Source organism: Stenella coeruleoalba, assembly GCF_951394435.1.
Source record: "Stenella coeruleoalba genome assembly, chromosome: 8".
Lineage (NCBI taxonomy): Eukaryota > Metazoa > Chordata > Mammalia > Artiodactyla > Delphinidae > Stenella > Stenella coeruleoalba.
Window position 1 is genome coordinate 7,274,094 of NC_137154.1, and position 62,383 is coordinate 7,336,476.

A 62,383-nucleotide genomic window follows, 5' to 3' on the forward strand; every position below is an offset into this window, starting at 1 on the left:
AGGTCAACAGGTGGTGGTAAAGGTAAGTGAGGTTAACGGTACACGAATATAGGGTCAGAGAGATCTGGTGCCAATCCCAGGACTTGTTAAATTTCTGAACCTCAATTGGTCCCGCGTAAAATGAGGATAGCACCACCCAGCTTATTAACTTTAGTGACTGATGATTAAATTAGATGATGGAGGAAAACGCAAGGCACAAAGTGGGTGCATTAGCTCCATTCTGTCAACGAGCCGACTGGGTTGGCTGCGAAGCAGACATAGACAGACATAGACAGCCAAAGACCAGGGGGAGCTGCGCCTACGGCCCAGGAATGAATGATATAAGGACAGCAAAGCTGTAGGCTTGGGGAGGGGTGCGGGCATGCGACGTTGAAATCCATCCCTTTGCACAGAACACTCCCATCCCAAGATTAGCCGGAATGAAAGGTCTGCCTTCTCCTCAGTCCCAGGCACAGCTCCCCCTCAGAGTGCAACAAACGTCCCCTGGGGCAGACTCGGAACACCCGCCCACGGATTGCGCCTTTTCTACTCTCGGCCCACCCGGGTTGGACCCAGCCCTAGGCAACGCTACCTTCCGCCCCTAGCAACCGCTCACCTGCTTTTCTCTTTCGATAGGCCAGCGATTTTCCTTTCTTTTTCTTACTGGTCCGCGTAACTCTATTTCGAGCAATCAGTAGCAGCCACGGGGACCCAACTCACTCCCACACAACTTGGGGGTGATCTAGGAGGAGACATATGTTTCTTTCCTGAATCCAGTTCTCTTAGAAAGCATCTGATTTGTCAAACTGTTGTGAATCCCCCTGGAATGAGTCTCTAAGACACTTTATTTCTCTTAGGCCTGTAATGTCTGTTCCTTGCATACTCACCCCTCCAAATGGTACGGACCGCACAAGGCCCCCCCCCCCCCAATCCAGCCGCTTTCAGAGTCCTCCGCTAGGTTGAGTCCACTCAGAGGTGGAGACGATACCATCTGTGACTAATAAATAGGGAGTCTGTAATCCTCTCCGGATTGCCTATTCCGCTTAGACCACCTCTCCCATCTGTCGCTAGAACCGTGAGCACGAACCCCAGTTGGGTGGTGGGACTACTGTTCCCGGCACCGCGCGGAGCGCGCTGCGCGGGCAAGGGAAAGCGGCACTTGGTACGATCCATTCCCCGCCCCGCCCCGCCGGAAGTGAGGTGTCTCACTCCTGAAGTTCCGGCTCGCAGTGGGTGGGGAGTGTTGTTAATCGGAGTCGCCTCCGCAGTCGCGGGGTTTGAGCGGGCTCGCGGTGCTGGGCACCTGGTGAGTGGGCCGGGGCCGGGGTCGGTCCCGGGTTGGGGTTGGAGTCGGGACCTGGATCTTTCCCCTTCAGATCTCCGGGGTCGGCGCGCCCCCTCAGCCCCGTCGCCCGCTTTCGGCCTGTCATCTGGCCGTAGACAGGCTCCCGCGCGGCCGCTCTCAGAGTCTCGGCCCCGTCTGCGACGCTCGCAGCTCCTGGCGTTTACAGGTGCGCGACCGTGGAGGCGACCCGGGTCCCTCTCCGTCCTGCCCCTGCATCCTGACGGTCGGCCGTTTCTCCGGTGCCCCGAGTTGACACTGCCCCGCGGGTTGGGGAGCGCCAGGGTTCCAACCTGACGTACCCCGCCCGCTCCCGCGGGGCGCGCGTCGGAGCTGCCCACCCTGGCGGAGCTGTCACCGGCGCTGTCGCCTGCCCGGCTGCGCCCCCCAGCGCCTTGGCTTCTCCCGGTCCAGGCCGCACGTTCCCGCTGCGGGAGATTTCTGCTTTTGCATCCCACTCCATCACCGTCACTTTAGGGACACTGGGAGCAGTTCCCTCCTCCTCCGACTTTGCTGCCTTTCCTCATTCTTCCCTGGAGGCGGCGGTCTGGCAGGCGGCGTGGAAAGAGCCCTAGATCTGAAACCAGACTAACCCAGGCTGCTGGCCTTGCGTCAGTGTGATCACTTAACCCCTTTGAGTCTCAGTCTTCTAATTTGTAAAATGGGGGAGTATATGCTATTCTTGATGCGATGATGGTGAGGACGAAGTGAGGTTTCCTTTTCTTTCTCCTGTTTACTGGCACTGCGTCTCAGGCACTGTGCTAGGCGTGCACAGTATTGGGCATCACACCGTTCTTTCCCCCCGCAGGTCCCTAGGCCAGGGCAATGTTCCGCACCGCCGTGATGATGGCGGCCAGCCTGGCGCTGACCGGGGCCGTGGTGGCTCATGCCTACTACCTCAAGCACCAGTTCTACCCCACCGTGGTGTACTTGACCAAGTCTAGCCCCAGCATGGCAGTGAGTTCAGGGCTCAGGGAGGGAGGAACTCCCTGGGAGGGAAGGAGGAGTCTGTTTGAGACAGGGGTGGGGCTAAAGGTCAGGTAAGTGGGAGACAAGTGAAGTAGCTGCCAGGCCTAACTTTGAACAAATTGTGATGGGGATGTGGAGAGGCTCCTGAGTGATGAGCCCCGGACAGAGCAAAGCAGAAAGTGACCTCAAACCATAGCCTCCCCTCACTCCTAGGTCCTGTACATCCAGGCCTTCGTCCTTGTCTTCCTCTTGGGCAAGGTGATGGGCAAGGTGTTCTTTGGACAGCTGAGGGCAGCAGAGATGGAGGTGAGATGTTCATGGCTCCAAAGGTGAGGGGCAGGGAGCTGGGCAAGCAGAGTGTCTGAGTTCCACATCATTCCTTGCCCAACCTGCAGCATCTCCTGGAACGTTCCTGGTATGCTGTCACTGAGACTTGTCTGGCCTTCACTGTTTTTCGGGATGACTTTAGCCCCCGCTTTGTGGCACTCTTCACTCTCCTTCTCTTCCTCAAGTGTTTTCACTGGCTGGCTGAGGACCGTGTGGACTTTGTGAGTTGGGTCGGGGGGTTCTCTGGAGCAGACAGAGGGCTGGCTTGTGGAGTGATGGCTGGGTTGGGGACATGGAGTGAGCCCCAGCCTTCCTGACGGGCCCCCTCTCTCCTCTGCCTCAGATGGAACGCAGCCCCAATATCTCCTGGCTCTTTCACTGCCGCATTGTGTGTGAGTGAGACCCATGGGAGCGGAGAGGAGGGAGCTGGAGGGAGAAGAGGCACCATGAAGGACTGGAACATGAAAAGTCACTAACCATGGACCTGTACCGTAGAGCACAGGCTGCCCTCGGCCCTCAGCTGTACAGGAAAGATAATTTAGGAAGTTAATTTGCATCATCTCTGCCTGTTCCACTCCAGGGCTTCTCAACTGCCTAGCCCCTTAGCTCTTTGCCTCCTCACCTGGAGCTTGGGCCACCCCTAGGCAGAACTGGAGTTCCCAGGGGGCCGGGTTCAGTGGAGTGTACCCACCTGACTAGATGGCTAGGGCCGTGGTGGGCTTGAGGGTGGGAGCTGTCTTAGAGCAGGAAGTGGCTGTCAGGCCCTGGGCTGACCCCACCAACCTCCCATTTGGGGGGTCCCCACAGCCCTTATGTTCCTCCTGGGTATCCTGGACTTCCTCTTCGTCAGCCATGCCTATCACAGCATCCTGACCCGTGGGGCCTCTGTGCAGCTGGTGTTTGGCTTTGAGGTAAAACTGGCTTGGGAGGTTGGGAGGACAAGCCCAAGGTGGCACTGTTGTGCCCTGACAAACCTTTATCGAGCACCTGCTCTGTGGCCAGCCCGTGTGGGCCACGAAGGAGCAGCCATCAGTCAGTCCCAGCCCCTGCCCTCTACGCACTCCTAGGAGAGCGGGGACGGCGCAGAAAGGCGCGTGTGGAGGAGGAGCCCTGACCTGGCGCTCAGGGAAGGCTTCCTGGAAGTTGATGCCAGAGGAGCTGGCTGTCGATGGACAGAAGGAATTAGCTTGATGGACAGCTGGGGAGGTGTGTCCCCAGCAGAGGAAGAACGTGTCCAGTGACAACAGTTCACGTCTGTTGAGCGCTTACTGTATGCCGGGCCCTGTGCTGAGCACTTGACCTGCATCTCTTTCAATCAGCAAAACAACGTTGTTATAAAGGAACAGTTAATTCTGTCATTTACAGACAAGCAAACTGAGGTTCAGAGAGGTCTACGAGTTGCTGAAAGTCACACTAGCTAGTGAGTGGAGAAGCTAGGAGGACCCCGGCTGTGTCCAAGCCTGTGCTTGTACCGTGGCCCTCCGCTGTGCACAGGCCTGGGGACAGCGGTTTGGCTGGAGCCCGGGGCCTGTGTTCATATGTCCACCCCCCCACCCCCAGTATGCCATCCTGATGACTATGGTGCTCACCATCTTCATCAAGTACGTGCTGCACTCTGTGGACCTCCAGAGCGAGAATCCCTGGGACAATAAGGCCGTGTACATGCTCTACACGGAGCTGTTTACAGGTGAGACAGGCCTGGACCTCTCCTGACCTGCACCAGTGTCCCCAGCCCTGCCTACCAGGCCCTGTGACCTGCCACTCTCTGCACCCCTTGCCCCCAGGCTTTATCAAGGTTCTGCTGTACATGGCTTTCATGACCATCATGATCAAGGTGCACACTTTCCCTCTCTTTGCCATCCGGCCTATGTACCTGGCCATGAGGTGAGCCTAGCCCTGCCCTGCCACAGCTCTGACCCCTCCCCTCCGTCTCCCTCCTTCTACTGAAACTGTCTTTTCAGGCAGTTCAAGAAAGCTGTGACAGATGCCATCATGTCTCGCCGAGCTATCCGCAACATGAACACACTGTAAGTGGGCGTGTCCTAGCTGCTCGCCCGGGCTGTGCCCCAGGTGCCCCTGCCTCCAGCTCTGGTCTTGACGTGTCCTTGGTCTGTCCTAACCAGGTATCCAGACGCCACCCCAGAGGAACTCCAGGCGATGGACAACGTCTGCATCATCTGCCGAGAAGAGATGGTGACTGGTGCCAAGAGACTGCCCTGCAACCACATTTTCCACACCAGGTGGAGATGCCCTGAGCAGCCTGCACATGAGGGAGCGGCTTTGGAAGGCAGACCCCGAGGCACCTGCTAACTGTTGCCTGGTCTTGACCCCCAGCTGCTTGCGCTCCTGGTTCCAGCGGCAGCAGACCTGCCCCACCTGCCGTATGGATGTCCTTCGGGCGTCGCTGCCGACCCAGTCACCACCGCCCCCTGAGCCTGCGGATCAGGGGCCACCACCTGCCCCCCACCCCCCACCACTCCTGCCCCAGCCCCCCAACTGTGAGTGGCACTCATCTGGCCATCCAGCACACTGCTGGGTTCTCGCCCCAGACTGGGAGTGGGAAATGCGGAGGTGAATCAGAGTCCCTGCCCTCGAAGCTCAGTCTGGGGCCGGGGGGCTGGTCACGGGAAGAGACGCAGATGATTGCCGTCATGTCTGATCCGTGCTGGGCTCAGAGAGGGCCTGTGGGAGCAGAGGACAGAGCCCCAATACCTGGTCCCTTGCCTGCGATTTGGCTCTATCTCAGTTTGGACCTTTTCTCACCACCCCGTCCTCTCTCTGCAGTCGCCCAGGGCCTCCTGCCTCCCTTCCCTCCAGGCATGTTCCCGCTGTGGCCCCCCATGGGCCCCTTTCCTCCTGTCCCACCTCCCCCCAGCTCTGGAGACGCTGTGGCCCCTCCGTCCACCAGTGCAGGTGAGTCTTTTGGGTAGCACGCCAGCCAGGGCGGTGGAAGGAAGGGAAGCAGAGGCCCCTCAGCACGGACTAACTTCCTGTTCTTGCTCTTTCGCAGCCCTTTCTCGGCCCAGTGGAGCAGCCACAACCACAGCTGGTTCTGCTGCCTCTGCCCCAGCACCTGGCTCGGCCTCCACCCCTGACGCTGGCCCTGCCCCAGGCTTCCCCTTCCCTCCCCCGTGGATGGGCATGCCGCTGCCTCCACCTTTTGGTAAGCTGGGCCGCTCGTGGGGTTGTTTTGGGAGGTGTGGGGGTGTCAGGCCCAGGCAGCCCAGGCTGAGCCTCTCTCTCTCTCCAGCCTTCCCCCCGATGCCTGTGCCTCCTGCCGGCTTTGCTGGGCTGACCCCAGAGGAGCTGCGGGCTCTGGAAGGCCACGAGCGGCAGCACCTGGAGGCCCGGCTACAGAGCCTGCGCAACATCCACACGCTGCTGGATGCCGCCATGCTGCAGATCAACCAGTACCTCACCGTGCTCGCCTCCCTCGGGTATGCCTACACGGGGGCCAGGGTGGGCAGCAGGGGTGTGGGGCTGCCGAGAGAAGGCCCCCAGCAGTGGTTCTGGGCCTTTTTGTCCCCTGCCACCCTGTGATACGTGTCGATTCGGGCATTCTATCTGTAGGCACACCCAAGGTGTCGGGGTTCTTGATTCCTTTTTATCTTCCCACTGCAGAAGGCCTGTCTGGATCTGAGGAGGAGTGGTGTTTATCAGAGAGCTATCCTTGAATCTTGTCCTCGTATATAATTCCCAGTACTTTAATCACGTATACTCTCTTGACACAGGGCGACACTTTGACTGGGAATCACTGCCCCTGATCTGAGACAGCAAATACAAAGTCGCTTGGAGCCAGCTTGGCCCGAATTCAAGTCCTGATCTTATTACTCACTTGCTCTGTGACCTCCATTACCTTATTTGAATAGAGTTCTAATTCCTATTCGCAGGGGATATAGACAAAGTGCTGGCACCCAGCAATGTCGGTACAGACTTGGAGGGGAGCTTGAGTCTGAGACTTGCGTGCTTTGTGTTATTCAGTGCACTGTCTTAGCTGGTACTCTAGAAGGTGCCTGGCATCTCAGAGTGGCAACCCTGCAGTGTAACAGTGAACAAGGCCAACGGTCCCTGTCCGCAAGTGGTTTACAATCAATCTGTGGTATAGAATTCCAAGAATCAGTCAACATGTGTTCAGTCGTGTCTGCGTCACTGGGGCTGCGAGGCACATCGGCGCTGGAGTGCACCCCACAAGGCTCACGGAGGGCAGAATCTCTCGAGTCGTGCCAGGATGCCAAGGCCCTCCTCTTGTCCCTTCTCTTCCTAGGCCCCCCCGGCCTGCCACCTCAGCCAACCCCACTGAGGAGACTGCCCCTACAGCTGTCGCTGCTGCCTTCTCCACCAGCACCCCCAGCTCTGAGGCCACCACCCCATCCCTGGGAGCCTCCCCACCAGCCCCTGAACCTGAAAAGCCTTCAGGTAGTTGCGGTCAGCCTACAGTGGGGTGGGGCAGGGGACTTCTCTGGGTTCCGCTTCTGGACCTCTCTGTCCCCAGCTCCTGAGTCAGCGGGCACCGAGGAGCTGCCTGAGGATGGGGAGCCTGACGCAGCAGAGCTCCGCCGCCGTCGCCTGCAGAAGTTGGAGTCCCCTGTTGCCCACTGACACTGCCCCAGTCCTGGCCCCTGCCCCCACTCTTGAGCAGTCCGCGCTGGAACACGTCCTGCCACCAAGTGGCAGCTCCCTCTCTCTCTGCACCAGGGAGTAGTAACCCCCAGCTCTGACACAGAGGAGGTGGCATCTGACCAAGTGGAAAGAGGCCTGAGGCCCCAGTTGACTCCAGCCCTTACAGTCCCAGGCAGCCATGGGGATCTTGGGTCAGTTCCAGCCCTCCTCTCCAACCCTTCAGCCCTGTGTTCTGCTGGGGCCACGAAGACAGAAAGGTGCAGTGTCTGAGAAGCCCTCTGACCCACCCAGTCCCTTTCTGGGAGAAGGGGAGCCCCTCCGAGCCCCCCTTGTGTGTGGAGTCACGCTGCAGTGCCGAACAGTATTAGCTCCTGTTCCCAAGTGTGGACTCAAGGGGCTGGAGGTAGGCCAGGAACTTGCTCCCGGGCCCACCCACGAAGACTGGTACTGATGTCGTTTTCTTACCCGAACTCCCCAGGAGCCCTTTGTGGTGGTGGCTGTGCCCCTTGTGCCCTGTGGCATTTCCATGTCTTACTGGCAACCACACAGCTCAGGGAAAGGAGTGTCTGGGGTGGAGAAGCAGGCCGGCAGCACTGAAGGGCCCTGCTCTGCCCCTCCCCCCCAGGCCCTTTTCTCCCTGCAGTTTGTCTGAGGTGAGACTGTCCCTGGTCTCACCCAGCAGCCACTGTGCAACCTCAGTCTAGGCTGAGGGCTCTTGTGTCTGCTTCTGAACCACTGCAAGCCCCAGAACCTACAGAAGGCAACTTCTTAACTTACAGAATTTTGCTTGAGTTTAGAAGAATTGGAATTACTTCCTTGCTATTGTCTTTTGGCTTAAATTTTGTCTTTGAATTTGAATGCTTGACCCCAGGAAAGGGGAGCAGGAGTGCCAAGCTCCCTGTCTTTCCAGTTTAGAAAAGGCTCTGGGCCAGGTGGGGACGACAGGAGCCAAGGCATTGCCTGCCCCTGTCTTTTGCCCCTCAGTGTTGTGTTACAGGAGTTGCTGGAGACAGTTTCAGATGATTATTTAATTTGTAAATATTGTACAAATTTTAATAGCTTAAATTGTATATACAGCCAAATAAAAACTTGCATTAATGACTGGTGGAACTGGTGCGATAGGATCAGTGTGCCATGCTCCTTTTTCTTAACTCAGGCCGTAGACTCGAGTGGCCTGGAATCTCCAGGAGTGAGGGTTTACTTACACAAGCCAGCACTGTTTTTGGGCACAATGTTGAATATTAAGGTATTAGAAAGATATACCCATTTTACATATGAAGAAACTGAACCCCAGAAAGGTTAAGTACCCTGCCTTAGGTCAGAGCAAGTAGGGGAGCCAGGCTCTGAACCCTGTCTTAAGCCAGCTTGCTGCTGAGATGGGGTGGGAACTCTGGCTTTTGGCCCTTGTGACTCCCAAGGATGGGGCAGGTGTGAAGGTTCCTTGGCCGGGGTGGGATGGGATGGCAGGGACAAAAGGTCAGCATCTTCCTGCCTGCAAACCCCCTGTCCAGCCTTGATACTAGGTCAGCAACCTGGGAAGGATGGCCCTGTGCTGGGCTGCTAGGAGCTCTCAAGGAGCCCCTTGTGGGCAGACCAGCTAAAGCTAATCACTTAATTTGCTGGAGCTGGAAACCCAGTCAGACCCAACTCTTAATATGGAATGGAATAGAGGTAACTGGCCTTTTTGCCTCTCCATGGGTAAAAGGAATGAGCCAAGGGGCTGACGTGCACTACAGTTGGAACTGAAGACCTCCAGGACCCACGTCTGAGTCGTGTTGTGTTCTCTGTAGCCTCTACCAAGTCAGGTATGACCCAGAGCAAGGGCTCAGGGATTTTTCTGCCGCAGTGAGGGTCTGCGGGCCAAGGAAGGAATGTGCCCAATGGGTCTGCCCTGTGCTACCCTCCCGTAAACTGGGCTGGGCTACTGCTTCCAACAGAGGGGCAGTCAATCACCTCTACAGCTTGAATAGCTGAGTCCAAGGAGCTCCAATGAAGGGAAAGCAGGAACACGCCAAAGTGGGGGGGCGGAGGAATTAATGCTCCCCCCTAGCTTGGCCGTTCCTGGTGGGTCTCCAATATTAGACAGCCCTCCCCCCGTGCTGGCACCTATACAGTCCCATTTCCTCCTTTATGCAAACAAGGCCTGCTCCAAGGCCCTCAGCCCTGGTCTCTGTGCCCCTTCCCCCTAGCTGCCTCAACAGCCACTCCCCTCGTCCTGAGATCCCCGGCACTCCAGCCGCAGGGGGACGCTGGTCGTGCAGGCTGCTCAGCTGGGCTTCAGAAGCCCTTCTCCAGAAGCCAGGCTTTGAGCTGCTGATCAAAGTAGCCCTTGACCCGAAGGGTACCTGTCACCTCATTGACCTGGGTGATAGGTGTCTTCCCCAGCAGCGGGCTCAGAAAATCTTCCACATCCTTCTGCAGGGCCTGGGGGAAGATGATGAATCAGGCCTGGTAAGACCTTTCCCTCTAGAGGGTTCCCATCCCTTCAGCCCTGAAAGGTCAGAACCGGACCCTGACCCACCCACCCACTTACCCAAATGTCCCCCTCCACCTTCCGGATCACAGTCATCTGACGGTTTCCATGCGTGATGTCCTTGTAGACTGGGATGTTGTGCATACGAGAGCGTCGCACAAAGTAGGGCAGGTTGGGTGGGGGGTCTATGACAGAGAGGGACAGTGATAAGTCAAATGTTCCCAGACTTCATCTCACCTCAGCCAAAGCCTTTCTCCTCAGAGTGTGCAGGGGGTCAGTGAACCTAACAGCAAAGCCACCTCCAGACTTCAGATCAGGAGACCTGCTCTTTCCCTAAGTTTAGAGCCAGGACCAGCTTGTTCACCCTGGTACCTCAAGGCCCAGCACAGGCCTGGCACCAGAAGGTGCTCAAGAAGAAACAAGGTCAGGGCTATGCCTCCCGGGATCTTTGAGTCCCCCTCTGGAGCCAATCCTTGCCCTTCTCCACTGGGTAGGGGAGGCTAAAATCAATCTCTGGCACAAAGGGATGGGGGTTTATAAGAACTGAACACCTACCACAGGCTGGGCTCTGCATGACATGCTTTATGTGTTGAGCAGATGATCTCTATTTTGCTGCAGCTGAGGTTGGGAGAAGCTAAGTGACTAACTCAACCATACTGGCAATAGACAGCAAAGCCAAATTTGGACCCAGAACTGCCCACCTCCCAAGCTGTGTTCTCAATTATGGCCGGGGGTGGAGGTGGGGGTCCAAATTCTTGGGTCTTCTCTCTATGCTTCACTTTTCCCACATGGGAAGCCCTCACCCCAGTAGTGTGGATGGATGGGTACTAGCCAAACAGGTCTCCGATCCCTGGCCCTTTGTTGAACGTAAGACAGATGCTAGCTCTGAGAGATCTCAACACAAGTCCTGAACCCTCTGGGGAGTACAGAGCCTCAGCCAGGGCAGATAGATCTCTAGGTAGGGGGATGTTTCCCTGCAGCCTTCAAGCCATCCCCATCACCCAGCTCACCTCTGGGAGGCTGCCAGCCACTAGAAGTGGGATAATGTTCATGCTTTGGGGGCTTTGGGATGCTGGTGGGGGGTAACAGGCGCTCCACAAAACGGTATTCATCCACAGACTCCACGAAGCTGGGGTAATCAGGAGGCCCCTGGGTCTGGCTCCGAGGGGGGGAAAAAAAAAATCTCTCCATCAGCCTACCCATCCCCCACGCCCCACCCACCACCCCAGAATAGAGAGAACTTCAGTTAAGTAGAAAAAAGAAACATGACAAGCAGAGAGAATAGTATAAATATAAAAGGCTGGACGTAGGAAAGCACCAGACTTCAGTTTGCTAGAGTGCAGGGTACAAGTGGGTCTGAAAAAGAAGTTCAGGAACTCGGAAGGGCTTGCCTCTCTCAGGATTTTTGTGGGACTCAAATGAGAAGTGTGTGTATACATCTGAAAAGCTGGGTAACCGTAAGTGTGACCAATACGGCATTCTTCAGTATTTTAAAGTTTCCTGTGAAGATTCTACTGAAATATTCTAGTTCTGGGTTAGGCTCTTTCAGCAATCGTGAAAATTTCCCACTCACACTCATCCGATGTGACCCTCCCTCACCTGGAATATTTCGGCCTCATATGGACACCACCAGGCACTAAGCGCTTACAACTTAATTCGACAAGTCAGGTATTTTATTACCCCCCGGTGTACATCCAAGAAAGATTAAGACATTAGCAAACAATCTACTTAAGGTCACATTCCGGAGTCTGTCCTCCTATACTTCTCCCAACAGATACCCTGGACTCCTGATAGGCCCCAGGGTTACAATGAGAATGAGAAGATGAAGTGGCCTATATATCGTGAGTCCTAGGTTCTCAGAAGTGTCGCCAACGATCTGGGGCCAATTCCCACACTCTGGTACGGTTTCCCCTTCAAAAAAATAGGCAGCGAGAGTCTATGTGCAGCACCTCCCAGTTCCAACTAACTCAAGTTGTCCTCCAATCATATTTCAAGCCCCACACTCCGAAACGCGCTCCAAGCCCTGCCACCTTCCCTGTCAATCTTTTATCTGAGCTCCAGAAAAGTGCCCCCTAGATAGGGACGCGGTTTTTAGACTACAAGAAATACGGTGAGCCTCCACCCAGCCCTCTGCCCCCAGCTTCTGGGTCAGCGCTCTCACCAGTAGCCGCAGCCCGCAGCCCGGCAGGACACCGATCCTCCAGCCTCGCTGCACAGCCCGAAACATGGTGGCTGCCATCTTGAACTCCCCCGTACACTCGCTTTCTGCGCGCGCAACCAACCTGGTCCCGCCCCTTCCGGCTCGCCCGGCGCCCACCCCCACCCCACCCCCACCCACCCCGGGACCGAGAGAACGCCTGCGCAAAGCACAAAGAGGCGGAGCCAGGCGGCCTAGGGCGGTACAAAAGTCAGAGGCCTTGTCGGTCGCTCAGCAGTGACGTGACACGCAGCAGGCGACGAGGCCGTACCCGCCCTAGCTCCTTCCTCTTTCTCGACTCCATCTTCGCGGTAGCGGCAGCGGTATCCGCGGTTCAGGTAAGGTTTGTGCCACGGATGGATCCGAAGGGCTCGCAGGTTGGCCGCGAGGTTAGAGGACGCGGGAAAAACGGGGGAAGAAGGGCTGCTCTGGGGGCCAGGCCAGTCCCCGTCCGACCTCCCTGGCAGGCCCGGCCTTACCCACGTGAGACCCCGAGACCACCTACTTTTCGGCGCCGTCGTCCCCGGCCTGCCACCCATTTTCTGACTCTCCTCTCGCCCAGAGTATTTTTTCTCTTAACAGCACCCCCCCTTTTTTTTTTCAGTCGCCAACATGCAGCTCTTTGTCCGCGCCCAGGAGCTACACACTCTCGAGGTGACCGTCCAGGAGACGGTCGCCCAGATCAAGGTAAGGCTCCGTGGTGCTCCCTGGGGTCTTCTGTGTTTTTCATCCTCGCCCGCCGCGGGAACGCTGAGTCTCGTTTTTCCCTGTAGGCTCATGTAGCCTCGTTGGAGGGCATCGCTCCAGAAGATCAAGTCCTGCTTATGGCAGGCACACCCCTAGAGGATGAGGCTACCCTGGGCCAGTGTGGGGTGGAGGCTCTGAGCACTCTGGAAGTAGCCGGCCGCATGCTTGGAGGTGAGTTGGGGAGGTCTGTGTTTTGAACTGCTTTGTAAGCTCATGGGTGTAGGGTGTGTGCTCAGTCCAGGGTGGTTCTTCCTGTTTACATCTCTCAGAACGAACTTTTTGAGAGGTCCATGGGAGACTGAGCCAGAGTGTCATTCTATTTCAGTCACTTACTAGATAAAACCCTTGTCTGTGTCCTAATTTACTCACTAAAATCAGGAGGTCGGACCAGATCTCCAAAGTGCTCTTTAGGCCTTAAGGTCAGTAGTTGGAAAATTCTGAAGTGACACCCCAGAATGTACCAGACTAGACATTCTTAGATTTCAAGTCTTTGTGACTTTGTTTTCATTCCCTGTTTGGGCCCATCTTGCCTTTAAACTTGAGTTGAGGGAGAAAGGGTTCTGCTGGGTGGGGCCTTCTTGTTCTAACTGCTTGCTGTCCTCCTTTCCTATCACAGGTAAAGTCCATGGTTCCCTGGCCCGAGCCGGGAAAGTAAGAGGTCAGACACCGAAGGTAAGTGAGAGTATTAGTGGTGTTGTTTGGACTTCGTTGTCTTGTGGCACAGCTAAGCCAAAACCCTTGGCCCTTGCCCTGTTTGCTTTCTCCCTTCCTGGCGATGAACCTGAGGGAAGGCATGGAAGAGGCACCCCAGGTTTGATCATCCCTCCCTTTTCCCAGGTGGCCAAACAAGAGAAAAAGAAGAAGAAGACGGGCCGGGCCAAGAGGCGTATGCAGTACAACCGGCGCTTTGTCAACGTTGTGCCTACCTTTGGCAAGAAGAAGGGCCCCAATGCCAACTCTTAAGTGTGTTGTCATCTTGGCTTTCTCTAATAAAGTCACTTACCCAATTATCTCATTGTTTCATCTTCATGTGCAGAGCCTCAGGGATAGATGTGGCTTCTCAGGCTGGTGGTATGAAGAACAGTGAGGCCTCATTTTGGTTTTCTTGGCGGTGTCAAGAGTCAGCAGCTTGGCAGGGATGTGTGGGTGGAGGTGGATGAGTGGTAAACTACAACAACAAAAAAAGCTTCCTATGAAAATTGGTAACCATAAATGCCAGCCCTTCAGATGGAGAGTTGAGGAAAATTCCAATCCCAATGCTAAATAACTTGATAATTAACTTCCAAATACTTTCTTTTTTTGGTCTTTTTCTTTTAAACAGAAGATAGCAGGAACCATCGTTGTGGGAGAGATTTTATAGGGGCAGCAATGGAGAGGAGATTGATCGAGTAGAAGATGTATCAGGGAACACCAGTGTGGCATTTCCCTGCACTTGGAACCAGCTGTGGCTTTAGTAGAATCCAGACCAGGAATCTGGTCTGCCCCAGCTTCAGAAAGTATTGCCTGATTACATTAGTACTGCAGTGATCTTATTTGTTCTGATTACCTGATGGGCCTTGCTAACCTAATCACAGGTGAGGTGGCGCAGTTGATTGTTTCAGTGTTCCCAGAATTGGAGTTCTCTGGGGCTGATTCAAGTTTCCTCCTAGCAACACATGCATACCCATTCATTCATTCTGCTAAGCTTTTTGAACCTGCTGGTTCTTGGAATACAGCATACTACGGGGTAAAGACCTTGGGCTCTAGACTTGGTCTGCCTTGAGTTTGGATCCCTGTTCCATTTATTCACTGGCTGGCTGACTCTTTTTGGGCTGTGCCATACAGCATGTGAAATCTTAGTTCCCCCACTAGGGATCGACCCGGGGCCCCAGCAGTGAAAGCGCCGAGTCCTAACCACTGGACCACCAGGGAAGTCCATTGCCATCATCTCTTGCGAGTTGCTTTGAGGATTTTATGGGAAGTGCTTAGATCAGCACCTGCCCTCTAGAAAGTGCACAAATATATTGGCTATTTTTGAGTTCTACAGTGAGCTTCCTAGAAAGACATTGACCCCCATCCCTTTTAGGAGTTTAGATTCTTGTGTGGAAAGCAAGGAAACTAGTTACAAGTGTTAATGATCTCAGAAAGTAAGCAGGGTGCTGTGATAAAAGGGAGTGTGACAGGTAGATAACTGTCCTAGGGGAGGTCTCTGACGATGGGATGTGTGTGAGACCTGAAACAGGAGCTGATCAAGTGGTGAGATGGTGAGAGTTCCAGCTAAGAGACCTGTGTGCAAAGGTGAGTGGCAGATCCTGCAGGGTCTTGTCAGATGTGGAGAGGAGTTTGGTTTGAGTCCAAGTGCAGGTCAGGGTTTTAAGCAAGGGCCTGATGTGATCTGACTGGTGATCTAGTATTTTCTCTGGCTGACTTTTCTGGAGGGCTGGCAAGAAAAAAGGAAACCAGTTAAGCTGGTGTCATCCAGTTGAGCAAGTAGCTTAGACCACCAGTGGTGAAGGGGATGCAAAACTGAGCAGACTCTTCAAATCCATCCAGGTCGTGGTAGGGAAACAGATGACCCAAACTGAGATAGAGACAAGGTATTTCGAAGGCAGAGCTGACTAGAGGTGGGGCTGGGTATGAGTGAGGTGAGGGACCAAAGAACCAGAGCTTACTTTTAGGGGTGCCATGGATCAAGTCTTCACAGCGCTTGGCACAGTTTGTGAGTCGTCACCTGCACTCTACCACAAACTGTAAGGCCCATTAGGGCAGGAACCTCATCTCATTTTTCTCTTCAGTGTGTTTTCGCTGCCTAGTGTGAAGTTTGCGCTTTAAAGTTGGATGAGGAAGTCGAGCAAGAGCTCAAATATTTGTTAACGCTTCTTCTCAAGAGGGAAATGCCCCCAACACACCCAGTCTAGGCACCCCGCCTTGGCCTTCTTCCACCCTCCCCTTTGTCTGTGTCCCCTAGTAGAATGGCTGCCCCTTCAGCGCAGGGACGCCTCATCTCCCATGGGTTTAGCACAATTAGTGGCCCAGAGTAGATTAAGGTTAGCAAAGATTGGGTTTTGCCGCAGCGCTTTATAGTGCCCAAAAGGTAACCACTAGGGGGCGAGCTGGTACCGGCGAAGCGTCCGCCGGAAGCACTTTCCCTACGCTCCCACCGCGCAGGGCCGAGCTCCGCCGCAGCCGGGGCTGAGCTCGTACCTCCCCACCGGTTCCGGCGCATAGCCCAAGCGCGGCCCAAGAGATGGGTGGGGCTTGGCTTCCGAGTGTGGGCGGAAACTGACGAGAATCCTCGAAGAGCTTTGACTAAGCACTCCGTCGGCCCCGCAAAGAGGCGGAAGTAACCGAGAAGCGCCGGAAGATTGTGATCTGCTGCCCTTGTGCGTTCCCGTGTGGTGTGCGGCGCCAGTTGCCATGGAGCCGGCCGGGCCTTGTGGTTTCTGCCCCACCCGGGAGGCCCAGCCAGCGCGCTACACCTGCCCTCGCTGTAACGTGCCCTACTGCTCGCTGCGCTGCTACCGGGCGCATGGCACCTGCGCCGAAGACTTCTACCGTGACCAGGTGCTGGGAGAGCTGCGCGGCCGCAGCGCCTCTCCCAGCCGCCTGGCCAGCGCCCTACTGCGGCTGCGTCAGCAACGTGAGACCGAGGACGAGCCCGAGGACGCAGGCCTCAGGCCTGGTCCGGCGCCCGGCGGCCTCTCAGGACTCTGGGAGCGGCTGGCACCGGCCGAGAAGGCGGCCTTCGAGCGGCTGCTGAGCCGAGGCGAGGCCGGGCGGCTGCTGCCCCCGTGGCGGCCATGGTGGTGGGTTCGCGGCGCCGGGCCGCGGCTTCTGGAGGAGCTGGGTGATGCCCCGGGCTGTGACGCCGAGGAGCTGGAGCCCTCCCCTGCGAGGACGCCACCGGAACCCGAGAAGGATGAGCCTGCGGCTGCCGAGCCAATTCTCGGAGACGTCCCCGGGGCCTGCCCTCCCGCTGTGCCCACCCTCATCCCCACGCTGGCCAGCCTGAGCAGGGGCCGGGCGTCGCCGCTCGTGCGCTTCCAGCTGCCCAACGTGCTGTTCGCCTACGCACACACTCTTGCCCTGTATCACGGCGGCGACGAGGCTCTGCTCTCTGAGTTCTGTGCCACGCTGCTCAGCGTTTCTGGAGTCCTGGGCGCCCAGCAAGTCTTCACCTCTACCGAGGAGGCCCTGCAGGCCGCAGCCCACGTGCTGGAAGCAGGCGAGCATCCCCCCGGACCCCTGGGCACACGGGGTGCCATGCGCGAGGCCGCCCTCATCCTGCTGGGTGAGGGCCCGGCCAACCAGAAAGGCTACACGTTGGCAGCACTGGGGGACCTGACACAGACCCTGGGCCGAGCCCGGAAACGAGCTGTGGCCCCTGAGGAACGAGATTGCCTCTACCGGGCCCGAAAGAAGTGCCAGTTCCTGCTGTCTTGGACCAACGAAAATGAGGAGGCCCTCACACCCCTGGCTCTAGACTGCGCCAGGGCCCACCGAGCCCACACTGTGGCAGCCGTGGAGGTGGCAGCCCTCACTGGGGAGCTGGAGCAGCTCTGGGGAGGCCCCCTGCCACCTGCCCGGAGGACTCTCATTGAGGAGCTCCTTGACTGAACTGGACACTCTGTCATTAATAAAGCTGTGACTGGTCTGCCCTGTCGCCAGTGCCCATTTCTGAGTGCCAGCTGCTGTGCCACCCACCCCCAGACGCTTGTGGCCACAGGCCACCTGTCAGCTTCTCCCTGATCGGGGCTGACCCAGCCCGTTTTTAAGCAACCTGGCCCCAGAAAGGGAGAGAAGCAGCACCAGGCATTCCAGATGTTTATCCAAGGAGGAAGAGCAGCCCCTCCACTCCATTTTGTCTTCGTTTTCCCCTTTTGCTCCAACCACCTATCAGGCTGTTCACCCCTGCCTGTCGGAGCTCAGAGCAGGGTAGGGTGCAGGCCCTTGAGTGCCAGGTGAGTCCAGGCTCCTGGTGCTGGGTGTGCTGGCAGCTGGGTGGGCACGTGGCCCGACCTGGGACACGTGGAGCTGCTTCAGTAGATGTAGGGCACGATTCGGTAGGGCACACGCCGGCAGTATGCGTGCCAGGCCAGGCCATACTTCCGCAGACACTGCTGCTCATCCCGGGCCTCACGGTGTACCAACAGCGCAGTGAAGTAAAGGAGGTAGAAGTAGGGCAACAGGTGGGACACCCCTGTGGGGAAAGGGGTCTCTGTGACCACTCAGCCAGCCCTCCGGTTCACAAAGGTTTCCACAGCTGATGGCTCACGGGGCCCTCAGGGCTCCATGGTGAAAGGTCCATGGTCTGCAGGGAGTGCTGGCGTGCTAGGCTGTCACAGAGGTCTGGCCCAGCCACACCCTGAGTCCATCCCCAGCTCCCTGACTACTCCCCCCACTGGGGTGCAGCCCTGTTCTCCATTCCACACCCAGACTGGGCATCCTGTGCTCACCACTCCACCTCTGCCCCTCACACACTTAACGGCCCCTGCCGTGCGCCAACCCAAACCACTCACCGCAGGGCAAGGACCAGGCCAGAGCCATGATGAGGTCTCCAAGGTAGTTGGGATGGCGGACCATACCCCACCACCCAGACACCAGCAGCCGTCGCCCTGTGGCTGTAGAGATGGTCTCAAGGTCTGGGGAAAGACGTAGTGGGATGGGGGACCCCCTGGAAGTCCAGCTGCCCAACCTCACTTCATGGCACCCCAGAAACCCAGCTCACCAGCCACTCTGGGATCAGAAGGATTCTTCCGGAAGGTGTTTTTCTGAGAATTGGCTCCACGGAAGATGTAGTAACCAACAGCTGGGAGAAAGTGTGAGCAGGCAGTCAGGGGCCTTCTCTCTGACCCTGACCAACTACCCACAGCCCGGACTCAGTCTGCCAGGAGAGCCAGGACCCAGCCCTTGGCTTTAAAGAAGGGTGTGAGGCTTAGCACCTACCTAGTGGGTGCTGAATAAATAGTGAACGAATGAAAGGGGAAGGGAGAGCGCTGCCCCTTCCTGACTGACCATTGATGAGGCAGATGACCGAGGCCAGGGGCAACCCCAGGGGCTCTGGGTGGTACAGCAGGAACTGGGCCTGCAGGCTGTAGGTGAAGGGTACCCAGGCGAGGTCCCCAAAGGCCAGCATGAAGCCAAACCCGTCATGTATGATGTCCATGGTGGTGAGGACCGCCTCCTGCAGGGACAGGACCCAGACACACTGGCTCAGTCCCCACGAGGTCCTCTCGTGGGAGGCACCCTCTCCCTCCCTAGCCCAGTCCTGCCTCACCTCGTGCCAAAGGGCATCACCCACATATAGTAGCTGGAAGCCATTGACCAGCCACATGGCCAGTGAGGGACTCCCCCGAAGTTCTGCTTCCTGCATCAGCAAGGCCAGGTTGATGAGGACCTGGGGGTTACACAGAGGGTGAGACAGGGCAGTCTGTTCCCAGTCCATCTCCACAGAGGTGGCAGCGCCTGGAAAGGCAGTGGCCAGCCTGTCCCCTTCTCTCAGCTTTCCGTCACTAACTCTCCAGGCCTTTGTTGAGTGGCTCCGGCCCCTGTACCCAGGGGCAGAGAAACCGCACTGGACCACCTCCGGCCTGTTTTCTCTTGCCGTGTCCTGCAGTGTTCCCTTTGGGAGAGCGTTGTAGGGAGCGACTGCATACTTCAGGCTTGAGAGTTAAAACAGACCTGGTTTTGAATCTCAGCTTTGCCACCTGTGCAAGCTGCTTACCCTCTCTAAAGCGTATTTTCCCCACCTCCATGTAGAAAAGGGAGATAATCATGGACCATAATGTGTGTGAAGCACTAAGCACCTAGTAAGTGCTCGATAATGATTAGCTGGCAGCCAGCCTGTACTGAGCACCCCCATTCTGGTAGCACTGGGCTTGAGGCTGCCAATCAGGTTACCACCTCTAATCCTCACAGTAATCTTGGGAGGAAGCTCTTACTTTATCCCATTTCACACATGAGGAAACAGCCTTGAAGACCAGATCTGTGACGGGCGCCAGCACTCCTCCCGTCTCTGGATGAGGTAGTTTCCAAGGTGACAGGGACCTTGCCCAAGAAACCCTCCAGGAAATCTTGACCAGTCCAGTATGGGTGATTATAACCAAAAAACACAGTTGGCCTGTTTTCAAGGCTACCAGTGACAGACAGGTTGCTAAACCCAGTGACCAGTTTGAAGTTCTGCACCGCTTTGGCCAGCAAGCAGCACAGGATCACTCTCTTCTCGAAACAGATTTTGCGCTTGATGGCTTTAGTTAAAATTGCACCTGCTCCCCCAACTCCCTCGCTGCTCTTTCTCCGTAGCACTTAGCATCCCCTGACATGCGATACGTATTCTACTTATTTTTTGTCTGTCTTTCCCCACTAGAATGCAGGCTTCATGAAGACAGAGATTTTTTTTCTTTCTTTCCTGTAACTTTTCTTGCTTTTGTCTCCCAGCACCTAGAGCAGTGCTTGGGCACATGTGGACTCAACAAATTATTTGTGGAATGAATGATTAATGATTTATGTCAGCACAATATTGGCCCTGCCCTGCCCAGGCACTGCTCACCCATCCCACCCCTCCTCCTGGCTGGAAGCCCACTTAGCCATGCCCAGCATACCCAGCCGATGAGGCCAGGCCGCAGTTCGCAGAAATATTTGAAGTCAAAGGAACAGATGCGCGGGTTGAGCTCCCGTCCCAGGAAAAAGTCGTAAATGGGATTGCCTGGAGAATAATGGGGGGTGAGGTGCACGCAAGCACCCCCATCTGCCTCCACCTACACCCTCCTGGGGCTCCTCTCACCTGAGTTCCCCCCGGGTGCCAGGGCAGAGGCAGGGGCTACCAGAGCCTTCAGATAGAGAAGGAGGCTGAAGATGAAGGCGATGAGGGTGGCCGCAAAGGCCAAGGGCAGGAGCATTTCCGGGAGCGCGCTCAGGGGCAGCCCGGCTAACACTCCCAGGCCCACCAACAGGGCTGTCAGCACCAGGGCCTGGAAGCCTGAACCACAGCACACAGTGAGACCTGGGGATTGCACCCCTCCCCCTCCACCCCACCCCCCAATACACACACACACACACACACACACACACACACACACACACACACACACACACACACACACACAGCCTAAAGCCCAGGGAGGTCGCAGACCTTGTCCCGAGCCATTAGTCAGACACTTTAGCTTTCGGAGGGTCACCCCAGCCACTTCTCTGGTGCATAGAGTGGCAGCAATGCTGGGAGTGGAGGGAGGAGGGGTGTGGAGGGAGCCAGTGGAACCCCCTACGTCCTGGGCGTAAAAGAGGCACAAAATAGAAATTGGGGTCGCGGGCTCATCTCCACAGACCTCCCCACCGGGCCTGGGGCTCCAACCCCATCCCCACAACTCCGCGCAAGGACCCAGCCCCCAAGCACCGTTAATGGGGTAGCTCAGTCGACTCTTGTCCTTCAGTTCCTGCCCCTCGGCCACCTGTGGGCACAAAAGGGCGCTAAGGGTTGAGACTGTCTTTCTTCTCGCCGAGCCCCCTCTCTCCGCCCGCCTCCCCCGCGCGTCCGCGAGCCGAGTCCGCACCTTGCGCGCCGGCAAGAGGTAGAGCGTCGCCTGCAGGCCGAGCCAGGTGAGACACAGCAACAGCGCCCAAGGGCTCCACAGCTCCTCGAGTTCCGGCAGGTAAGGGGGTGGGCCCAGGAGGCGCGCCGGGCCCGAGCGGGCTACCAGTAGCAGGTGGAACATGGTGGCGGGGAGCAGCAGCAGCAGTGCCGCAGCGCCTGGGGAAGGGGGCAGCCGCGTCGGGCGTCCACTCTCCAACTCTCCCGGACCCCCACAGGCGCCCTGTCATAGCCAGGGCCCCATCAGCATTCCCATCGCCGCCTTCCACACCCCGTTCTCAGCGCTCGGCCCCCTTCTATGACTACTGTCTTGGTCCCCTCGAGGGTCCTGCTCGCGTTCCCCCTAGTCCGCCCGGTCCTCCATGCCACAGATCCCCTGCTCTGCAGCCGCCAGAACTGGCTCCTCCTCAGCCCCCTCTCCAGACGCTTCCCCGCACACTCCTAGATCCTGACTCCCGATACCCCTCAAAGCCTTTCATCCTCAGACCCTGCCCCCATCCCCGCTCATAGCTCAACCCTCCAGTTCTCCCTCACATAGCTCTGGCCCCAAATACCCCCTCTTTCTGCCCCATTACCCAGGGGTCCTCCGAATTCCAGCTCAGCCCGGGAGCCCTGAGGGACCATGGTATCCTCCGCTCCGCCGGGGGTTGGGGGCTCTCAAAAATCCGTCAAGAAAACACAGCCCACCCCATCCCCCAGGAGATGGGCTCGGTGACACGGAGGACCCAGCCCAGCTGGGCTTGCACCTGTCTCTGCACGGAGCACAGACAGCGACCGCTTTTGTCCCGAGGTCTTTAAATGGACCCGCCCCCGGCCCATCCTGGGCCCAGCAGGTCAGCCAATCGTCTCTCAGGGGCGAGACCAACAGGACCGCCTCCAAAGCCGCCTCTGTAGTCTCAGGCTCACAGCTCCACCTCCCTCCCCCCACAAGCCCCGCCCATGCAGGCGACAGGGAGCAGGAGACAACACGTCTTTATTAGGCAGGCCCCGAGGGGAAGGGCCACCAGGGCGGGCCACCAGGTCGGGCCACCAGGGGATGAATGGATTGGTGTGACCGGGCCTAGCCACGCTCACAGATGACCTCGACGACACTGGGTTCCATGGGCACTGGGTCCGGGCAGCGCAGGGCAGCTGAGGCCACCACTTCGTCCAGCAGCAGGTGCACAAGCTCCTCATCAGCCACAAAGCGCCACAGGTAGAGCTGCAGGAAGTGGCAGTCCACCTGCACCTGCTGCAGCCCGAAGCGCCCGAAGGTGCGCAGCCGCACGCACTCCAGCAGTGTCTTCAGGCTGATTTTGATGATGCCAGTCAGCACCGACACCTGCACGCAGGGACACAGGGATGCAGACCCACTACAGCAGGTGTTGGGGAGGGGCACTAGATCCCCGAGGAAGGGCACCCACGTTCTGTGCAGGGGCCAAGGAGATGGCAAAATGCCAGTAGCTGTGATGGGGTGGAAAGTCCCAGGACCCAGGTAAGAGGGAGGGACCACACAAGGTTGGCCCCATCATCTGGAGGAGAGTGGACGGGGAGGGCCCAGCAACCTGAGGCAGAGATGGGGGTCAGCACTGATATGGGGAGGGGAAAAGCTTACTAAGTTGGAGGGAGAGTATCAGGTCCCTGAGCACGGGCTGGGTTGGGGCAGGGCCCATGGTGTGACTAGGAATCCCTGGGGAGGACCCAGGGCTATGGTGGGGATAAGGACGAGGGCCAAGAGGTATACTAGATTATCACCCAGACGCGGGCAGAGGGCTATGAGATGGTGATGGCGGGGCTCTGGATGACCACTCACTCCTAGAAACATCTCTCAGAAACAGAGACGGGGTGGGGGGCGGGGAATCAGAGTCCTAGGGCTCCCTGGGCCAGTGCGGGGCTGCTTCAGCCAACCTTCCCAAGGGGCCCTGGGAAGGCAGGGTCACTATGGACTTCAGACCTTATTGAACTCCACAGGACTGAACACGTCAATACGCTCAGAGAACAGCTTCTGGATGTTGCTCAAGAGGTTGGTGTCCATTGGGGCACTGAATGGGAGGAGACAAGCAATCAGAGCCCACCCCTGCACCCCGGTCCTCCTTTCTCCATCCTCCCTGCGCCTACCCTGACCAGCCAGACCTGGGTGTGTAGCTGGGTGCATAACGGCCCTGCTGCCGAGAGCTGCTGTAAACGGAGAAGGTCCTCTTGCTAGAGTCGCTGCTCTGGGCCTTGCGAACACCCTCCTCATACAGGAGCCCCACCTGGTGGTGGAAGGAGGAACTGCAAGGAGGCCAGGGCACGGGGAACATGCAGCCCACCAGGTGCCTTGGGCAAGGGCCAAGGATGCCCTAAGTTACACACTCATTTGTTGTAAGAATCACAACCGTTATAAAAACCACAGGGTAGTTAGGGCCTGTACCTAGTTGGTACCCAGTCACTATTTACAGAACCAGTGGAGTGGGGCAAGAGTGGAACATAAGAGTTGGTACTGAGGCCAAATCTTCAGGGCCAACCCTGACCTGATTTCCTGGGTGACTCTGGGCCTCAGCTTCCTCCTCCTAGCTGAAATGCGGGTGATGAGGCCACCATGGCTGAGGAGGAAGGCCGTAGATGCAGGCACTGCCTGGCCCCTCCTGTCATGATCCTCAGAGGCCTGTTCCCCCAGCACCCCCAGCCCACGTCAGAGTTCCCCTGGCCAGCCCAGGGCAGCACCTGCACGTCGATAGCTGTCGTGTCCTCCACCACCCGCTTCATGACAGCACGCACGTTCCGAGGCTCCAGGGTACTGAGCCAGTCCCGCGTCTCCACACTCTTGCGCAGCATCTGCGATATGACCAGGCCCTGCACCTTCACATAGTGGGTTAGCAGCCGCCGTGCCGTCTCCCTGGCCTCCGCACACAGTGTGCTCACGGGTGTCACTGGAGACTGGTCCTGAGCCAGGGATGCAGAGGACAGACAGGCAGTGGGTACTGGGGGCAGCTCTGCAGCCACTGGCCACCAGGAGCTGGGCACAGGCTGGGCAAGGGGCAGGCTGAGTTGGGCACAGGCAGCCCTGACCATGAGGGCACTGCCCAGCCTCCTGTGTTCCTAGCATCACCTCCCCCCACCCTGCTCTGAGCTAGCAGTTCACCTGCACCAGAAACTGTTCGTCGGTGAGGGTGAGGATGTAGGAGATGGTGGCGGTCTCGTAGTCCAGGCAGAGGCGGGAAAGCAGCAGGAGCAGGGCAGGCGGCGTGGCGCCCCCCTTCTCCCCGGGGCTCTCACAGAAGTTCTGAGCTGTCTGGCACATGGAGCGGATGAAGCCCACGATGAGGCTCTCACGGACACCCTGGCTGCAGAACTCGCCCTGTGAGGAGGAGCGCCCCAGATACACAGCAGGTCCAACCTTCCAGGCAGAGGCTGCTAGTGACCTTCTACTGGGACTCGAAGTGCCCTGGCCTCTCTCCAAGGGACAGTTTCACCCCGCATTCCAGAACCCCAGAGCAGCTCCCCTGCTGTGGGAAGGGAGTGCAGGGGGGCAAAGCCAGCACTGGGGACCCTGCTTGCAGATGCCCTCAGAGCCTGCCCCACCCCTCCAGGCTATGCCAGCCTTTCTCAAGGCAGCCTGAAACCACATCCAGACTGCCTGGGGCGAGGACTGTGTGCCCTGGTAGCTGCCAACCTGCATGCAAGATAAACGAAAGAATGCCCTGAAAAGGAAGGAAAAAAAGAAAAAGGATGCCCAGGGGAAGATCGTACCCGGAAGTAGGGCTTGTTGGAGAAAGACACCTCCTTGGCAGTGAAGAGGTGCACAGAGGCCAGCGAGGCCTTAATGTGGCTCAGGGTGGAGCTGGCCACGTTGGCCAGCAGCTCGGCCAGGCCGGGGCCTTCCTTCCCAGCAACTCGAGGGGCGGCCAGCGCCTGCCGCACGTCCGTCAGGCAGCCCAGGAAGGCCGACTGCAGGCCCTGCAGGTGCTGGCCCAGGCGCTCGCGGGCCACTCGCTCCACGATCTCTGTGGCGGCCTCTGCCAGCCCGGCAGCGGCCAGCAGGGCCCCGGGCGCCCGCAGGCGCCGGTGGAAGCGGTCCAGCGCCCTAACGAGCAGGGAGTTGTCACTGCCACCCTGCTCCTGAGCCAGCCGCCGCTCCACCAGCGCAAAGTAGCGGCTGCCCAGCTCCCGCGCAAAGGCTGCCAGCTTCTCGGCACCCGCCGGGCCCTGGGCCGCAAACAGCTCCTGGTAGGCCGCCGCCACCTGGCAGAGGCCCCCGACGAAGCCGCTGCCGCCGCGGTCAGTGAATTCTAACACGTCGGGGGCCGGAGGGGAGGGCCCCAGCTCCGCCTCCAGGCTCCTCAGCTCCTCCTCCAGCCGCGCTCGGCCGTGAGCCAGGAACTCCTCGCACAGCTCCTCCGCAGGCTCGCCCAGGGCCAGCAGCAGCTCCACGCACTCGGCTTGCTCAGGGGCGCCAGAGCCACCCTCCCTGCGGGAAGGGAGAGGGAGGTGAAGGGCAAGAAGACAGAATTCGGGGCGGGGGCAGACCCAGGAGACCAGCGGGTGTGGCATGAGGGCCCAGAGCCCACACCTGAAGCGCTGCCGTAGCTGCTGGGCCAGGCGGGCCGTGATGACCTGGCAGTCGTCCTGGATGGCGCGGAATGAGGGCAGGTGCTGGTACTGCTGCAGCACGGCCCGCGCGCGGCCTTGGTAGCGCACCGCCTGCCCGTAGGCGCCCAGCTCCACGCACTTGGTGAGGCGCGAGGGCAGCTCGAAGAGGAACTGCAGCTTTCGTAGCAGCGCGTGGACCCCTGGGGGACAGGGGGAGGTGGTGTTAGCCCCAACTCCCTGGGGGTGGCCCACTTTAGCACCAGCTCTGGGGCGGGCCGCACCTGCCAGCTTGGTGATGCGCTCGTGGCGGTCCTGCAGCGTGGCGCTGATGCGCGCGCTGAAGTCCGTGATCACTGCCATGTTGGTGGCCAACCGGTCCATCTCATCCTCCATCTTCCGGAAATCGTTCTTCATCTTCCGGATAGTGTCTAGGAGGACAAGGGCGCAAGAGGGGGAAAGGCAGATGACTAGGGCCACAGGCAGAACACTCAGCTTGAGAGGTAGTCCAAATGCCCTCACACACACCCGCCCCCTTCCCAAACGCGCCTGAGCTCACTCCTCGAGGGTCACATTGATGATTAGGTGCTTGAAAAGGAGGACTGCAGTGGTGCTTGGTCACTATAAATGGGGGTGAGGTGTCATTAGTCAGTGCAGCAGACGTTTTCTGAACACCCCGTGTGTGCCCCTAGCCCCAGTGCAGTGGCGAGATGCCCATGAAGCCGCAGTCCTTGATCTCAGAAGATGCCCAGATCCAAAGGAGGGCCCAGGGCACTTGGCAGGGACCTGTCTGCTCGTTCCCAAGGGCATCCTCCATGCCCAGCACCCTGCCTGCCATGGGACAGACAGTAAATACTAGTTCAGTCTTACCTCTTTCCCAGAATTCCCTAACCCTTTCACTCTGCCTTCTAGAACATGGTTGACCTTCCCTGAAGGGTTCTTTCCCTTTGGTCCTGACAGAAACCTGCCTAAGGAGGCTGTTCTTCCTTTCAACCCAGATGCCTCAGGGCCTGGCCCCTTAACACTTCTAGATAGCTTCTACTCCTCCTCTCTTTGAGACCCCAGCTTCTTTGAAGACCATGACATCAAACTACACCCCTTCTTGTTGCCATCCCTACTATCCTCTTTGCCACGCCCCTCAGTTCCAGATCACGGCCACACCTCCTCGTGGACATCAGCGTACACAAGGATGAGCCTTTGGACATTCTTGACTCTCCGTTTGCTGACCTCCTCAACTCCATCCATTCTTGCATCTGCCTCATCTGTGCCACACTCTCCCTGCCCTTGCTAAGAACTGCATCCTCTAAAACCTTAGCTTCAAGCCTCACAACCTTCTGATCATTCACCCTGTTGACCCCGCCCTAACAATCCTTTGGCCTTTTCAGTAACTCCAGACCCAGCGGCCCTACCACTTGGTCACTGTTTGTAATACCTCTCATGGCTGCACTTCCTTCCTCACTCCTCTTAGAATCTGTGGTCCTCCACGAGCATCAGCACCCATTTGCAAGCCCCCTTGCATCTCTTGCCCCCTGGCCCCCGTTATTTGTCGGCAGAACCCTACCACAGGTTAAGCCCAATTACCAACCCACTCCCTAAGAATGACAGCTGAAAATGAGCCACAAAATCATACCAACTGGCCTCCCTTTCAAGTTAGGACTTTAAGTCCCAAAGCAGCACTGCACACTGGTCAGCTGTCCTTCCAAACCTTCTAGTGAGTCTTGTGTTTCCATTTTCCAAAATAACATTTTGTCCTCAGTTCTCAAAACGCCAGTACATGCCCCCAACTCTCAAATGGTGACCTTGATTCACACTTCACAGAGAAAATACAAGCAAACATCAACGCCTTCCAAACCTGCAGAGTGAGTAGATCCCTGAGGGAGTCTCATCCTGTCCCACGGCTGTGATGACTTGGACATTTCTGCCTCCAGTCCTGACCAAAGCCCTGCCTAACAACTTACTTAATATCCTGATGTGCATGGCAAACAGGCACCTCAAATATATGTTGAAAACAGAATTTTTAAAAAATTTTTGAATTTTATTTTATTTATTTTTATACAGCAGGTTCTTATTAGTTATCTATTTTATACATATTAGTGTATACATGTCAATCCCAATCTCCCAGTTCATCCCACCACCACCCCTCCCCACCACTTTCCCACCTTGGTGTCCATACGCAAAACAGAATTCTTGACTTCCCCCAAACCTGTTCCTCCACTAACCTTTTCCATTTTGGCTCCTGTTCATTTATTTCTTTACTTGTTTTTTTTAATTAATTAATTTTATTAATTTATTTTTGGCTGCGTTGGGTTGGGTCTTCGTTGCTGCACGCGGGCTTTTCTCTAGTTGCGGCGAGCGGGGGTCACTCTTGGTTGCGGTGCGCAGGCCTCTCATTGCGGTGGCTTCTCTTGTTGCGAAGCACAGGCTCCAGGCTCAGTAGTTGTGGCACACGGGCTCAGTAGTTGTGGCTCACAGGCTCTAGAGCTCAGGCTCAGTAGTTGTGGCTTGTGGTCTTAGTTGCTCCGTGGCATGTGGGATCTTCCCGGACCAGGGCTCGAACCCGTGTCCCCTGCATTGGCAGGCGGATTCTTAACCACTGTGCCACCAGGGAAGCCCTCCTGGCCATTTCTTAAGAGTCATCTTTGATTCTTATCTCTCCTTCACCTTACATTCAGTCCACCGGCAAGTTGCATAAGGTTTACCTCCAACATTTTCTTTCCAAGCCACCATCATCTCTTGTCCAACTACTACTAACATTTCCCAACTAATTTCCCTAATTCCACTCTGGAACTCACCATCAATATGCATAAATGAAAGCAATGAGGATGAAGCAGAAACATATCTATTATAGGAGACTTTAATCCACTTCTGTCAATCCGTGACAGACCAAAAGGATAAAAACCAAATGAAGCTACAGAAGTCCTAAATAATATCATTAATATGGAAGACCTATTTGATTTTTATTCTTTTCAAGATTCCATAAAATACACCAAAACCTTACCACATATTAGGTCATACAAAAAATCTCAATAAATTTACAGAAGAAAAGAAACTAAATGGTACAGAAAGCATTCCCTGATCACAATGCAATGAAATTAGAGATTAATAACAAAACTAGAAAATAAAGAGATCCCATTATTTAGAGAAAACCTCATTATTATCAACTACTGGATCAAAAAGGAAATCAAAGCTGAAATTTCTGTATATGTAAAAAATAACAACAATCAAAACACTATAAGAACCTATAGGATATAGCTGAAGCAATGTTCTCAGGAAAGCAGTCCTAAATTCTTATAGTACTAATTAGAATAAACATTCAACTCAAGAAGTTAGAAAAAGCACTACAAAAGAAACCAGAAAAAGAAAGCAGAAAAATAAAAAAGAAAGCAGGAATTAATAAAGCTAAAAGCAGAAATTAATTTATTTTTTTAAATGGGAGAACTAATAAATAGATCAAAGGTCAGGGTCACTGAAAAAAAATGAAAAACAAAATATATAAAATGTGAGCTACCCTAATCTTTAAATGGGGAAAAAAACATACACAAAGTAAGAAATAAGGGGAGAAACAATCACAAATACACAGATATTTAAAAAATCACAAGATACAACTTAGCTCAATTCTGTGTAAAGAAATTGAAAACCTAGATGAAATGGATAATTTGCTACAAAAAAACAGAATTTACCTAAATGGATTCCAGAAGAGCAAGAATACATGAACAGAGAGAACTGAGAATGTTGTCAAAGAAAGATTCTCCAGGACTTCCCTGGTGTTGCAGTGGTTAAGAATCTGCCTGCCAATGCAGGGGAAACGGGTTCGAGCCCTGGTCTGGAAAGATCCCAGATGCCATGGAGCAACTAAGCCTGTGCGCCACAGCTACTGAGCCTGTGCTCTAGAACCGCGAGCCACAACTACTGAGGCCACATGCTGCAACTACTGAAGCCCGCACGCGTAGAGCCCATGCTCTGCAACAAGAGAAGCCACCGCAATGAGAAGCCTGTGCACCGCAACAGAGTAGCCCCCGCTCACCACAACTAGAGAAAGCCCGCGTGCAGCAATGAAGACCCAATGCAGCCAAAAATTTAAAAATTAAAAAAAAAAAAGAAAGATTCTCCTTCCCCCCCCCACAAAGGTGCCAGAGGATGTCATGGGGGTGCTGCCATAGCTCTGAAGGACAGCTCATTCCAAAGCTCTGTGTGAGAAGTACTCAAGCAGAGAAAATGAGAAAAGCGTTCACATTAACTTTGTGGAAGAAACATAACACTGATACAAAAATGTGACAAAAACAGCTCAAAAATGCAAGTGACACATTCATATCTTATGAACTGAGATGCATAGATACCTTAATTAAATTAATTAAATAAATGGAGATACACATATAAATTAACAAACAGAATCCAGCAATGTATTAAAAGAGTAATTGACAAATATGTCCAAATGGTTTTTATTTCAGGAATGCAAGGACGGCTCAATATGAGAGGATCTGGATAATAATTCACCATATTAAGAGATGAAAGAAAGACGATTCAACGGCTATTCTTGATTTTTTAAAAAAAACTCTCAATAAAATATGAACAGCTGAATATTTCCCTAGCCTCCAAACACCAGCATCATGTTTAATGAGGCAATGCTAGAAGCAATTCCCATTAAAATCAGAAACATGGCAAGGAGGTTCATGATCACCACTGCTGTCTGACATTGTTCTGGGGTACTAGCCAACACAATTAGACTCAGGTAATATATTACAGAGATACAAAAATTGTAAAGGAGGTAAAATTATCACTATTTGTAGATGATATAATTGCATAAATTGAAAACTCTAAAAAACAAATCACTGAAAGTACTACTACAAACAATAAGAGATTAGTAAGGTGACTGAACATGAAATTAATATAAAAAACCTATAGAATTAAGCAACAACATTCACACATAGTAATAAGAAGATACAGTAGAAAATGACCCATTTTAAATAGTAATTTTAAAAGATCAAAATATCTAGAAATAAATTTAAGAAATGTTCAACATTTACATAAAGAAACCTTTATAAGCTGAGGAACATACTAGAAGGCCTGAAGAAGTGTGAAGACATACCACATTCTTGGACAGGAAGCCCCCAAACCTAAGATGTTGATTCTCCCTAGAAATTTAACTTGATCCAGTAAAATTTTAAGAGACCCCCCTCCTTTTTTTTAAAAAGTATAATTTGATGAACAGGTGGAAAAATAAGAAGGGGGAACTAAAATTTGGAAGTGAAAAAGAGTAAGAAGGAACTAGCCTTACTAGAATTTAAAACGTGCAGTTTTATAGCTACAGTAACTTAAAGTGTGTGGCACTGGTACATGGACAATTAGAGATAAATTGAACAAAACAGAAGGTTTTTCAAAAATCTAGAAACATAAAGAAATTTACTATTATGATAAAGGTAACATTTCAAGTCAGTGGGGAAAAGATGAATTATTAAATAGTGTTAGGACAACTGGAAAGCCATTTAAAATAAAAATATAGTTGGGGGCTTCCCTGGTGGCGCAGTGGTTGAGAGTCCACCTGCCGATGCAGGGGACACGGGTTCGTGCCCCAGTCCGGGAGGATCCCACATGCCGTGGAGCGGCTGGGCCCGTGAGCCATGGCTGCTGGGCCTGCGCGTCCGGAGCCTGTGCTCCGCAACGGAAGAGGCCACAACAGTGAGAGGCCTGCGTACCGCAAAAAAAAAAAAAATATATATATATATAGTTGGACTCAGACCTCACACCTTCTATATACACACAGAGCAGAGGGATCAAAGTTTAAATGTGATTTTAAAATGTAATCACAAAAGTACATGAAGAAAGTCAGGGAGAATTTTAAAATAATATTAGGAATGGAAAAGGTCTTGCTTAGAAACACCTCAAACTCAGAAGTTATCAAAGAAGAGATTAATAAAATTGTTTGATCAACAAAAACCACCATGAGCTAAATCAAAACGAACTTTAAAAGAACTGCAAATCATACCATACAGGGCTACTTTTCCCTAATATGTGAAGAACTCTTACAAATCATTATGAAAAAGAACAACTCAGGAGTTCCTTGGAGGTCTAGTGGTCAGGACTTGGCACTTTCACAGCTGGGGCCTGGGTTCAACCCCTGGGTGGGGAACTAAGATCTCGCAAACTGCCCAGCATGGCCAAAAAGAAAAAGAAGAAAGAACAACTCTATAAAAAAATAGGAAAAGGACATCACAGACAAGGCATATCAAACAGCTCTTAAGCATACAAAGAATGTTCAACCTCACGAGAGAAATTAAATTAAAACTACACAGAGGGACTTCCCTGGTGGCACAGTGGATAAGGCTCTGCGCTCCCAATGCAAGGGGCCCAGGTTCGATTCCTCATCAGGGAACTAGATCCCACAATGCATGCCGCAACTAAGAGTTCACATGCCACAACTAAGAAGCCCATGTGCCGCAACTAAGGAGCTGATGAGCTGCAACTAAGGAGACTGCCTGCCGCAACTAAGGAGCCCACGTGCAGCAACTAAGACCTGGTGCAACCAAATAAATAAATATGTAAAAAAATAATCTTATTTAAAAAAACTACAGAGATACTACTTTTCAGATTGTCAAAGACTGAAAATTTTAGTAACTTAGTGTTGGCCAGGGTGTATGGAAAGAGCTGTTCTCCTATTTGCTGGTGGTTGTGCAAACAGGTCATTTTCTACGGAAAAGAATATGGCAATATCTAACAGCAGTCACTTGTGAGCCTTCGCACACCCACACCTGGCCTGTGTGTGGCTCCTGGACTGTGGGAATGTTCTCTGAGCAGGATTGGGGCAGCAACCCAGCTTGGGCAAAGTGAGGAGAAAAACATCAATGACAATGACAATAAAAAGGAACAGACAGACACAAAATATGCAGGGAAAAAATAGCTGGAGAAAATCAAACAAAAAAAATGCACAAGAACTCACAGAGCTAACACCTACAGAACAATTAAGAGATTTTTAAAAAAGTTACACGAAGAGATAGACCAAGAATCACAAAATGAACTTCTCATGTTAGCAACACAGTCTGTGGGACAAGACCATTCACCCTTCTTAGATTCCACAGAGAGGAAGGTAACTAAAAAAATAAAGTCCCATAATATGAAACATCTGTACTACTCTTTGGGGCTACTGGTTGGAGTTACTTATATTTTTTGGAAAATGGTGACTGTTGCCAATTCACAAATAATAAATTAATGGACATAGCACAGACAGTGCCGTGCAGTTAAAAACTGAATGAAAGGGACTTTCCTCGTGGCGCAGTGGTTAACAATCTGCCTGCCAACGCAGGGAATACAGGTTCGATCCCTGGTCCGGGAAGATCCCACATGCCTTGGAGCAACTAAGCCCGTGCGCCACAACTACTGAGCCTGTGCTCAACAGCTGTCAAGCCACAACTACTGAAGCCCGTGCGCCTACAGCCCATGCTCCACAGCAAGAGAAGCCACCGCAATGAGAAGCCCAGACACCGCAACGAAGAGTAGCCCCCACTTGCGGCCAACTAGAGAAAGCCCAGGCGCAGCAACGAAGACCCAATGCAGCCAAAAAAACAAAACAAAAAAAACCAACTGAATAAAACCAGAGCAAAGGCAAAAGATGGAAGCTCAGGTACCAGAAGGCTCACGGGCTGACGATCATGAAGAGGCTTGGAAGTTCATGAGGCGTTTCGTCTTCCCCCAGTGAATTCTTGTTTTTGCTTACAAACCATTTAACCTATGACACAACCTCCTTCCAGGGCTGTCAAATGCTACCATCAGAGGAGCCGATTCGTTTTGGAGTGGGTGTTTGGGACCGTGACATTTAGGTACTACATCAGAAAGGAAACTTGAATCTGACTTTCAAAGGGAAAAAAAAATCCAAAAACTAAGTTGTCATTAAAACAGAATAAAAGAAAACCTAGTACTGGTGGCATTGCTGTTGAATGCACAGCCACAGAGCCATTTAAATGGAAATAAAAGTTGCACCACGGCAAAACAAAAAACCATCCACACCACTGAGTAATAAAGACTACACTGTACATCCCCGAACTCTTTCAGGCTTGCTAAGATAAGTAGTTTGCAACTAGAGCAAACTCTCCTTGGGAGGAGTGGGTGGTAATTGGTAGGAGGCTGGAGGGGGCCTTGTTGGTCATGCTGTTGATTGACCGGGGTGCTGACTGCACAGAGGTGTTCCATTTGTGAAATTCCAGGAGCTGGCCACTATGACCTGTGCACTTTTCTGTTAATCTTCAGTAAAGTTTACCATTAAAGATTGTTTTGTCTTTACCTGGGGAAAGGAATGGGAAGAGCCTTTTCACTATACAACCTTTGGGACCTTTCCAATTTTGGAACAGATAAATGCATTATTACATAAACAAACGCAGTGTCTAGGCCAAAGGTTGGCAAACTATATACCCTGCGGGTCAAACCTGGCTTGATAGCGGTTTGGCTTTTTGATTTTCAACTGGGCTATAATGGACATAGCATAAAATTCAGTGGTTCTTAGTATATTTATTATATGCACAAGATGGCACAACCAACATTACTATCCAATTCTTTATTTCATCACCCCAGAAAGAAACCTTGTATCCCTTAGCAGTCACTCCCTATTTCACTCTCACCTCCGTCCCTGGCAACCATTCACCTATTTTCTGTCTCCATGGATTTGCCTATTCTGCACATTTAAAATAAATGGAATTAGGGAGTTCCCTGGTGGTCCAGTGGTAAAGGATCTGCCTTACAATGCAGGGGAGGTGGGTTCGATCCCTGGTCAGGGAACTAAGATCCCACATGCCGTGGGGCAACTAAGCCCACGTGCCACAAACTACAGAGCCCACGTGCTCTGGAGCCTGTGCGCCACAACTAGAGAAAACTCGCACACCACAACTAGAGAGAAGCCCACGCACCATAAGGAAGAGCCCACACGCCATAACGAAAAATCGTGCACGCCTCAACAAAAACCCCGCGTGCCACAACTAAGACCCGACGAAGTCAAAAATAAATATAATAAATAAATAATAATACCAAAAAAATAAAATAAATGGAATTACATACACTATGTGGCCTTTTGTGTCTGGCTTCTTTCACTTAGCATGTTTTCTTTTTTTTTTATTTTTTTAACATCTTTATTGGGGTATAATTGCTTTACCATGGTGTGTTAGTTTCTGCTTTATAACAAAGTGAATCAGTTATACATATACATATGTTCCCATATCTCTTCCCTCTTAGCATGTTTTCAAGGCTCATCTAAGTTGTAGCATGTATTAGTACATCATACTTTTTCATGGCAGAATAATATTTCATTGTATGGAATAGGCCACACCTGTTTTCCATTCATCACTTGGTGGCCATTTGGGCTGCTTTCACTTTTTGGCTGTCATGAATAACGCTGCTATGAACAACTGTGTATGTGTTTTTGTAAACATATGTTTTCAATTCTCTTCGGTATATTCCTAGGAGTGGAACTGCTGGGCCTCATGATAACTCCATGCTTAGCCTTTTGAAGAATGGCCAAACTGTTTTCGGGTACACCATTTTGCATTCCCACCAGGAATGCAGAGGGTTCCAAATCCTCCACATCTTCACCAACATTTGTTTTATTCCGTTTTCTGGAAAACCTAGTGGGTGTGCAGTGGTTATCTCATTGTGATTTTGACTTGCATTTCCCTAATAACCAGTGATGTTGAGCACCTCTACATGTGCTCGTTGGTCATTTGTATATCTTCTTTGGAGAAATGTCTATTCAAATCTTTTGCCCATTTTTAAAAAAATTTATTTTATTTATTTATTTATTTTCGGCTGCATTGACTCTTCATTGCTGCGTGCAGGCTTTCTCTAGTTGCGGTGAGTGGGGACTACTCTTCGTTGTGGTGCACGGGCTTCTCACTGCGGTGGCTTCTCTTGTTGCGAAGCACAGGCTCTGGGCGTGTGGGCTTCAGTAGTTGTAGCATGTGGGCTCAGTAGTTGTGGCTCGCAGGCTCTAGAGCACAGGCTCGGTAGTTGTGGTGCACAGGCTTAGTTGCTCCGCAGCATGTGGGATCTCCCCGGACCAGGGCTTGAACCCATGTCCTCTGCACTGGCAGGCAGACTCTTAACAACTACGCCACCAGGGAAGCCCCTGCCCATTTTTAAACAGGGTTGTCTTTTTAGTGCTGACTTAATCAAAGTTCTTTACATATTCTGGATATTAGACCCTTATTAGCTATATGATTTGCAAATATTTTCTCCCATTCTGTGAGCTGTCCTTTCACTTTCTCTATAGTGTCCTTTGAAGCACAAGATTTTAATTTTGATTAAGTTCAATTTATCCAATTTTTTTTCCTTTGATTACTTGTGCTTTTGGTGTCTATAAAGTAAAAACCCACTCCTGTGTGTCTCTACTCTCAACACTACTTCACACCTGACACCAGATGTGTGGGTTTTCCACTCATCAAGCAATTCTGTGACATCAGCTGGGCATCCTATGATTTAACTTAATTCTGACACCATCTACCGGGAGTTAGCGTCAGATCTCATAGGTTAAGGACTCAGTCCCACAAAACTATCCTCTCTCACTTTAGATTTCAATCACAAGTCCAGGTTGTCAGCTATGATTCTGACTGATTGGCTCTAAATTGGAGGTTCCCATGACCCCCTCCTCAGGTTCAATTAATTTGTTAGAGCAGCTCAGCAAACTCAGGAAAACAGTTTACTTACTAGATTACTGTTTTATTACAAAAGGAAACAACTCAGGAACAGCTAGATGGGAGAGATGTATAGGGCAAGGCATGTGGGAAGGGGTATAGTTTCCATTTCCTCTCTGGCCACGCCACTTTCCCAACACCTCCACATGGTTCACCAACCCATCCTTGTGGGTGTTTATGGAGACTTCACCACATAGACACAATTGATTAAACCATGAGCCATTGGTGACTGAATTCAATCCCCAGCCCCTCTCCCCTTCCTGGAGGCCTGGGGGGTAGGGCTGAAAGTTCCAACCCTCTAATCACATGGTTGGTTCTGCTGGCAACCTGCCCCCATCCGTGGGTTATCTAGGAGTTTTCCAAATATCACCTCATTAACATAAACTCAGGTGTGGTTGAAAAGGGCTTGTTATATAAATACCAAAAGACATCCATGTCACTTTATTTCACTAGAGCTATTTCAGGAACTGGAAACAAAACTAAATACTGTTAACAAGGCTCTTATATAGGGAATTACAAGGGGTTAGGAGCTATTCCAGGGGTGGTGCACAAAGACCAAATGTATATTTCTTATTATAAATCACAAATCACAGTGTCATATCTAACAAACTCTTGTCTAATCCAAGGACATGAAGACTTACACCCATGTTTTCTTCTAAGAGTGTTTAGTTTTAGCTGTTATATTTAGGTCTATGATCCATTTTGAGTCAATTTTTGTATAGCGTGTGAGGTAGGGATCCAATTTCAATCTTTTGATACGGCTATCCAGGTATCCCAACCATGTGTTGAAAAACCTAGTCTCCCTGTTGAGTAACTGTGGCATCCTTATAAAAAAAATTAACTGACCACAGATGTACAGGTTTATTTCTGGACTCAATTCTATTCAATTTACAGAAGCCTACAGGTTGTTATGTGGGGCCAGATATGGGTGAGAAAACGGCAGCCTTCACGAGGGCTCACGCCAGTAAGAACTGCCACTGCCAGTGTCCTTGTCCCTACAGTGAGCCAAAGCCGGCCCCCACCTTAGCAGGAGACCCTCCAATACTAGCGGGTGTCAAAGCACTGTTACCTGCCCTGGCCATATTCCAATTCCTGATCCACAAGTCTCTCTCTTGCAATAGAAAGGTCATCGACTGCCACCTCTTCACTCCCAGCCACAACTAATGGGACTAGAGGGCAAAATCTGACCTATCATCTAGCCACCTCACTGCCACTTGACATTAAAGAAATAAAGACACAGACACAGGAGAAGGCCATGTGGAGACAGAGGCAGAGGTTAGAGTGGTGCAACTGCAAGAAATGTTTTAAGTCAACCAGAACCTGGAAGAGGCATGAGAGAGTCTCCCCTAGAGCCTTTGAAGGGAGTGCAGCCCTGCTGACAACTTGATTTTGAGCTTCTGGCCTCCAGAACTATGAGACCATAATTTCTGTTATTTTCTTAAAATTTCTGTTATTTTAAGTCACCAAAATTGTGACAGTTTGTTATAGCAACCACAGGACACTCACACAAATACTAAGGATTTTTTTCCCCTGTAGGAAGTGAGTGGCAGGGGTTTTCATTAAATATGTTTTGAATATATAAACCTTGCCTCTATTTTCTTAAATGTAATATTGTGGATGTAATTTAGACTGTTTTCTTGACTCTGGATAAACTTTATAAACTTTTTGCAAAGATAATGATTTGCCAGTGACTGCAGATGTTGACAGAGCTGCTGGTTCCTACACCAAGTGGTCCCAGGTTACTAGATTTTCTTGAATTATTATTTCTCCTTTATGGCAGTATTTTTTTTTAGTCTATTTGTCTACTCTCTGATTGTCATCATTTTATTTTTCACTTGTTAAACAACAGTCTAACATAAAACTTATTCATTTAGGGATTTATTTTTTATGCATAATGTTTGTCTTTTATAGAAATGCAGTTCCTTCTACAGGTACTAGAACAAAAAAATCTGATTTTTTAAAGTTATTTTTGGACTTGTTTTGCGTTTGAAACAAGGCATTAAACATTATGTCTTATCTATAAGATTTTGACCAAGTTATTTAGCATCTCATTACCTCAGTTTCCCTATCTGTAAAATGGAGATATAGTTAACTACTTCATAGATGTGTAAGAATTAAATTAATTAATATATGTAAGCAGTTCAATCAGTGTAGTTTTATATTAAACACTCAATAAATATTGTCTAGTATTAACCAGTTAAACTTGCTATTATATATAACTATTAATAAATTAGTTTTACTTGTAAAGATCTACTAATAATGAACTCAGTTTTTACTTATCTGCGAATGTCTTAATTTCTTTCTTTTTTTAAAAAATATTTATTTATTGTTAGTTAGTTGCACCGGGTCTTAGTTGCAGCATGTGGGCTCCTTAGTTGCGGCAGGTGGGCTCCTTAGTTGCAGTTCCAGGGCTTCTTTAGTTGCGGCTCACCAGCTCCTTTGTTGAGGCACGTGAGCTCCTTAGTTGTGGCATGCAAATTTAGTTGCGGCATGCATGTGGGATCTAGTTCCCTGACCAGGGATCGAACCCGGGCCCCCTGCATTGGGAGCGCGGAGTCTTATCCACTGTGCCACCAAGGAAGTCCCTCTCTTTCTTTTTTACAGGATATTTTTACTGGGTATATAATTCTTTGTTGACATTTGTTTCATTCAGCACTTTGAAATGTGAATCCACTGCCTTCTGACCTCCATGGTTTCTGACCAGAAATCAGCTGTTAATCTTATTGAGTATCACTTGTATGTGATGAGTCACTTTTCTCTTGATGCTTTCAAGTTTCTCTCTCTTTTTTTTTTAGCAGTTTCACTGTGATATGCCTAGGTGTGAATCTCCCTGCATTTATCCCACTTGGAGTTTGTTGTGCTTCTTGGATGTGTAGATTAATGTTTTTCAGTAAATTTGGGTAGGTTTGGGCCATTATTTCTTCATATATTCCTCTGCTACTTTCTCTCTCCTCTCACTCTTCCCATTAGGCATATGTGGGTACACTTGGTGTCTCACATGTCTCTAAGGCTCTGTTCAATTTTCTTCATCCTTTTTTCTTTCTATTCCTCATACTGAATAATTTCAACTGACCTATCTTGAAGTTTGCTGATTCTTTCTCTGCTTGTTCACATCTGTTATGGAGACCCTCTAGTGAATTTTTCATTTTCATTGTGGTACTTCATCATTTCTAGTTGGTTCTTTTGTTAAATAATTTCTTCTCTTTGATATTCTGTATTTGGTGAAACATTCTTATGCCTTCCTTTAGTTCTTTAGATACAGCTTCCTGTAGGTCTCTGAACATATTTAAAATAGTGGATTTAAATATTTACGTAGTAAATTCAACTTCTGGGCTTCTTCAGGGACAGGTTCTACTGCTTTTTCTTGTGTATGGGTCCAACTTTCTACTTTATTTGCATGCCTCATCAATTTTTATTGAAAAAACAGACATGTTAGATAATATTGATATAACATGGCAACTCTAGAAATCAGATCCTCTCTCCTCCCCAGGGTTTGTTGTTGCTCCTTGTTGCTATTGTTTGTTTAATTATTTTTCAGAGTTACTAAACCTGTACTAATTTGTTTCTGAACCAACTCTGTAAAGTTTGTATTCTTTGCTGTGTATAGCCACTGAAACCTTTACTTGGTTAGCTTAGTGATTAGCTAATGACTGGACAAGGATCTCCTTAAATATCTAGAACTAATAAATCTCCTAGTATTTACTGAGGGGCTGTGTGTGTGTGTGTGTGTGTGTGTGTGTGTGTGTGTGTGTGTGTGTGTGTGTTGGGGCATACCTTAAACACTCAGCCAGGAGGTTTACAACTCTCACTTAACCTTCACTTCCTGCTTGCACTGAGCCTGAAGTAAGCCAGAAGTGAGAGCTTAGGACGTTCTCAGGTCTTTCTTTCTTTCCTTTTTTTTTTTAATACATTTATTTAATTTATTTATTTATTTATTTTTGGCTGTGTTGGGTCTTCATTGCTGCGCACAGGCCTTCTCTAGTTGCAGCGAGCGGGAGCTACTCTTTGTTGTGGTGTACGGGCTTCTCATTGCGGTGGCTTCTCTTTGTTGCTGAGCACAGGCTTCAGGGTGTGCAGTAGCTGTGGCTCGCAGGCTCTAGAGCACAGGCTCAGTAGTTGGGGCACATGGGCTTAGCTGCTCTGCAGCATGTGGGATCTTCCCAGACCAGGGCTTGAACCCGTGTCCCCTGCACTGGCAGGTGGATTTTTTTTTTAATTAATTTATTTTATTTTATTTTTGGCTGCATTGGGTCTTCGTTGCTGTATGCGGGCTTTTCTCTGGTTGTGGTGAGCGGGGGCTACTCTTCGTTGTAGTACACAGGCTTCTCATTGTGGTGGCTTTTCTCGTTGGGAGCATGGGCTCTAGGCATATGGGCTTCAGTAGTGGTGGCACATGGGCTCAGTAGTTGTGGCTCATGGGCTCTAGAGCGCAGGCTCAGTAGTTGTGGCACACAGGCTTAGTTGCTCTGTGGCATGTGGGATCTTCCTGGATCAGGGCTCGAACCTGTGACTCCTGCATTGGCAGGCAGATTCTTAACCACTGCGCCACCAGGGAAGTCTCTCAGGTCTTTCTAAGTATGTGTACTACTGTACACATTTGTGGCCTTCAAGATTCCTAATAATGTGTCAGAGCTTGTCAAAGCCCCTAGGGACATCTCATTCCTCAGCTTTTCCTTTTAAGCGTTTGGGTTGGTACTATTGTTTGCCCAAGTGTTATCTATCACTTCAGACAGACACACCATTTGCCTGTAATTGTTTTTGACAAACAACTCTGGTGAGAGACTTTTTTAAAATTTTTTTGCGGTACGCGGGCCTCTCACTGTTGCGGCCTCTCCCATTATGGAGCACAGGCTCCAACGCGCAGGCTCAGCGGCCATGGCTCACGGGCATAGCCGCTCTGCGGCATGTGGGATCTTCCCGGACCGGGGCACGAACCCGTGTCCCCTGCATCGGCAGGTGGACTCTCAACCACTGCGCCTCCAGGGAAGCCCTGGTGAGAGACTTTTAGCACTGGGTGACCTCCAGGTCAAGACAAACCTATGGGGTAGACTGTTTCAGGAAACCACCAGACAGGTTAAATAATGACAATTCTTTGGGCATGAGGCTTTGAAAGAACTCCAGCCTTGTTCTGCTCCCTCTAGTATTAGGGGTATGGGCTATTTTTCAAGGCTACTGCTAAGAGAAAACGGTGGGGCTAGGACAAGCTAAAATACCATAGGATTCATTATTTTTACCATGATTCAGCTCTTTTTCTTGAATAAATGCTCCTCTGATTGCTGCACACCTCTGGTTACTTTCCAGAGTTCTAAGAAAGCTTATTGTAACCATTCTGGCCAGTTCAGGGCTGCTTTCATGGAGGGGATATTTTCAAATGCACTTACTCCACTATTTTTGCTGACGTCACTCTGGATGCCAGGGCTGTTTTTGTAAATGAGTTTTGCTGGAATACAGCCATGCTCATTCATTTATACTGTCTGTAGTTGCTTTCATGATAATGGCAGAGATAAGTAGTTGTGACAGAAACCAGATGGCCCACAAAGCCTAAAATATTTACTTTTTGGTCCTTTCAGAAAACCTAAAAAAGAAAAGAAAAGAAAAGAAAAACCTCACCACCCCTGTTGTATATCCTATGCAGTCAGACCCCGCTCCCTTCACCCCCACACTCTTGCTCTCCCTGCTCTGGTCGTAGAGTTTCCAGGGCCTTTGCACAAGTTGTTTCCTCAGCCTGGGCCACTCCGCCCCCAAATCCTCCCATCGTCAACTTTTCGTCATTCACCTTAACTGTGACCTCTTTAGAAAAGTCTTTCTCTGCCACTCTCTCTATATCAGTCCCAACCACACACTCTCTAATATATTATCCTGTTTCATTTTCTACAGAGCTCTTGTTGAAGTGAACTGATCTTATTTTCTTTCTTCATTATCTGTCTCTTTCTCTAGAATGTACATTCTGTGACAGCTGAGAAACTGTCTTATTTACTGCTATATCCCTGGTGCCTAGAATAGTACTTGGCACACAGGCAAATATTTGACAAGCGATTGAATAAATGAATGAATCAGTTGAATTAATGTATATTCATACTGACACCACTCTCCCTCTATGACCACTCCTGTCTCCATCACAGGCTCACCCTCCTCCTCCCCATGGCCATCAAACGGAGGCGCTCCTCCAAGCTCTGTCCTGGGCTCTCTTCTTTTCTCAGGCTCTATCCCATTCTTAAGCAACCCTGCCCACACTTCCCTTTAAACTCTCCTCCTCTTCACAGCTGCCTCCACGGCTTATTCCTCTAGCTCAGATCTCTCTTCTGAGCTCCAGAGCCACATATGCATCTGCCTTCTTGTTAGCTCCTTATGCACAGCTCCAAAACCTCAAAACCTAGCTCCCTTAGCCTCAAAGTTCTTTCAAAGAGTTATGAGTTCTCACCACTAGGTAAAGGTTCCCCACTTCTAGCAAGAGTCAGAAGGCCACTCCTTAGAGATACTCTGAGGAAAGAAGAGATGGATTGGACTAGACCCCCTCAAGCTTCCTTCCATACTGAGATGCTGTGATTATCTGACATGGATCTCTAGAGTTCTTATGATTAAGACCAAAATCCTTCTTATTTTGTCTACAAAGGCCTTCATGATCTGGCCCCACAGGCTCATCCAGGTTTATCTCATGCCTTGCTCCCCTTAAAAAAACAAAACAAAACAAAACCTAGCTCATTATGTTCCTTTTCCTACACCTGATCTTCTTGCAGTTTCTTGGGCACCACATCCACCATCCACTGTTCAAGTTGAAACTTAGGTCATTCTGTACACCCAAAGCTCCTCAACAGCATGTCCTGTCGATGTTGCCTCCTAACACTTCTCAATTCACTCATCACTGTCCATCCCCCCCATTATCATCCTGGTGTTAGCTCCCAGAATCTCTGGTCTGGACTGCTGAAATGGCCTCACTCCAGCCACCTCTCCAATCTATTCCTTTCAATGTAGCCAGGGACAAGAGGGATCTTTTCAAAACACACATCACATCACTCATTTGTCTAAACACTTTGATTAGCTAAGTACTCTTTAGATAAATGGAAAATTCCTTAATGTGTTCTGAAAGGTCTAGTTAAACTCTACCACACCTATCCACCTGACTGGCTCTGCCCACAGTCTGCTTTCCCTCCTGCTACAGTAGATGAGCTCTTGACCTCCTGTTAAGGCCAGCCTCTCCAATGTGCACTGCTCAATCCCCTCCCTCTTTCCTGAGGACTTTGCTTCTGCAGTTCTTCCCTCTCTTGCACCACTGATGAGCACTCCATGAGCTAATGTATTGGTCAAGCTTATCAGTTCCATTTCTTGGAATGCCTTCTTCGTTATCTTCTAAGACAGCCATGGTCTGGGTCGTTCTCAAACATTCCCAAATGTTTGTTTCTTTGAGAAAGAAGATTTGTGAGATTTTCCTTCTTTTCATGACTTCTGAATGTTAGGATGCACCAGGCTTCAGTCCTCAGACCTCTTCTCTCTGTACACTCCCCCCAGGAGAGATCATCTTGTTCCATGTACCTCAAGTGCCAGCCTTCTCTGAATTCCAGATCCCTCAACTAACAAATTTTTAAGAATCTTGAGCCATTCTACTTTTCCATGGTTACCACCCTGGTCCATACAACCAGCATCTTGCCTGGACTGTTATAATAGCCTCCTAATGGGTGTCTCTGCCATCCTTGCCTCCCTATAGTCCACTCTCAACAAGTGGACAGAGGGATCCTTTTAAAACAACAGTCAGGTCACCCCATTCTTCTGTTCATCTCACTCAGAGGACAGACATTCCCATAGACTGCAGGTAGACCTGCAGGATCTGCCTCTAGGACTAAGTACATGTGGGTCCCAAAAATCTGAACAGTGCATTTCACCAACACAGGACAAAAGCTAGTGTGGATGATACTGAACATTGCCTAGTACCATCTTGAACAGAGAATAAAGGGGACAGAAGGGAAAAAAAAAACCCTTTATATGATGTTTGTCCCTTAATGTCATACATTTTCTCTCTCTGCTTCATTTAAAAAGAGAGAAAGGGAAAAGGGGAAAGAGGAAGGAAGGAAGGAAAGAAGGAGAGAGAGAAAGGAAGAAAAGAAAGAAAAAAAAAGAGAGAATGAAAGAGAGATAAGCCCATTCTCGAGAAAGACCTGAACCAGAGAAGAAAGCTACCACTAATGAGAGAAACTAACCATTACTTAGGCATGGTTAGTGTCAGAGATTAGTGACACAACCTTAGTGTCAGAGATTCTAAGTACTTCAGGTAAATTCATTTCTTTTTAAAATTTCATTTTGTCCTTTTCTCCCCTTTGGTCCTCAAAACAACCCTCTGAGAACAGTTATCACCTCAATAGTCATCAAACCACGAAAGCTCTGAGCGAGAAAGATGAGAGTGCATTAGTGTCAGGGCAGGACTAGAATCTGGGTCTGCTCTGTCTAAATCCTCTACTGGCTTCCCCAACATAGGAGAAACGGGGGGATGTGGGACTGTGAGGAGTGTGCCCCAGTAGGAATCACCTGTGGCTGAGATGAACTTGTTGTAGTTCTCATAGACCAGGGTCTGCATGTCGCTGTCTAGAGCCCGGATCTGCCGCACCATGTCCGTCTCACTGTCCATCAGCTGGGCCAGTGGGCACTCTCTTCGCAGCTGGAGGAAATTAGGTGGTTAGTATCCAGGACAAGGGGGCACTCATGTCCCCCAGGCTTGCCCCTAACTGGTAGGCTTTTGGTGCAAGAAAACCCTGATCCCACCCCTGCCAGGAATCTCAGACAAGGAACCTATAAGTGGCATAGCTCAGGAGTTACCAGGTCAGACCCTATTTGGGGTTTGTCGGCATTTGAAATACTCAGCTGCAGCCAAGGCCCAGTCCTACGCCTGTCAGCGCCTGGGCCACGCCCCCTATATCGGGTCTATCAGAACCTCAGCCCAGGAGACCTCAGACTTCGCACCATCTCAGGCCAGTCCAAGTCTGCCCACGACCCCTTATCTTCCAGCTCTGCCCCTATTGCCCGGCCCAGGGTCATCCTGCTTTTATGAACACCTCTTCCCTCGCCCCACCCTCCCCCCCGCAACAAAGTCGCAGGCGTGATGTGGGGTGCAATATATCGGGGGCCTGTTCCCCCTCCCGATACACACACCTTGTCCAGATACACTTCCGGGTCGAAGTGCGCCCCATTGAGATCTGTAGGGTCCAAGGGGTCCGGCCCCGCGGGGCGCCCCGCCGCCTCCACCTCCGAGAGGCCGTAGTAAAGCTTCAGCATCCCGTGCGCCTTCCGCCGACGCTCCGGAGCCTCCGCCTCGGGCCCCTCTGGGGAGTCCCCAGGTCCACAGCCCGGGCCACGTCCTGCGGTTGCCGCCGCCATGGCTCCAAGTGCAGCCCACAGGAGTGAAGCTGGGCAGGGGATAGGGAGGAGGTACTTCCGGGAGCCATAAAGTTGTTGTTGAAACAAGGCAGTCCTTCGGGTGAAACGTCCCCCTGCAGCCCTGGGTCCTTCGAGACTGGAGTTCCCCCGCACCTTTCCCCCCCCGAGCGAAGAGGTTCCGCCAGAGCCCTGGGTTCCCCCAGCTTTGCAGGAAGGATTTTGTGGAACTGGTCGAGTCGCTGTCCTCCCAGAAGGAGGACGAGTCGTGGCTTCCAACCCTGCACCCCCGCAGACAGGGGCTGCGGAATATGTCCCTAGATGCAGTTGACGGAGCGCGGGCCGTGGAGCCAGAGAGGGTATGTCTGGCATCCTGCCACTGCCTTGTTACGGGGGTAGCAGCTCAGTTTCCCCCATTCCTAATATTGGGGTACGTATTTCACAAGGGGGCTGCGAGGATTAAATGCATGTACAGTGCTGCACAGTGGCTCTAGCGCAGTGTTTCTCAAGGCCTGGTCCTCTGACGTGCATCAGAATTGCCTTCAGAATTACTTGTGGCGTGTTGCAAAGACTCTGGGCTCCCCTCAGACCTAGCTTATTTTTTTTTAAGTCAAGCAGTTCTGGTGCACCTGAACTTGAGAACTCCTATTATACGCCGCTTAGAAGACACAGTTGGCACATCTTAAGTGACTGATGGGATGTGCTGACGGAGGGGTTAGGTGGAGATGTTGAGGATAATTCTCAGGTTTCCGATTGGGACAAAGGTACAGCTGTTCACCCAGGTGAAGAGCTGAAGATAGGGAAAGACTTGCAGTTCAAACTGAGACACGCCGAGTTTGAATGGATGAAAAGGAGAAAAAGACTGTGTCAGTGTGGTCCTTGAAACATTACTTATGATGGGCTGGGGGGGCCAGGGATGGAATGGAAACCACTTTATTCTTTGGCAGGGGTCCTGCCAGCCAAACACAGCCCACCACCTGTTTTCATATGGCCTGTAAGCTTTTTTTTTTCATTTTTAAATGGTTGAAAAAAAATGGCATTTCATGATGTGAAAATCATATGAAATTCATATTTCAGTGTCCATGGGAACACATCCATGCCCATGCATTTACATATTATCTATGCCTGCTTTTGGTTTTTTAATTTATTTATTTTTGGCTGCCTTGGGTCTTTGTTGCTGCGCGCGGGCTTTCTCTAGTTACGGCGAGCGGGGGCTACTCTTCATTGTGGTGCGCGGGCTTCTCATTGCGGTGGCTTCTCTTGTTGTGGAGCACGGGCTCTAGGCATGCAGGCTTCAGTAGTTGTGGCACGTGGGCTCCCGTAGTTGTGGCACACAGGCTCCAGTAGTTGCGGCACGCGGGCTCAGTAGTTGCAGCTTGCGGGCTCTAGAGTGCACACTCAGTAGTTGTGGCACACGGGCGTAGTTGCTCCGCGGCATGTGGGATCTTCCCAGACCAGGGCTCAAACACGTCCCCTGCATTGGCAGGCAGATTCTTAACCACTGCACCACCAGGGAAGCCCTATGCCTACTTTTAACTACAACAGCAGAGTTGAGTCATTGCAACAGAGATGTACGGCTGGCAAAACCTGTAACATTTACCATCTTGTTTTTCACAGAAGTTTGCTGACCCCTGACTCTATGGGATACTCAGAGGCTGTATAAAAAATATACATGAAGATTTAAGCTTATCAAGCTATAATCTTAAGAAAAATGAAGAAAAGAATATAAAGATTTAGGGGCTTCCCTGGTTGGTCCAGTGGGTGGGACTCTGCGCTCCCAATGCAGGGGGCCCGGGTTCGATCCTTGGTCAGGGAACTAGATCCCACATGTCTGCTGCAACTAAGAGTTCTCATGCCGCAACTAAGAAGTCCGCATGCCACAACTAAAGATCCCACGTGCCGAAACTAAACATGCTGCAACGAAGATCCCACCGCAACTAAGCCCCAGCGCAGCCTGAATAAATATAGTCTTTAAAAAGAGTAGAAAGATGTAGATCTACTCCAAGAAATCTATAAACTTCAAAAAAAAGTTGCAGAATACTGTTAAGAAAAATTATCCAAAATTTGGAATACAGACGGTAGCATGACCTTCCAATATCATACTGGGGCATTGTTTCACAAGCCCACCCAAGGATTATTTAATTACCTATAGGAGTGTACATTTGTTTGATCTTGCTATTTAGATATTGTCCCAAAGAGATGCAAAACATCTATATCCAATGGAAAAATAACCTCAAAATTTGGTTTGTTTGCCCTGTAGGACACCAGCCAATTTTGTATCTAACCTAGTAATCATGTTCTAATATTTCTCTTTAAATGCCTATCCATATCCAGCTCCTCAAGACGCATTCCTACCTTACTGAGGGGGAACCCTTCACCGATGAGTTAAGACATCTTAGTTACATGTTTATTCTTTATTTAGAGATCATATTTTTAACTTTCTGAAAATTATACTTTGACAGTACACATGGTGTGATTTTGTTTTTTAAATTATGCATGTAGATGTACACGTAGGTGTATGACGTTAACATCAAGAAGGGACTCAGGGCTTCCTGGTGGCACAGTGGTTAAGAATCCGCCTGCCAATGCAGGGGACACGGGCTCAAGTCCTGGTACAGGAAGATCCCACATGCCGCGGAGCAACTAAGCCCGTGTGCCACAGCTACTGAGCCTGCGCTCTAGAGCCCGCGTGCCACAACTACTGAAGCCCATGTGCCTGGAGCTCATGTTCCACAACAAGAGAAGCCACTACAATGAGAAGCCCGCGCACCGCAACGAGTAGCCCCCGCGGCAGCTAGAGAAAGCCCGCGCTCAGCAACGAAGATCCAACGCAGCCAAAAATAAATAAATTAAACAAATAAAATAATAATAATAGGGCTTCCCTGGTGGCGCAGTGGTTGAGAGTCCGCCTGCTGATGCAGGGGACACGGGTTCGTGCCCTGGTCCGGGAAGATCCCACGTGCCGCGGAGTGGCTGGGCCCGTGAGCCGTGGCCGCTGAGCCTGCGCGTTCGGAGCCTGTGTTCCGCAACGGGAGAGGCCACAACAGTGAGAGGCACGCATACCGCAAAAAAACCCAAAAATTATAATAATAATAAATTTTAAAAAATTTTTTTAAAAAGAAGGAACTCAAAAGATGCCCACTCACCGAACTGTTGAAGGGGTTACCTCCGTAGGTGTGGGGGTGGAGGGGGGAGACTGGTACATTCTCCTCTGTATGCCTGTGTATGATGCAAATCTTTTACAAGAACATATTCATACACTATGGGGGTAATTTTTAATTAATTAATTAATTTTTTTTTTTTTGCGTTATGCGGGCCTCTCACTGTTGTGGCCTCTCCCGTTGCGGAGCACAGGCTCCGGACGCGCAGGCTCAGCGGCCATGGCTCACTGGCCCAGCCGCTCCGCGGCATGTGGGATCCTCCCGGACCGGGGCACGAACCTGTGTCCCCTGCATCGGCAGGCGGACTCTCAACCACTGCGCCACCAGAGAAGCCCCTGGGGGTAATTTTTTTTTTAAATGACATTCAGGTAGAAGCCCTAACATAAAAACATTCGTTTGTATTCAAATGAGAACTAAAGTGCAAACAATTGTTTCAATGGTGTGAACACAGCTGGGCATCGGGCATCACCCCTTCAATGTGTTAAGATGGGGGTCTGAGGGTCTCTTGTGATTAATGACACTGGGCAGCAATAATGGATGGTGGTGTCAGGCTTTATTTAACCTTACTGCTTCCAGGCAGGAGACTTGCGGTCTTGACCTGACCTGGGACCTGACTTCTGGGGCAGACAGTCAGGCAGGAGGCAATGGGGCTGGCCAAGTTCAACATCAACTCTTCTACAATACTTTAGTTCCTGGGAGTTTGCATGTCCCTCCACACCATTTCTGGCCAGTTTTCTGACTTATTTTGTTGACAGTCCTGGAGTTCTCACCTCTCACACGTACAGAGGAAATGTTTTTTTCTTGGCATCTAATTGTCCCTACCCATTCCACAGCCTCAGGTAGAAGTGGATATTAGTCTTAGTACTGATTCCCTCACTCATTGGCTGCGAAAACTTGAGCTGACAATCCCTCTCTGTGCCCCAGGCTTGTGTGTAAAATAGGATTTGTGCCACCAGTCTCAGCTTTCTCATGGGACTCTTGGAATGGTAGAGACAATGAGTGTTAAGATGCTGAGTGCTGGAAGGCAGCAGAGGGGAGAGCGGGTCAGCATCATGTGTTGGAAGAACATCTGGGGAGAAGATGGAAAAGCCAGTTGCTCTCCAGGGCCCACCTGGGGAGGATGTGGGAAGGTCCTGGGACAGCTATGGAGAATCTGTTGTCCCTTCCCTTACTTCCTCCCCATTAGGGGCTGGAACAAATACTTGGAGTTTGTGATCCAGCCCAGGCCTGCCCTCACCTGGCTACATCCTCCAGTTCTACTGGAGAGATCTCATTAGGAGAGATTACACGTGACCTCTCATCTGCCTAAGACTTGCTGAGGACCTACATGCCCCTTCACATTTTTTTTTTTTTTTTTGGCTGTGTTGGGTGTTCGTTGCTGTGCGCGGGCTTTCTCTAGTTGCGGCGAGGAGGGGCTACTCTTCGTTGTGGTGCGTGTGCTTCTCATTGCGGTGGCTTCTCTTGTTGTGAAGCATGGGCTCTAGGCATGTGCGCTTCAATAGCTGTGGCTTGCAGGCTCAGTAGTTGTGGCACACAGGATTAGTTGTTCCATGGCATGCGGGATCTCCCCGGACCAGGGCTCGAACCTGTGTCCCCTGCATTGGCAGGTGGATTCTTAACCACTGTGCCACCAAGGAAGTCCCCCCTTCGCTTTTCTGAGCCCCAGTTCTTCATCTGCAGAATGTGCCCACACTACCTCCTGCGTGGAACTGTTGAGGACTTAGTGAGAAGATCTGCCCAAGAGCACAAAGTGTGTGGGCTGGGATGGTGAGGCACACTGTCCCTCCCTCAACACGCTAGGGCCCCGCTGCTCTCTGCCTTTAGCCCAGCCCCCCTCCACAGTTCAGAGCTGCCCTGGCCACCCATGAAACACTCCTGTATTGGCTGGAAACAGCCTGTGCTCGAGAATCTTGTTCTCTATGTCCTCCTGATTCTAGAATCCTACGGCTATTCCAGACTGTGCGCTCCAGAACCGGAGGGGTCGGCTGCTCCTCCTGGGCAGTGTCCGCTTGCTCAAGCTGTACCAGCTGCCTTGAGTCTGTGCTGCCGCCAGGATGCGGTGGCGGGACCGCGTGGCCGTGCTCTTCTTCCCACAAGGCATGATTCTCACCATGGCTGCTCTGATGCTCTTCTTTGTACACCTGACCGTCTTCGCCAGCGACGTGCACAACTTCTGTATCACCCACCACTATGACCGCATGAGCTTCCGCTACACAGTTGTCCTGATGGTAGGCCAGGGCAGGGGCTCGAGGGCTGGTCAGAGGAGGCCCAGGGGCTGATGGAAACCCCCCTGTGTGTCAGGGGGCCACTCTCCCACGGGATGGGGCCTACAGTTCTCCCAGGTGATCGGCATCTGCTGGGCCGCCATGGGGTCACTCTACGCTGAGATGACACATGACAAGTTTCGTCGATGCTTTTCCCTGACCGTCCTGAGTGAGTAGGGTGTACGCAGCGGGAGGGGGGAGCTCTGGAACCCTGAGATGCAGCAAGGAGGGGGCAGGCAAGGCTGATGGGGGCTCTCTCCTCTGCCCAGTGCTCAACGGAGCCATGTTCTTCAACCGCCTGTCCCTGGAGTTTCTGGCCATAGAGTACCGGGAAGAGAACCACTGAGGCTTGGGGCCCAGGCTGAGAAGGGGGAAGGAAAAGGCTGCTTCGGGTGTTTTAATAAAGTCTGTAATTTATTTCCACCTGTCAGCTCCTTTGGGGGAGGGAGGGGGAAAGCTGGAGACCCAGGAGGAGAAGGTCAAGACAAATGTTTGATCTGCAGGAACCCCAGGCCTAGCCTGCAGCCACTCTGGTGGACTTGGCTTTGGGCCTGGGATCTTAGTGTCTCAGGCTTGAGGAAGAGGAGCAGAGAAGGGCCCCTGGACCTCCCCCTCTACCCACCCTCAGGCCCCCAGCTCCTAGGCTGGCCCAGCCATAAGCAGGGGCTCAGGAGGGACCCACACGGATGTGAGGGTTCATGAGCGGGTCCAGGTTGGGATCGCTGTCAGCCGCAGCCCGGCCCAGGCGAGACATGAGCGCAAGGAGGGCCAGGAAGCCCAGCAGCCCCAGGAGCAGCAGCAGCCCTGCCCGCTGGAGCAGGGTCAGCGGCCGCTTACGAGACCCAGCCCGGCTCCTGGGGGGATGAGGGGAATTCAGGTCAGGCCTCCAGTCCCTGGCGGCCCCTGCAGCCGGGAGAGGAGCCCCAGCCATGACGCTCGTCTTCCGGCCCCAGCGCCACCATCCCTGAGCCTGGTTTCCTCAAGGGTGGTCATCCCTGCGCCTGCCCACTACCAGGCTGACTGTGCAGCTCAAACCAGCTGAGGCAACAACTGTGTTCTGAAACTGGAATGTGTCGGGCATAAGGAGAGTCACAAAGATTGGGAGGTGTCAGAGCAGGAAGGGGCCTCAAAGAGCCCGAGTCCGAACCTCATACGTAGCACGCAAGGAAACACCCAGAGGGGGGCAGACCCAAGCCCAGGCTTCGGTGCACAGCCCCTATACCAGGTCCCGTTATTACCCAGAACAAGCCCCTTTTGTCATGAAATCGCCCTGCCAGGGTCTCTGGCTCTCACTTCCCCTCCTCCCCCTTCCTGGCATCCTGCCCCACCTGACCCCATGTACCTGAGCAGCTGGGCCAGCCAGCCCAGGGCAGGCCGGCGACGGTACTTGTCATCATCACAATCCCCATGGAGGCCTGGCGCCCGGTCATCATCCCGCGTGTCATACACCTTCCTTGGGGCTGAGGCTGCAGGGGCAGAGCCACCGGCATCCACAGGCTCAGGAAAACTGGCCCATAGCGGGGTGGGGAGAGGGGAGGGCAGGAGATCCCGGCCCTTCTCAGCCTAACAGCATCTCGGAATTGTGGGGAGGTAACGTCTGTGATGCAGTGAGGAAGGGTCCCTGTGGGTGGGTGTCCAGACCCCCGAGCTCCCTCCACGCAAAGCACCCCACTCCCATTCTATCCTCCTCTGGCCTGGACAGTTCCCCGGCTCACCGTGAGTCAGAGGCTCGGGATTGCCCATGTGGATCACCATGTGCTGCTCGGGTCGGCTCGGGGAAGCAGGGGGCCGGGGGACTTGGCTGTAGAAGGCTGGGGCAGCAGAAGCGCTGGCTGTCTCCTCTTGTTTGGGGCTACCACTGGCTGTGGGCAGGAAGAGAGCTGTCAGCAGAGCAGGGAGGCAAGGGCCCCAACAGCAGGTGGAGACCACCACTTACCATTAAAGCTGGACCAGTCAGAGAAGTCGGAAGTGTTGAGGGGCTCAGGCTCTGGGCTCACCACCTCGTCAATCTGGAGGAAAGAACAGATGTCACCAGCCTGCCCAGTGCTGTCCCCACCCACCCACCTGGCCCAGGTGGGACCCAGGGGATACAGGCTCTCACCAGAGGAAGACCCAGTCCTGCCCGGGCCCAGTTGACTGTGGCCAGTTTCTCTCTCAGTGCGGAGGCCACGGGGCCGGCCAGGTTGGTTGGAGGGAAGATGGGGCCACTGCAGCTGGGGCACTGGTAGCCAGCAGGTGCTGTGTTTTGGGGTAGCTGGGCAGCACGTTCATTGAGGCAGGCCCAGTGGAAGAGATCTGAGGGCCCATGAAGTAGTGGAGGAAAGACATGAAGAAGCAGACACTTAGGACCCCTAGCCCAGCAAGAGCCCCCAGCCTGCTGCAGAGACACATGCACACATAAGTGTAAGCCCAGGGCCTTCTCTTGCCCATCCTCACCCCAGGTCCACTTCCTCAGTATTCCCTAAGACTTTGGCCTTCCTGGCCACCACTATCTGACTAAGTTAAGGCAGATGCTACCAAACTTCCCAGCCCACTAGGAGGTGGGGGTGGGTGGGAAGAAGATGCCACCTGCCCTTTCCATGAGTCCTCTCTGGACTCGCACTCATCACAAGCTCATTGGGCTAACAGCTCATCAGGAACAGTTTCAGAAAAGGTTACTAGACATACACACAGGAACACGTATGGGTGTACGCATCCATGGGCACAGATATACACGTGTTTATATACATGTCAAACGCAGGTGCCATCCCCTACATCCACACATACGGGCAGACTAACTCTCACATACACATCTATACACTCACGTTTGCTAACACTTACGCACCCTCACCTAGGAATTCTCCTGCAACCCCACAACACACCTGTGCTTATATGTTCACATACAACAGTTACCCATTCATTCACCCATAGTACTAATGAATACACTAACACTTATGTAAAGACACAATGCACGTTCAGTTCATGCACATATAAACACACAGTGAGAAACACATACATGGAGCGCACTCTTTTACACTAGTTCCTTCAAAAAGTGGAGCTAAGGCTCTTACACCAGAGTCAGGTCAAGGTCATGACACATGCCCCTGCTGACTTCCTTTAGCTGACATTACTGTGAGGAATGCAGTTCCTCTCTGTTTCATCTTGGAATCAGAAATGGATCCTGAATGTCTGAAAGCCCCATGCTTTCAGCTCACTGCTGGTATGGCCAGCTACTGCTCACAGCTACAACCACACCCACAAGTTTGACTGGCTCTCGCTCAACCCTAGAGATTGGCAGGGAAGAAGCTAGAAGCTTTAATTTTTAGGGAAAAACACTAAGGCCTCTTAAGGGGAAATGACTTGCCTGAGCTCACACAGCAGGTAAGTAACCTAGCTGGACCAGAACCTGGGGCTCCAGCCTCCCAGACTTGAGAGGTCACTGTCCTGCTGCTTGGGGAGTGCCTGGAAACTGGTCACGCTGGGCCTGTCCTGATCCCCCCATAAGGTGCCCAGGCCTCACCATAACAGACCAGGCGGGTCGTCTCCCGGGAGGCCAGGGGTATGTTGCAGAGGCGGCAATTGGGGTTGTAATCGCTATCTTGGAGCCACTGCAGGTAGGACTGGACGATGCACTGAAGTGGGAGAAAGAGGTCACAACTGGAGCAAGAACTCCACAGCCCATCTCCCCAAAGCCCAGATGCCTCTTTTTCTCATCACAGAGGAGATTGATACTTCTGTTCGACCAATCAATAAACATTTATTGAGCACACACAGTGTGCCATACTCTGACTTAAGCACTGGGGATACAACAGTGAACAAAATAAACTAAGTCCTTGTCCTTGTGGAGCTTCCATTCTAGGGCCAGGCCCTTCATGGATTTGGAGGAAGTCAATACTGCCTGCCCACCTAGTGCCCTGCTCAGCCGTTCCTCTGAACACCCACCTTGGCGTGATTGGCTACCAGGCAGTGCTCGCAGACGTTGACCCGGTGTTCGAAGCAGAATAGGTTGGTCACCTTCCTCTTGGGGCACTTGCAAAGCCCCATAGTCGACCCTGAGGAAGGGGTCTGAGTTGGCAGGGAACCAGGTTCTGGTGGCCGCCACAACGCACTCACCAGCCCAGTTGTTTCCACTCTTACCTGCCCTAGACACCTCTCGTACTCGCCCCAACCCCAAACGCTTGCCCACCGTCCCTCTCCATTCCGGCCACGCCCCCTGCATAAATCCCACCTCCGGAGACCCCAGATGCCTCCCGCATCCCAAACCTGGCCAGGCCCCTCCATCAGTCTCTCCGATACCACCGGCCCCGCCCCTAGGGGCCCCTCCCGAGCCCCACCCCCTCCAAGCCCCGCCCCCACCTTCCCCACAGACCCCACTGTGTGTTACGAATCGGCTGCGGCACTCGTCCCCAGGGCGCGAGCGCCGGTCCGAGGTGCGGAAGGTCAGACAGCACTCAGCCGAGTTCTCGCTCGGCTCCCTCCAGCTCAGAACCCTCCGATTATCCCTCCACTGCCACGTCTCTTCCGGGTGCGGCGCGCGCTGATGACACCAGCTCGCCTCTGGCCCCGCCCCCTGCAGACGCTAGACGTGGAGGCGGGTGGAAAAGGGGTGACCAGAGGTCGGCGGCCCTCCCGCTTTACGTCACTTCCACTTCCTCCCGGGTAAGGCGGGTAATTCGAACGTTTGCCCTTCGGGTTGGCGCGAGCCCTGGCGGCGGTGGCTGCGGCGGCTGCGGCAGTAGAGCTCGAGACCAAGGCTAGACATGTCCCAGAGGCGAACCCGGTCCGGAGGGGCCGCCCAGTGCTCCGGTGAGCGGAGGGCGCGCGGGAGAGATGGGGCTGAGCAGTTTGTGGGACGCAGTTCCATGAGGAAGGCCCTCCCCCCACCGCCCTAGGAGGCTCGTCCCCCTCCCGAGAAGGCGCCCCCAAAGGGCCTGTTTGGGAACTCTCGCTCTCTTCAGCTCCTGTTCTCTCTAGACTCTGAGGTCTAGAGTCCTCCCCTACCTGCTAAATTTGTCTCTTTCCAGGGCCCAGCGCCCCAACTTCCACTCAGTCTCTGCGGAGGTCCCAGCGGAAATCAGGCTCTGATCTCCCAAGCATCCTCCCGGAAATCTGGCCTAAGGTGAGCCCCGGGTTCCTCAGTTCCTCCTGCCCCGGAGGCCCCTGGGCTAATGTAGAGCTCAAGTTCACCCCTCTTCTCCAGGCACCCCAGGCGACTCCCGTCAGAAAGCCCATCGTCTTGAAGAAGATCGTGGCCCATACTGTAGAGGTGAGGACAGAGAGAGGGGTTGTAGGTGGGGAGCCAGAAGTGGGATCAACTAGTGTTGATGTGATCAACTAGTGTTGTCTCCACAGATCCCGTCTGTTCATTCGCCTCGAAGGAGCCCCCGGGTAAGTTCATTTTCATTTTCTTAGTTAAGGGAAATCCAGGACAGACAGTCTAGAGCTGAGGCGGAATATAATGGCTGCTCACGTCTGCCCAGGGAGCTATTTGCTGTATTTTGAAACAGTTTGCCTTTGGACACCTATGTGTATCGCCAGTCTTGCTTACTTCCTGCACACTTGGTGCGTTTAGCTATTGATGCCCTGTATTCTCTACCATTTTCCTTTAAAAGTTGAGCTGTGTCTTAACTACTTTCTTCTTCCTCGTCTATTGTTCTCAGTGTAGTATAATGTCCTTAACTGTTTTAGCAGAAGTTATTGTTAAGGATGTCTCATTAAAAGGAGATCTGTACCTGAAGATATAATGAATGAGAAATACTAACTGCCTTTGAGTGGCTCACGGGGCTTACAGTCAAGTGGGGAGAAAGACAAATAAGTGATAACATAGTGTGCTGAGGACTGCAATAAAGAAAGTACTAGATGCTGTAAAGGCACCTAACCCAGACCAGGTAGCTCAGGGAATGTTTCACAGAAGAAGTGTTTAAACTGAGTCTTTGAAGACAAGTTAGGAGTGTTCTAGGCAAAGGAAGCTGTGTTTGCAGATGCCTGGAGTCCACAAGGAAAAGCATGAGGTTTGGGGAACAGCAGCTTTGATGTGTCTGCCCCAGACCTTGTCAGGGGAGGGAGCGTGCCAAGCCAGAGCAGATCCTGATGAGGCATGAGGATGAGCTTCGACTTCATCCTTTGTTCTGTGGGCAGCTTTGGAGAGTCTTAAGGTAGTGACTGAGGCAGGCTTGGGTATTTTAGAAAGATCTCTTTAGGGTCTGGGTGGAGAATGGATTGCAGAAAGCCTTCTGGGGACCCCCAGACCAGGTGGGCGGGCATGAAAGGAATCCCGAAGTGAGATGGTGGGAGCCTGAAGTTAGGTAAAGGCAGAGTGCTGCTTCTTCCCCTGGCTCACCGCGTGACCACCGCATCACATAGGACTCAGCTCAAAGGGCACTGCCTCCCCGAAGCCTGCCTGATACATTTCTCCATAGGCCTTATGAATAGCCGAGAGTATTTTGTTTGCATGTTTGTTGTCTTAGGGGCAGGGACTTCTGTCTCCCCTATGGTGGCCACTCTTTCTTGTTGGTTGAATGATAGATTCATGAGATATTGAACAAAAAATGCACAAGGACTTCGATGACTGCTTGGCTGTAGGGATTGAAGAAGAAGTCGTCTGGGTGACTCCCATTTTGTTCAGTATCCCTTTTACTAAGACTTATGGGGCAGATTCCCCAGAATCTGTAGCCAGGAAATGTCTCTCTTGATAACCAATATAATTCTATTAAACCACAAGGGCCCTAAATTTGTCTTGTTTCTCGCCTTGTCTTGGTTGGCACAAAGCTCAGTGTCAAGTTTTGTGAAAGTTAACTCAGTGATTATTTATGGAACACCGGCTCCACGCAGGGCTCTGCTGAAGGTGTTGGGCACAGGCAAGGTCAGCGAGACAGATGAAGATGCTCACATGTGACGCGCACATTCTAGTTGGCGTCACAGTCACCCAGCGAACAGCCACAATCAGATAGTGATGCTCACTGTTCAGGAAAGAGGTCATTGTGACAGAGGGTGACTAGCAAAGGTGAGGAGGGGCTGCTCCGTTCCACGGTAAGGGACCGCCTCCCTGAGGAGGCAGCACTTCAGCTGAGACTGGAATTATGAGAAGCCAGTGTGTGAACCTCTTAATACACATGTCAGATTAAGTGCTTTCCTGTTCAGAACTTTGCCATGGCTCCCTGGGTCTCGGAGCAAGGGGCTCCATGGGTCTCCCCTTACAGTGGCCTGCAAAATGCCCTATAACACCCCCATTACCTCTCGAACCCCATGCTCAGTTCCTCGCCTCGCTCCCTCTCACTTCAGCCACACTAGCCTTATTGTTCCTTGACCCTGACTGGTACCCGTTCACCTCAGGACTTTTGCACCTTCTGTTCTCTCTGCCTAGAACATTTCTCCTCCAGATGACTTACTCCCTCATCTCCTTCAAGTCATAGCTCCAGTGCTACCTCAGTGAGGCCTACACTGACCTACACCTACTTAAAATTCCAAACCCTTCCCCCACCCAGTATGCTCAGTCCTGTTGTTTTTTTCCAAAGTGCTTAACATACAACGTGATTCTCCCTATTCTCTATTTTCCCCACCAGAGTGGCAGCACTGTGGAGACGGGTCTTCTCGGTTTTATTCCCTGCTCTACTCCCAGTGCCTGGCAGATGGCCAGTGAGGACTTATTGACTGGATGGACATTTTAGGTCCTGTGGGTCTTTCTTTCTGCCCTAAATCTCCTTGCGCCTTTCTTGAAGTAAGTAACACAGCCAAGTAACAGGGAGGCGTTCTCTCTTCTGTCCTGGTACAGATCGCTGTTTTTTTGGAGAAAGAAAACAACCCTCCTAGCAAGGAGCCTACTCGGGAGGACGTCTTCCCGACACGCAGTGTCCGGGTCACCTCCGCCTCCACTCCTGCGCTGTGCTCCCTGAATGTTGAGTCCGACTCCAGGGAAGGAGACCTGGACGCCAGAGACTTGGAAATGTCCAAGAAAGTCAGGCGATCCTACAGCCGCCTGGAGACTCCTGGCTCGGCCTCCACCTCCACCCCGGGTCGCTGGTCCTGCTCTGGCTTTGAGGGGATGCTGGCCACAGAAGACTTGGCTGGAGTCTCGCCTGTGGTGGGTTCAAAGCTAACTGAGGTCCCCAGGGTCCCTGTGAAGCCCTGGGCCCCAGACACAACTCTCCCTGGAATCTCTCCCCCGGCCGTGAAAGAGAAACGAAAGAAGAGGAAGGTGCCGGAGATCTTGGTGAGTGAGGGGCAGGGGCCTTCCTCTGCCGTCATGCCAGACACACGGGGAGACGCACCGGGACACGTGCAGGGCCGGGGCTCGGCCCTGGCTGTCACGGGAGAAAGGCGGCGCCTGCAGGGTATGGGTGGAAATGCTCCAGCCAATGTGCCCGCTTCTCCACTCACCTGCCCCCCATTTCTCTTCCCCCAGAAATCGGAGCTGGATGAGTGGGCCGCGGCCATGAATGCTGAGTTTGAAGCTGCTGAGCAGTTTGATCTCCTGGTTGAATGAGATGAAGTGGGGCTGTCCCTGGCCAGACTCCCCTCTTCCCCCTGTACATAGTCCCCTCTCCCTGTGGAGAAGACACTTGGGGTCCCCTCCCCTGGTCTCGTTACCTGTGCACGCGCTGTTGCTGCACATGAGGCCTGTCCTCTGAGGGCTGGCACAGCGGCAGCGGCCGTTTCAGCTTGAGGAAATGGGGCCCGCCTGGCCCAGCCCCGCACTGGTGTCCTGCCTGTAGTCAGTCACCTACCATCCTTTCCCCACTACGTCCCAGAGTATCCCAGCCTGTTTCCAGTCGGGCCTCAGACTAGGGAGTAGGAATCACTGGCCCAGCCAGAAGAGGTTAAAGGGCTGGGGGCTGGGGGTGAGAGAGAGCACCTCTGCTCTTGTGGGGAAATGTGGCCGCTCTGCGGCAGCCCCACCAGAGCTGGATGCCGAGGGCCACAGCCAGCCTCGGGCTTTCTCTACTGAGTTGCCTCTGCTGAGGCTTGGTTCCCAGCCATGAGTGCGTCTAGGTAACGAGGCTTGGGTTTCCTCTTAGATTCTGTAGATGGTCCGGGAGGACTGTCGCCATGGATTGGAGACAATTCTGTCTGTGAGGAAGAAGCAGAATATTCAGCCTATAGTCTTAAGTTTTGAAGGAGGGAGGGAAGCCTTGGTTGGGTCTCAGACTATAAATGTCTGCTGCACAGAAGCTGTGTTTTATAGTTCTGTGTGCTGTTGCTGAGATGTTCGGTTAAATGCAGGTTGATGGAGCAGTGGCCGCTTGGGGAGGGAAGGTGTCTCCAGACCCCCCAGAACCTGAGGCTCAGGGCATATGGACGGATAACTGCAGAGGGCAGGAAGGGGCCCATGGCAGGAGGCCCCCCCTCTTATCACTCATACCTGTTTTTTACAAAACAAAGTGTTCAGCGTCTACTTAGCTCTAGAAGAAGAACTTAGGGGTTGAATGGTCCTGGTGACATTAGCATTTCGTAAAGTTCTAGGAAGCTTTTCTCACGTGCCAGAAAGGGGCCAGGGTTGATAGCAGTTTTAACTTTCAGCTTCCTTAGTGTCCTCTCACAGGAGGACACTGCCTGAGGTAGGTGCTAGGAGTTGAACTAGGGGGAGGGTGGGGTCATCTCATTGTCTCTGGGGATCCCCACTCCCCTAGCCCCTGTTTCTCTTTTCTCAATATTGTTAAAAGGTGAGCTTTCAAAGGCTGCCCAACCACAACTTCCTCCATAGCCCAGGCCTCTGTGCCTTTTGATGTTTACAGGTTCATGGAAGTAGGGGATAAGAGGAGTGTGGAGAGGCTAGTGGATAGCAGAGAATATCAGGGAAGATGAGTGCTTGCTTGGTTAGGGTCCCTGAAATGGCACGGGCCTGGTGGGTGCTAGTTAAACTCTTTGCAGTTGTCCTCGCTGGCTGGCGGGACAACTCCTGGGAAATGTCTTAGTCCTGCAGAATCGGGAGTAGCCAAATGATGTTGAGTTGATGTCATGATTGCAAACTTCTCTTTGTCCCTGAAAAACTAAGAATGGAGTTTAAGGAAAAACTGGGGTTTGTTTTTTAAAGAAAACAATTAAAGAGTTTCTGCCTGTTCATAGACTGTTTCTTTGTTGTGTCAAAGGCAGAGCTGAAGGTGTGGGACCCAGGAAGCCATGCCTTCTTTGGACTGTGTCACCAGGGTTGTCCCTTTGTATGGGGGGCTGCCAGTAGCCTGTGGTAGATCTCCAGTAGCCTGTGGTAGATCACTCCCACCCCCACCCCACCCCCAGGTCTGTTTTTTCTGTCCAGTCACTCACCCACTCCTCTAAGAAGGGGAGCCCTGTACCCTCCTGTCCCAGGAGGAAAGAAGTCGGTCTGCGGTGAGGCTGCTAAGAGCTTCGCTTAGTGCCTGGGAACCAACCCTCCACCACACCCCGAGTCCAGCTCTTATTCCCCGCCCCCTCTTCCTGACAGACTCCTGTGAAGGAGCCAGTTCCTCACAACTGGCCCAACCTGGGTGCTCTACAGCAGTGGGTGCAGAACCCCCTGGGGAGCTAGTCAAAGGTGCGATTCCCAGGAATTATGGCACTCGGCCAGAGGAGGCCCAGGGACATACGTGCACCTTGATGCAGGTGTCACAACCACTGTCCTTCCCCTCATCCTTCCTACACTTGTCCTTGCCTCCTAGTCCTTAGAACAAATTAAGGCCTTTAAATTCTTTAATTCTCCCTAAACCTCCCCACTTCTACCTCCTTCCCTTACCCAGAGGAGAGCAGGCTCCTCTTTTCAAGGCCAAGCTTTGCATTTTGGCTTTTGATCCAGTTCCCTCATCTCTGAGACCTTGTTCCTCTTTCTCCTACAAGCCTTAAACAAGCTTATGTTCATTTTATTGTTAAAAACAACCACCCTAATCCTAACCAAAAAGTTTTGTCCAGCATCTGTCTTCAGCTACTGTTATGCCTTTCAAGGTTAAGCTCCTTGAAAAATGTTCAAAAACTGCTTTCTGCTTCTGTTTCATTTACTTTGGGTGCCCTCATCACTCCATTTACTGCTTGGGCAGAAGTAACCAGTGACCGCCTAATGCCCAGTGCTAAAGACTCGGGCCTCTGTAGCCTTAGCGGAGAACACCTTCTTGGGGCCCTGGCACTGCTGGCCCCTCTTTCTTGGATTCCCCTGAAATATCAGGACACCCAGGTCCAGTCCTGGACCCTCTTTCCGATCTGCTTGCTCTCTCTGGGCTG

The 62,383-nt window shown here is 52.1% G+C and overlaps 9 protein-coding genes across 18 annotated transcripts; 5 read left to right on the forward strand and 4 right to left on the reverse strand.

Annotated features, from left to right (window-relative positions):
* Nucleotides 1-1,195: 1,195 nt before the first annotated feature.
* On the forward strand, nucleotides 1,196-7,332 carry SYVN1 (synoviolin 1). Of its 2 annotated transcripts, XM_079929907.1 has the most exons (16): nucleotides 1,196-1,285; nucleotides 2,130-2,278; nucleotides 2,504-2,596; nucleotides 2,686-2,838; nucleotides 2,961-3,009; nucleotides 3,425-3,528; nucleotides 4,178-4,304; nucleotides 4,402-4,501; nucleotides 4,579-4,644; nucleotides 4,741-4,857; nucleotides 4,952-5,115; nucleotides 5,402-5,530; nucleotides 5,628-5,780; nucleotides 5,868-6,054; nucleotides 6,882-7,033; nucleotides 7,110-7,332. In XM_079929907.1, exons 2-16 carry the CDS (start codon nucleotides 2,147-2,149, stop codon nucleotides 7,214-7,216), a joined length of 1,833 nt encoding a protein of 610 aa, XP_079786033.1. In that variant the 5' UTR covers nucleotides 1,196-1,285; nucleotides 2,130-2,146; the 3' UTR covers nucleotides 7,217-7,332. The 2 variants fall into 2 exon arrangements, with proteins under 2 accessions (XP_079786033.1, XP_079786032.1); XM_079929906.1 differs by having other exon boundaries at nucleotides 5,628-6,054.
* Nucleotides 7,333-9,504: 2,172 nt separating this feature from the next.
* On the reverse strand, nucleotides 9,505-11,969 carry MRPL49 (mitochondrial ribosomal protein L49). The gene is made up of 4 exons (XM_079929908.1): nucleotides 11,872-11,969; nucleotides 10,721-10,865; nucleotides 9,771-9,895; nucleotides 9,505-9,661 (listed from the first exon to the last, which is right to left on the reverse strand). The coding sequence occupies exons 1-4, from the start codon at nucleotides 11,947-11,949 to the stop codon at nucleotides 9,515-9,517; spliced, it is 495 nt and encodes a 164-aa protein (XP_079786034.1). The 5' UTR covers nucleotides 11,950-11,969; the 3' UTR covers nucleotides 9,505-9,514.
* Nucleotides 11,970-12,121: 152 nt separating this feature from the next.
* On the forward strand, nucleotides 12,122-13,664 carry FAU (FAU ubiquitin like and ribosomal protein S30 fusion). The gene is made up of 5 exons (XM_079929622.1): nucleotides 12,122-12,245; nucleotides 12,512-12,594; nucleotides 12,681-12,825; nucleotides 13,271-13,326; nucleotides 13,492-13,664. The coding sequence occupies exons 2-5, from the start codon at nucleotides 12,520-12,522 to the stop codon at nucleotides 13,615-13,617; spliced, it is 402 nt and encodes a 133-aa protein (XP_079785748.1). The 5' UTR covers nucleotides 12,122-12,245; nucleotides 12,512-12,519; the 3' UTR covers nucleotides 13,618-13,664.
* Nucleotides 13,665-15,917: 2,253 nt separating this feature from the next.
* ZNHIT2 (zinc finger HIT-type containing 2) lies at nucleotides 15,918-17,384 on the forward strand. The gene has a single exon (XM_079929948.1). The coding sequence runs from the start codon at nucleotides 16,051-16,053 to the stop codon at nucleotides 17,248-17,250; it is 1,200 nt and encodes a 399-aa protein (XP_079786074.1). The 5' UTR covers nucleotides 15,918-16,050; the 3' UTR covers nucleotides 17,251-17,384.
* Nucleotides 17,385-17,421: 37 nt separating this feature from the next.
* TM7SF2 (transmembrane 7 superfamily member 2) lies at nucleotides 17,422-21,994 on the reverse strand. 4 transcript variants are annotated; one of them, XM_079929945.1, is made up of 10 exons: nucleotides 21,796-21,994; nucleotides 21,183-21,379; nucleotides 21,026-21,080; nucleotides 20,417-20,611; nucleotides 20,235-20,338; nucleotides 18,911-19,030; nucleotides 18,649-18,817; nucleotides 18,362-18,442; nucleotides 18,153-18,254; nucleotides 17,422-17,833 (listed from the first exon to the last, which is right to left on the reverse strand). In XM_079929945.1, exons 1-10 carry the CDS (start codon nucleotides 21,842-21,844, stop codon nucleotides 17,673-17,675), a joined length of 1,233 nt encoding a protein of 410 aa, XP_079786071.1. In that variant the 5' UTR covers nucleotides 21,845-21,994; the 3' UTR covers nucleotides 17,422-17,672. The 4 variants fall into 4 exon arrangements, with proteins under 4 accessions (XP_079786071.1, XP_079786073.1, XP_079786072.1 ...); XM_079929946.1 differs by having other exon boundaries at nucleotides 17,423-17,833; nucleotides 18,153-18,275; nucleotides 21,183-21,443; XM_079929944.1 differs by having other exon boundaries at nucleotides 17,424-17,833; nucleotides 18,153-18,275.
* A 187-nt stretch (nucleotides 21,995-22,181) lies between these two features.
* On the reverse strand, nucleotides 22,182-45,854 carry VPS51 (VPS51 subunit of GARP complex). Of its 3 annotated transcripts, none has more exons than XM_079929950.1 (10): nucleotides 45,574-45,854; nucleotides 44,953-45,082; nucleotides 26,053-26,199; nucleotides 25,752-25,971; nucleotides 24,932-25,649; nucleotides 24,324-24,473; nucleotides 23,906-24,124; nucleotides 23,333-23,454; nucleotides 23,154-23,241; nucleotides 22,182-22,541 (listed from the first exon to the last, which is right to left on the reverse strand). In XM_079929950.1, the coding sequence occupies exons 1-10, from the start codon at nucleotides 45,796-45,798 to the stop codon at nucleotides 22,281-22,283; spliced, it is 2,280 nt and encodes a 759-aa protein (XP_079786076.1). In that variant the 5' UTR covers nucleotides 45,799-45,854; the 3' UTR covers nucleotides 22,182-22,280. The 3 variants fall into 3 exon arrangements, with proteins under 3 accessions (XP_079786076.1, XP_079786077.1, XP_079786075.1); XM_079929951.1 differs by having other exon boundaries at nucleotides 23,906-24,016; nucleotides 24,324-24,539; XM_079929949.1 differs by having other exon boundaries at nucleotides 24,324-24,539.
* Nucleotides 45,855-50,883: 5,029 nt separating this feature from the next.
* On the forward strand, nucleotides 50,884-51,922 carry TMEM262 (transmembrane protein 262; the record flags this gene model as incomplete). 2 transcript variants are annotated; one of them, XM_079930380.1, is made up of 3 exons in its annotated part: nucleotides 50,884-51,184; nucleotides 51,290-51,357; nucleotides 51,490-51,922. In XM_079930380.1, exons 1-3 carry the CDS (start codon nucleotides 51,011-51,013, stop codon nucleotides 51,920-51,922), a joined length of 675 nt encoding a protein of 224 aa, XP_079786506.1. In that variant the 5' UTR covers nucleotides 50,884-51,010. The 2 variants fall into 2 exon arrangements, with proteins under 2 accessions (XP_079786506.1, XP_079786505.1); XM_079930379.1 differs by having other exon boundaries at nucleotides 51,290-51,389; nucleotides 51,490-51,566.
* On the reverse strand, nucleotides 51,888-55,723 carry ZFPL1 (zinc finger protein like 1; the record flags this gene model as incomplete). 3 transcript variants are annotated; one of them, XM_079930376.1, is made up of 8 exons in its annotated part: nucleotides 55,569-55,723; nucleotides 55,142-55,251; nucleotides 54,720-54,831; nucleotides 53,322-53,515; nucleotides 53,157-53,229; nucleotides 52,936-53,082; nucleotides 52,563-52,686; nucleotides 51,888-52,074 (listed from the first exon to the last, which is right to left on the reverse strand). In XM_079930376.1, exons 2-8 carry the CDS (start codon nucleotides 55,241-55,243, stop codon nucleotides 51,888-51,890), a joined length of 939 nt encoding a protein of 312 aa, XP_079786502.1. In that variant the 5' UTR covers nucleotides 55,244-55,251; nucleotides 55,569-55,723. The 3 variants fall into 3 exon arrangements, with proteins under 3 accessions (XP_079786502.1, XP_079786503.1, XP_079786504.1); XM_079930377.1 differs by having other exon boundaries at nucleotides 55,556-55,723; XM_079930378.1 differs by lacking the exon at nucleotides 51,888-52,074 and adding an exon at nucleotides 52,176-52,283.
* Nucleotides 55,724-55,876: 153 nt separating this feature from the next.
* CDCA5 (cell division cycle associated 5) lies at nucleotides 55,877-61,246 on the forward strand. Its single transcript, XM_079928155.1, has 6 exons — nucleotides 55,877-56,005; nucleotides 56,224-56,318; nucleotides 56,400-56,465; nucleotides 56,552-56,587; nucleotides 58,971-59,408; nucleotides 59,601-61,246. Exons 1-6 carry the CDS (start codon nucleotides 55,960-55,962, stop codon nucleotides 59,679-59,681), a joined length of 762 nt encoding a protein of 253 aa, XP_079784281.1. The 5' UTR covers nucleotides 55,877-55,959; the 3' UTR covers nucleotides 59,682-61,246.
* Nucleotides 61,247-62,383: the final 1,137 nt, after the last annotated feature.

Coding starts and splice junctions, on each gene's coding strand:
- SYVN1 (XM_079929906.1), top strand. CDS start 2,147: ATGTTCCGCACCGCCGTGATGATGGCGGCCAGCCTGGCGCTGACCGGG. Junction 2,839..2,960: donor CTGAGGACCGTGTGGACTTT/GTGAGTTGGGTC, acceptor CCTCTGCCTCAG/ATGGAACGCAGCCCCAATAT. Junction 4,858..4,951: donor AACCACATTTTCCACACCAG/GTGGAGATGCCC, acceptor CTTGACCCCCAG/CTGCTTGCGCTCCTGGTTCC.
- MRPL49 (XM_079929908.1), bottom strand. CDS start 11,949: ATGGCAGCCACCATGTTTCGGGCTGTGCAGCGAGGCTGGAGGATCGGT. Junction 10,866..11,871: donor GCTGCGGGCTGCGGCTACTG/GTGAGAGCGCTG, acceptor CCTCGGAGCCAG/ACCCAGGGGCCTCCTGATTA. Junction 9,662..9,770: donor AGGTGGAGGGGGACATTTGG/GTAAGTGGGTGG, acceptor ATCTTCCCCCAG/GCCCTGCAGAAGGATGTGGA.
- FAU (XM_079929622.1), top strand. CDS start 12,520: ATGCAGCTCTTTGTCCGCGCCCAGGAGCTACACACTCTCGAGGTGACC. Junction 12,595..12,680: donor AGACGGTCGCCCAGATCAAG/GTAAGGCTCCGT, acceptor TTTTCCCTGTAG/GCTCATGTAGCCTCGTTGGA. Junction 13,327..13,491: donor TAAGAGGTCAGACACCGAAG/GTAAGTGAGAGT, acceptor CCCTTTTCCCAG/GTGGCCAAACAAGAGAAAAA.
- ZNHIT2 (XM_079929948.1), top strand. CDS start 16,051: ATGGAGCCGGCCGGGCCTTGTGGTTTCTGCCCCACCCGGGAGGCCCAG.
- TM7SF2 (XM_079929944.1), bottom strand. CDS start 21,844: ATGGTCCCTCAGGGCTCCCGGGCTGAGCTGGAATTCGGAGGACCCCTG. Junction 20,612..21,025: donor ACTGAGCTACCCCATTAACG/GTGCTTGGGGGC, acceptor GCTGTGGTTCAG/GCTTCCAGGCCCTGGTGCTG. Junction 18,443..18,648: donor GGTCATCTGCCTCATCAATG/GTCAGTCAGGAA, acceptor ACTTTCTCCCAG/CTGTTGGTTACTACATCTTC.
- VPS51 (XM_079929949.1), bottom strand. CDS start 45,798: ATGGCGGCGGCAACCGCAGGACGTGGCCCGGGCTGTGGACCTGGGGAC. Junction 24,125..24,323: donor ACGAACAGTTTCTGGTGCAG/GTGAACTGCTAG, acceptor TCCCTGGCTCAG/GACCAGTCTCCAGTGACACC. Junction 23,455..23,905: donor CGACAGCTATCGACGTGCAG/GTGCTGCCCTGG, acceptor TTCCACCACCAG/GTGGGGCTCCTGTATGAGGA.
- CDCA5 (XM_079928155.1), top strand. CDS start 55,960: ATGTCCCAGAGGCGAACCCGGTCCGGAGGGGCCGCCCAGTGCTCCG. Junction 56,466..56,551: donor TCGTGGCCCATACTGTAGAG/GTGAGGACAGAG, acceptor TTGTCTCCACAG/ATCCCGTCTGTTCATTCGCC. Junction 56,588..58,970: donor CGCCTCGAAGGAGCCCCCGG/GTAAGTTCATTT, acceptor GTCCTGGTACAG/ATCGCTGTTTTTTTGGAGAA.